Source organism: Helianthus annuus, chromosome 2 (assembly GCF_002127325.2).
Source record: "Helianthus annuus cultivar XRQ/B chromosome 2, HanXRQr2.0-SUNRISE, whole genome shotgun sequence".
Lineage (NCBI taxonomy): Eukaryota > Viridiplantae > Streptophyta > Magnoliopsida > Asterales > Asteraceae > Helianthus > Helianthus annuus.
In genome coordinates, this window is record NC_035434.2 from 39,330,069 (window position 1) to 39,402,157 (window position 72,089).

General features: G+C 36.0%; 2 protein-coding genes, 1 long non-coding RNA gene and 1 pseudogene across 4 annotated transcripts; 2 read left to right on the forward strand and 2 right to left on the reverse strand.

Annotated features, from left to right (window-relative positions):
* Positions 1-31,916: 31,916 nt before the first annotated feature.
* Positions 31,917-33,499, reverse strand: LOC110924966 (annotated as a pseudogene).
* A 3,494-nt stretch (positions 33,500-36,993) lies between these two features.
* LOC110924965 (protein FAR1-RELATED SEQUENCE 5-like) lies at positions 36,994-37,449 on the forward strand. Its single transcript, XM_022168939.1, has 2 exons — positions 36,994-37,341; positions 37,423-37,449. Exons 1-2 carry the CDS (start codon positions 36,994-36,996, stop codon positions 37,447-37,449), a joined length of 375 nt encoding a protein of 124 aa, XP_022024631.1.
* A 3,725-nt stretch (positions 37,450-41,174) lies between these two features.
* Positions 41,175-43,186, forward strand: LOC110922129 (uncharacterized acetyltransferase At3g50280). The gene is made up of 2 exons (XM_022166454.2): positions 41,175-42,120; positions 42,610-43,186. The coding sequence occupies exons 1-2, from the start codon at positions 41,240-41,242 to the stop codon at positions 43,091-43,093; spliced, it is 1,365 nt and encodes a 454-aa protein (XP_022022146.1). The 5' UTR covers positions 41,175-41,239; the 3' UTR covers positions 43,094-43,186.
* Positions 43,187-60,390: 17,204 nt separating this feature from the next.
* On the reverse strand, positions 60,391-62,724 carry LOC110921934. 2 transcript variants are annotated; one of them, XR_004885738.1, is made up of 4 exons: positions 62,165-62,724; positions 61,633-61,720; positions 60,858-61,213; positions 60,391-60,783 (listed from the first exon to the last, which is right to left on the reverse strand). It is a non-coding gene; the product is annotated as an uncharacterized LOC110921934 (long non-coding RNA). The 2 variants fall into 2 exon arrangements; XR_002582726.2 differs by having other exon boundaries at positions 60,396-60,783; positions 60,858-60,929.
* Positions 62,725-72,089: the final 9,365 nt, after the last annotated feature.

The window sequence follows — 72,089 nt, forward strand, 5'->3', positions numbered from 1 at the left end:
GATCGCACGTTTCATTGGGGGTTTGGCCCTAGAAATCAAAGCTAGCGTGAAGGCCTCTCAGCCCGCTACATTTAGATCCGTAGCTGATATATCTCTGTCTCTCACTCTGGATGCAGTGAGACAGAGATCATTGAGAAATGCTGACTCAGAGAAAAGGAAACGTGAAGATGATAATTCACGTCGGTCAAGCAAGAAGCATAGGGGGAACCGTGACCACAAGAAAGGGTCTGAGACCAAGAAGGGTGATCAGCAGTCAGGCGATAGGCCCAAGTGCAAGATTTGCAAGAAGCACCATTTCGGGAGGTGCATGTATGAACAGAAATCCCAGCCGAAGGCGTGTGGGATTTGCAAGTCCTCTGAGCATAGGACCCTTGAATGTAAGAAGTTTAAGGATGCAACTTATTTTAGTTGCAATGAAAAAGGGCATATCAAGACCAATTGCCCAAAACTGGCGAAAAAGGCTGAAGATGGGAAGAAGACCAACGCCAGGGTCTTTCAGATGAATGTTCAGGAGGCCATCCAGAACGACAATGTCATAACTGGTACATTTCTCATTAATGATGTTTTCGCAAGAGTATTATTTGATTCTGGAGCAGATAAATCCTTTGTGGATAATAAGTTTTGTGAATTGTTAAAATTGCCTGTTAAAGCCTTAAGTGCGAATTATGAGGTAGAATTAGGTGATGGAAAAATGGAAATAGTTTCGACTGTGTTAGATGGATGTGTCATATCCATTAGGAACCACTCTTTTCCTTTATCCCTGTTACCCTTTAAGTTAGCCGGTTTCGATATAGTGTTGGGTATGGATTGGTTATCGCATAACCAAGCCCAGATCGTGTGCAACAAGAAGCAAGTGGTGATCAAGACTCCGTCCGGAGAACCACTTACCATTCAGGGAGATACCCATCACGGATTGCCAGAGCAAGTGGCTATGCTAAAGGCATCCAGATGTTTGAAGAAAGGTTGTGTCATTTATATGGCACAGGTAACCATTAGTGAGGAAAGACCCAAGATTGAAGATATTCCAGTTATCTCTGACTACCCTGAAGTTTTCCCTGAAGAACTACCGGGTTTGCCACCAGATAGACAAGTGGAGTTCAGAATCGACATCATTCCAGGAGCTACACTATTGCAAGAGCACCATATAGATTGGCTCCAACAGAAATGAAGGAATTGAGGACGTAGCTAGATGATCTGCTAGCCAAAGGTTTTATTAGACCTAGTTCGTCTCCATGGGGAGCACCAATCTTGTTTGTCAAGAAGAAAGATGGTTCGATGCGTCTGTGCATCGATTACCATGAGCTTAATAAGGTCACTATAAAGAATAGGTATCCTCTGCCCAGGATCGACGATCTGTTCGATCAGCTTCAAGGAGCGAGCTACTTTTCAAAGATCGATCTAATGTCAGGCTACCATCAATTGAAGGTCAAGGATGAAGATGTACACAAAACTGCGTTTAGGACTCGTTCTAGTCATTACGAGTTCCTAGTGATGCCTTTTGGGCTCACTAACGCACCTGCCGCATTCATGGATCGCATGAATCGCGTCTGCAAGCCTTATTTAGATAAATTTGTCATCGTCTTTATCGAAGACATCCTCATCTATTCGAAGAGTCAAGCTGACCATGAGAAGCATCTTCTATGTATTCTGAAGTTGCTACACCAAGAAAAGCTCTATGCCAAATTTTCTAAATGCGAGTTTTGGCTTCGAGAAGTCCAATTTCTTGGACACGTCGTCAGTGACCGTGGTATCCAAGTGGATCCCGCTAAAGTTGAAGCTGTCATGAATTGGCAGGAGACGCCTACCGAGATTCGCAGTTTCCTAGGATTGGCAGGATACTACAGACGCTTTATCGAGAATTTCTCAAGAATTGCAGCACCCCTGACTCTTCTAACTCGCAATAATAGCAAGTTCAATTGGGGGCCTAAGCAGCAAGAGTCATTCGATATTTTGAAGCGGAAGTTGAGCAATGCTCCTGTGTTGACATTGCCTGATGGGATTGAGGAGTTTGTAGTGTATTGTGATGCATCACACACCGGGATGGGTTGTGTGTTAATACAGAAAGGCAAAGTCATTGCCTATGCTTCACGACAGCTAAAGGTGCACGAAAGGAATTACACCACTCATGATTTGGAGTTGGGTGCCGTTGTATTTGCACTAAAGCTTTGGAGGCACTATCTGTATGGAACCAAGTGTGTGATCTATTCTGATCACAAGAGCCTTCAGCATCTGTTCAGTCAGAAGGAATTAAACATGAGGCAGCGACGCTGGATGGAAACACTGAATGACTATGATTGTGAAATAAGATACCATCCAGGCAAGGCCAACGTAGTCGCAGATGCCTTGAGCAGAAAAGAAAGGGTGAAACCAATAAGGATCAATGCCAAGAGCATTGAAATCAAGAATAGTCTGAATGAAAGGTTGTTAGCTGCACAGAAGGAGGCTGTGTTGGGAGCTAACTATCCGAATGAAAAGCTGGGAGTAATTGAAGAGCAGTTATCCTATGGCAAAGACGGAATCCTGAGATTAAATGGAAGAATATGGGTTCCTGTTTATGGAGGACTTCGAGACGTCATCCTACAGGAAGCCCACGGTTCCAGATATTCCGTTCATCCTGGAGCGGATAAGATGTACCAGGATATGAAGGCAAATTATTGGTGGATAGGCTTGAAAAAGTCTATAGCTACCCATGTGGCTAAATGTCTGACATGTGCTCAAGTCAAGGCTGAGCATCAGAAGCCGTCAGGTTTGCTACAACAGCTTAAAATTCCCACTTGGAAATGGGAAATGGTGACAATGGATTTCATCACCAAGTTGCCTAAAACGCAGAAGGGAAATGATACTATATGGGTCATAGTTGACAGACTGACCAAGTCAGCTCATTTCCTACCCATTAAGGAAACTTACAGTTCGGACATGTTGGCCCAACTGTATGTTGATAAAATCGTATCCCTGCATGGGGTACCAGTGTCTATTATCTCTGATAGGGATACTACATACACTTCGCATTTTTGGAAGAGTTTCCAACACTCTCTGGGGATACAATTGAACTTTAGTACAGCTTACCATCCTCAGACGGATGGGCAGAGTGAGCGTACCATCCAGACTCTAGAAGACATGCTTCGTGCATGTGTGATTGATTTAGGAGGTAGCTGGGATAGGCACCTACCTTTGGTCGAGTTCTCCTATAACAATAGCTACAATACAAGCATTTAGGTTGCGCCTTTCGAGGCACTATATGGTAGACAGTGCAGGACACCCATTTGTTGGGCAGAAGTAGGAGACACTTAATTGTCAGGTCCAGATCTAGTGTTTGAAACGACAGACAAGATTGTCCAAATTTGTGACCGCCTGAAAGCTGCGCGGGATAGGCAGAAGAGCTATGCTGATAAAAGGCGAAAACCCCTAAAGTTCGAGATTGGTGATAAAGTTTTGCTCAAAGTATCACCCTGGATGGGGGTGATACGATTTGGTAAGAAAGGTAAGTTAAGCCCGAGGTATATAGGACCATTCGAGATCATCGAATGTGTAGGGTCACTGGCTTATAAGTTAAACTTACCTGGAGAGCTCAGTGGTATTCACAATGTGTTCCACATCTGCAAGCTAAAGAAATGTCTAGCTGATGAATCACTAGTCACACCACACACGGATGTGCATATAGATGAGAGCTTAAAATTTGTGGAAAAACCTGTGTCGATTGAGGATCGACAGGTAAAGAAGCTTCGAAGGAAGTATGTGCCTGTTGTCAAGGTCAAATGGGATGGCCGTAGAGGTCCCGATTATACGTGGGAGTTAGAGTCCACAATGAAAGAAAAATACCCTCAATTATTTCAGTAAATCTCGAGGTCGAGATTTCTTTTAAGGGGGTGAGGATGTAACACCTCGAAAATTCCTGTCCAATAAAATAAAGACACGTGTCATGTGGGACAAACGTGTTAGGAATCCGGGTCAAATAAAGATGTATGGTAGGATTTTAAAAGGGTGTCATGTTATTAAAGATACCTCTGAACGACCCAAGGGCGACATGTTATTAAAACACCTCTGAGCGACCCGAATCATAAATCCCAAGATCCTTAAAATCATTATGATAAACATCTAGCCGGTTGTTTCTAAATAAATAAAGTTCCTTCTTTTATATGGAAATTGGATCATTAGGAATGTTACTACTAAAAATTCTGATTTAAATCCTAGTCTAATAGGAGTTGGAAATAGTTAATTAAACTTGTTTAACTATTATGAGAATCCAAGACTTGTTCTTGTATTTTCCGTCACTTTAATCTCCCACATGGATCCAAAAACATGTAAGAAGGCATGCAAGCATGCAAAGTCTGAGATGATGGTCCCTACACTTCATTAAAATCATGAGGAATCCGATACTTCACAATTGCATGGTCAATACTTGGAAGTTTGTAAAATTTTTGGTTCTGGTCAACGGTTACGGACCGTAAGGCCCTAGGCTTATGATCCGTAAGATGTGTACCTGGGCGATTTCAGCAAAGGCGGTTACGGACCGCAACCATTTCAGCATACGGTCCGCAAGAGCTGCATACGGACCACAAGGACTCAGGCTTACGGTCCGTAAGCCTGTCGCTGGCAGCAGAAAAAGGACAGCTGCCTGTTCAGCCTGTTGCACCGCCTTATTGAGATGGTTTTCGAAACAAGGGACTTGCTAGGCAGTACTTAGCCTATTAGGGACAGCTGGGGTGATCTTGTAACCATCCTAGACTTGCATGTCTTGATCTTGAGCTCTTTGGTTCACTATATAAGAGCTTGAGTTGTGACCACTTTCATTTGCTCACTTGAAACTTTGGTTCAAGACATATCTGGAGCTCCTGGTCAGCAACCATTTTCTCTTAGGCTCCATAAGCATCATTAGGACTCTTGTGAGTGTCCTTAACCTTCCTTAATCCATTTTAGCTTAGTTAATTAGCTAAAAGTCAAACCATCGTAATTAAGGTTTGACTTCGAGATTAGTCCATAATTACTCAGTCAAATCTCGAATTAAAAATACCTATATGTAGGTAATTATGTGGGTAACAAATCCTTAAAAGGGTATTATCAGATTCCCACTCTAACCATGTTAATTGTCGAGTCAAAGTATACTTTAAAAAGTCAACAGAATGCTTAAATCCAAATTAGCGCATAATTAGCAATGTAGGATACATGCAACCTGTTTGATCATTAATATAACCTGGTAACTAATGTAAGAACATGTCCCAACATGTTCAACTCGACAATTTTCTGTTTAGACCCGGTTTGGAACTGAAAGTCGCATAGTTTGACTTTCGCTTTAACTTTCAGTTCTGACCTATTTTAGTCAAGTTTAAGATTGCCTTAGAGCTTCTTTTGGACCTAGTAACATGTTAGTATAACCCTCTGTGATTATACGGCTTAGTTCACTAGTTGTCTAATTATTATGCAAATTTCCGTTAAATGCCCATATGTTGACCATTATGCCCAAATGTCCATAAAATATGATTTTTGAAAATGTAAAAGAGTAGAAATCTTAGTTACTGAATTATAAACTTGTAACCGAAACTTGACATCAGTTTGAGGTTTAGACTAAGAGTTATGCTAATTAGCGTAATTAGAAGCTTTCTTAGTGATTAATTAGCATAACTAGCATATAGCCTATCCAAACCCAAATTTTTATATCAAACTTTATACCTACTGTTATAAAATAATATTTTGGGATTTTTAAAGATTTTTATTCAAATTTAGGCTGAGTATAACTTAGTGTTCTAAACTTAATTCGGCTAATGTCGGGTTTACCCTTTTGGGCCATAAAATGAGTTTTATAAATTCTTTGGACCTCAAACCTTTTTCTACTGATTTATTATGATAAATGTATTATTTTGAGCCTGCTGGAATTATAAAAATATCAGCTTCTCTTTGAAAACCCGGAAATGGCTCCAAATCGCCTTTTTAGGCATTTTTACGACATAGTCTATGTCAAAACTAGTTGATATATATAAGGGTCAATACCTACTGATATATTTAGTAAAATTCTATATTATAATAGTAAACTAAAGTTTGAAACTCAGATTTTCAGTTTTGACGTTTTTAGCTTATCTGAATTTACCAAAATGCCCTCTCGGTGCATAAGATGGCTATAGTTAATAAAATTCACATATATTTGATGCTATACTGTTGTAACATGATAAACTAAGTATATTTACTGATTTATTCAAATATATATAACTCAGATTGCTAGTTTAACTCTTTTATACCCTTTTAAATGACCAAAATGCCCTTATGAGAAGTAATTTGAATTTAAAATCATTTGGGGCATAATAGGACATATCTTACTGATATCACAACATATTTGGTGCATATAATCTCAGGAAACTTGTATATGATTTATATGGTTACCCGTTACGCACTTCCGCGTTCGGATCGGTTCATGTAACTAGTTTACACATATTAGCCGAAACGGGTCAAACCGTATCATCTTTGTCTCAAAATCCAGAATGTGTTTAGTTTACCCATATTTTACAAGTCTCCAAACTTGTTGGGTCTAAATCACATTCCCTTCCGGTTTTTGCCTTCCATGCGATTAAACCGTATTTATTCTTTGAAACTAACCGGTCTAAGCTTAGGCTATATTAAAGACCCGTTAGGATTCTAATAGGTTATTATAAACCTTCGTTCCAGAATAGGAGACCAGTAAAAGACATTTGCAATTGCTTATTGTGGTTTTATACTTGCTCAGGTAAATACTTTTAACTTATTTTCCCTTATACGGGCTTGGGGTACGGTATATAAAATACCGCTTGGTCGGGCAATTGACCCTAACTCATTAGTAGTTGGGTATTTTCAACGTGACCCGTTTAAAATTTAGTTTTGTTTGTTTTACGCCTTTGGGAGTTTAATGACCATGTCCCGGATATTCTTGGCATCATTTTACGAAATGGCCACGACCTTGACAGGCGGGTGTAGGCGTACACCCGACAATGTGCCAACATTTATTAAAGTATAACCGTTGGTTTCCCGCCGCAGATTTATACTATGTGGTGTGTCTATTAACCTTAAACCCGGGACGAACTGGGCGACTGAACGCATAACAAACATGTAATTCTTTTACAAGATTAGATTTAATTAATTATCCCAAGTTATAAAAAGTTTTGTGCCATGTGCATTTAAATCAATTTTTACAACAATTTCAAAATGAGTCAGTTTCCCCAAAAAGATTAAGTGCAGGTTCTACACGTAATAGGCTGGCTACTCCTTAGCATCGTTAGAGTCTCGCAAGCTTGGGATGCCATTTATCTGTTGAACAATTTTCCTTTTTATATTGATCCGCCTGTGGATCTATTTCAGCTACTATGTGATACTGGATATTACATTTTATATGGTTGAAATAAATCTATTTTATTGCTTCCGCTGTGCATTATAATTTGTGTTGTTTGACTATGATGATATCAACTACGTCACGATACTCCCCCACCGGGCCCACTGGTGACACGTGGAAATTAGGGGTGTGACAAGAATCTTGCAAAATCTTGGTAGTACAGATACGCTTCTGCCCACGGGGCCGTGGTCAGCGAACACGGGCCGTGTGGAGCTCTATGCTGACAAATGCAATTAATGAAGGAAGAGAAAGAGATGGCCACGGGGGCATGTCCGCTGGACACGGGGCCGTGGCCGGGCTTCTCTTCAGGCTATAAATAGGGTGCTTGGCTCACTTCAAAGGCATCCCTTGGCAAACAACTACTCTCTCACTTTGCCACTACTCCACCACCACTACACCACCAACACCCACCACCATCATCCATCATCCACCTTTAGAGTGTGATAGTAAGAGTTCTTGTCAATCAAAGGCCATGTTTGGCTAAGTCTCTTACATCACTTGGTGAAGATAAGTCTTTTATGTATTACTTTTGATTTTTAATCTTTTGGCACTTTTTATTTTGTTTTGTATTAATGCCTTTAATAACTAGTTTCTTATGTTGAAGGTGAATTTTCTTTGTCATTTGTTCGTGGTGTCTGGGCATTACGTTACTGTCTATATAAAGTAAAATATTTACACCATTCATATCTCTACGGTCTATATAGAGGTATGTTGGCTACCTGGTCGGGGGTTAAGGGAATGGTTTAGTAAGGTTCTTGCCTTGTTCAGTGTATAGATCCTGCAAGGACCTGGGTCAAGCTTACTAGGGCCTCCTTCAATACCCACTGGTATTGGATGGCGGGGGTGCGAATGGCTTGATCCCCTCATATGTAAACTACTATTAAAACATTAAACCGGCTACTTGGGATTGTATCCCTACTGACTCAAACCACTTAGCCGAGGGTAACGTCACCTTCAAAAGAGGGGCCTACCTCTTTTCGCATTAATAATTTAATTAATTATCTTTCAATATTCCGACCCTTTGGGATTGTATCCTTGCTGACTCAAACCACTGGGTTGAGGGTAACGTCACCTTCAAAAGAAGGGCCTATTACTATAACTAAGATAATCTCTTAAAAAGTCCGAAAGTGCAAAAATCATCAAAGGATACTTAAAAGGCGAGTCGGATCCAAGTGATTCATCTTGTCTATCTGTTTTTATTTCTGCATTTTTAGTTTTACTTTTCATGTTTAAAATATTTTCTCAAAAATTTAAGCTTGATTAGACGTTGATGATAAACCGTTACTAACAGCTCTTGTGTGGACGACCTCGGCATCTTACCGACGCTATATTATGCTCCCGATGGGTGCACTTGCCCAAGTGTGTCTTTAGTGTTAGTAGAATATCGTGTTTTATAAATTTAAAACTTGACTAATGCTTAAAATGGGCTTAAAATATCAATAAAAATATATATCACACTTCACACACACCAATTATATACATATCTATACTATATGTCACACCCCCAAATTACCACATGCGGGTTTCACCGCGAGGCGTGTGTCGTACTAAGATCTAGCCACTAACCATGTCGAACTAATAGTAAATAATATAAAACATACATTATGTCCAACATGAATAGTGCATTCCAAAAACATTAGTTTCAAACAAAGTATACGTTCAGTGGAAGCATAAGTAATCGTACACTCACTACAACAAAAATGGCTTTTTAGGACCTTTTCTGTGGGACGCTTGTAAAAGAGGGTCCTAAAAAACTATTTAATAGGACTAATGAACTTTTGGGGTCCTTTTATAATATACTCTACTAAACCGGTGTCCTAAAAAACTATTTAATAGGATGGATGATTTTTAGGGTCCTATTATCATATAATTTAATAGGACACTTAAAATGTAGATCCTAATAAAGTACTTTATAGGACATTTAATTGTTAGTGTCCCATTATGTGGTACTGTATTAGGACACTTGATCATCTGGGGTCCTATTATAACATAACTTAATAGGACACGTTGTAGTTAAGTCATAAATGTTCAGTGTTGTAGGACCCTTTCTAGTCGAAGTCATATTAGAACTTAACTTAATAGGACACTTGACACTTGGGTCTTATAACTTTAAACTTTATAGGACGCTTAATCATTGTGGTGTTATTATAATACACCGTAATAGGACACTTGATATTTAAGTCATAAACATTAGTTTTATAGGACGCTTATTCGCTAGAGTTTTATTATAATATAACTTAAAAAGACACTTGACACTTGGGTCTTATAAATTTAACGTTTATAGGACGCTTAATCATTGTGGTGTTATTATAATACATTGTAATAGGACACCTGATATTTGAGTCATAAAACATCAGTTTTATATGACGCTTATTCGCTAGAGTTCTATTATAACATAACTTAATAGGACACTTGACACTAGGGTCTTATAACTTTAACCTTTATAGGACGCTTAATCATTATGGTGTTATTATAATACACCGTAATATGACACTTCATATTCGAATCGTAAAACATAAGTTTTACAGGACGTTTATTCGCTAGAGTTTTATAATAACACCAGGTTATTGACCCGTGAATGGTGGTGGTGGCCGGTGAGTGGTGGTGGTGGTGAGTGGTAGTGGCCGGTGGGGGTGGGGGTGGCCGGTGAGTGGTGGTGGTGGTGGTGGTGAACGGTGGGGGTGGCCGGTGAGTGGTGGTGGTGAGTGGTGGTGGTGAGTAGTGGTGGTGGCCGGTGGTGGTAGCTGGTGAGTGGTGGTGGTGGTGGTGGCCGGTGGTGGTGACTGGCAATGGTGGTGGCCAGTAATTTAGGTTTTAAGTGGTACTTTGAGTATGCCACTAAATTTTTAACAAGTTCTTTTTATACTTTCACCTTTTAATGGCACTTTAGCTATACCACTAAAAATCTAAAATATATATGTATATATATAACTTCATTTGTTTGCAGAAATAAATAGTCTAGGAAGAAATGTTAGTATCTTAGTACATCACCTTTCCCATTGCCTTAGGTGTCGTAAGCATTTAGTCCTTACAGATACAAAACTTTTATATGCCATGAGATACATAGCCTAATTTCTTACTAAAGTATATCATAGTCAAAAAAATTTGAAGCTACTGTTATTAAGTTGCAGACTATATTTCATAACCAAATAGAATTATCATCTTTGGTATACAAAATTGATTTGAGGAGTCAAAATTCAAATCATTGTTTAATTACGAAGGAACTAGAGGCAGAGAAAAACAAATTCGAGTAAAAGAAACCGAAATCATGATTCTATATCCTGTTGTAGTTTTGAGATTTGGGTCAAACCGATTTGAGTTGATTTTGATTTGAGTTTCTATTTGCCATTTTGATTTTGGGGTAATTTAGATTATGGAGGGAGAATTTGGATGAATATTGATTTGACGAAGTAATTTTGGGATGGAGGGAATTAGCAAGGAGGGAATATTGGGAAATAAGGGGGAAATAAACGAGGTCCTCAAATTTACAAAAAAAACTTGTGGAGGGAAATTGAATAAGTAATAGACAAATTATTAATATAAAAAAGGATTCGGCTATTAGTAATTAAATATGTTATGTATACAAAAATAAAATTAGATGACTCAATGCGTTGCTCCAGTCTTGTTAGAAATTGACCTAACCTATAATTTAATAAATTATTATTCTAATAGATAGATAGGTTATTGTAGTATCTTCTTTAAGTTATGTAATACTAAAAAAACTAAATCAAAGAATAAAGTATATCAATCAATAAGAATAATATATTAATAAAGATAATATATAACTAATAATAATTGAAATTTGATCGAGACTAATAGTTGGATAAATGGAATAAATAAAATACATGAAACCAAAATTTAGAGTTAATTGTTAAAATTGTCCCTGAGGTTTGGGTATTTTTATCATTTTTGTCCAAAATGACTTTTTTCTACCAAATAGCCCCCCATGTTTTTAACTTTTTATCATTTTCATCCAAATGCCTAACTGAGTTAGAAACAACCGTTTGATGAGGTTTTTTTTTATTTTTTTTTTTGAATTTCACAAGTAAAAGGTCTGAAATGTAATTTCTTTTTAAACCTAAAACCATCACCCTCTGCTTTCTCTCTGTATAACCTTCACAACACACACCATCAACTACCACTCACCACCGTTACTCACCTCCACCGTGTAACCACCATCACCCATCTCCGTCACGTCTCCCAGTACCCACCATAGTGTAACCACGTCCTCCGCCATATCTCTGCCACTGTCACCCACGCCACACCATCAACAATCAATAGATATAAGTCTACTCCTCCAGATCTGAGAACGATTTTCAGGTGAGAAGGGTAATGGTCGTTTTCACAATTGTAAGTCATCGTCACATCCCCCCTTCATCAGATCTGACAACTATCTCTATCACTCAATCGTTAAACGGGTTTATGATTATGGCGGCTGGTAGTGGCGTTGATGATGGGGGTGATGGTTGATATTGGTGATGGAGGTGGTTATGGTGGTTAGTGGTGGCAGTTGTAGTGGTGGTCTTGTTGTGGTTGTGTTTGTTAGGTGCTGATCTAATATCTGAATATAAATCATCATCCATCAATTCGATGTTGCAGAGGTAGGATGAATAGAAATGGAGAGCAATTCAATGTTTAGAAAGGTCCGCTAAAGGTCATTGAGGTGCGTTTATGATTGACGAAATCGGTAAAAAGGGGTCTTGAATTCAGATTAAATTGGATGATGATTTGATGAATGTGTTCGGTTACAGTCAAAACATAAAGCACCAATTTATTCACGTTTAATAGAGTTGATTTGTCACACGAAAGAGACGGAAAACGGTTACCGTGATTGGTTTTGGACCTGTCTAAGAGTTGGCCGGAAATATGGTGTAGATGGGTGATGGTTTTAGGTTTAAAAAGAAATTACACTTCAGGCCCTTTACTTGTGAAATTTCAAGAAAAAAAAGAACGCTCATCAAACAGTTGTTTCTAACCCAGTTAGGCATTTGGATGAAAATGACAAAAAGTTACAAAGGTGAAGGGCAATATGGTACAAAAACTCATTTTGAGTGAAAATTGCAAAAGTCCCAAACCTCACGGACGATTTTAAAAGGGGATTGCCAGATTAGGCGGCAATGAAGATTAAATTTTTTTGTCCTCTCTCTTAATTACTCTCAAACCTCAATACTCAGACCCTAATTTCGTTGACCCCATCGCTTCAATCGCTAGGAGGGCTCAATCTTGGTGATCGAAAGGAAGACCGAAGACCTAATATCCTAAGACGGTGAGAAGGGCTACACGTTGTTCAATCACAACTGCAACCCACCTTCAACCCTAGGTCAGTAAAAAATAAATGAAGTTCAATTGATAACAATGTATGATTCTGTGTTTATGTGCAACAATTGGGATGTGTTTTCGTTTTTTTTTACTAGCTTGAATTGGAGTTTGTTTTAATTTTGTTTGGTAAGATCATCAATGTGTTCATGTGCAATCATAGAACTAGTTAGTAGTTACCCACAATTTCAATAACACGCAACAAAGAAGAAACAATCAACAGAAATTAAGATAAAAGGCATTCTAGCTAGTAGAAAAGGGAAGATGGGTTTTATTCTAGTTAGCAAAATAACACTGGGGAGACATTCTGTTACTCTGTTAGTAAATCCTTTTGTGAAGATTTAAGTATATTTTTTTATAAAAATCTGACCCACACAGAAGAATCTTTCATACACCTGAAAATACTTTATATTTTTACAGTACATGGTATTATAATTTTCAATGTAAGGTCAAGCCTGAAAATTAGTTAATATACCTGATTAAAGTAAACAAAAAAGGAGAGTTGGGCCTGTTAATGGTCATCAAAGAGTGACGGTGTTCCTCCCTCTCAATCAAGAAACACCTAATTTACACACTCCTTTTGAATATGCTTTTCTTGTTAGAGTTTTCGTGACGCGGCTGCAATATCAGGAAAGAAGGTGAGTTCTTTCATCTTTGAAACAAATGATATATGTGAATGTATTATCATTATGCTTATTTTTTATACATGTACTGTGTACATACTCATATGCAACATAGATCAATTTGGAAACACAATTATTGTTTTAATGGTGTTCCATTTGTATATCTACGCGATGCAAAGATTGTAACAGAGATTCGTACACAAAGAACTGTTTAATACTAGAATAGAGACTTATTGAGTTCTTTTTCATGATGTTATTGTTATGCTTGGTTATTTTAATGTCATTTGTTTCTTAGTAGGGATAGCATAGATGAAAGTTATTGAAAAAACTGGTGGCCTTATTCATTTAGGAGAAAATTTGGGCATTTGGTTTTCAAGGACTCATTTAGGCGGGTCGCTAATTAATAAATACTCACTTTGTCTGGATTATATGGTTTTTGCCTTGTTTCAACTGAGGCTAATTAATAAATACTCACTTTGTCTTCAAGCCTTTTTTTAGCTTGGCCCATATTTTAATTAGCATGGGCGGTGATGAGGGTGTGCGGAGAGGATCACCGCACAAGGCCCGTGATTTCGAGGGGCACATGTTTTTTATAAAAAAAATCCGATATATATGTTAATTTTTTTTTTAAATAGTATACCTATACCAACTCCAAGATAGGCTCATTTACAAAACAAGTTTTATGGTTTGGAAGTTAGCCCATTGGCATTAGCTTTAGTGAGCCCAATACCCATTTGATTTAAAAATTAAATAATAATAATAATAATAATAATAATAATAATAATAATAATAATAATAATAATAATAATAAAAATTACAGAAGGGCACATTTTTTCGAGCTCGAACAAGGTACATGAATTCTCGGAGACGCCCCTGTTAATTAACATGTTGAGTTTTATCAAATTTGAAAAGTGCTTTTTAACCTGGGCAAATTACAAAATACATAATAAGAAATTTAGACTAAAATTAAAGCTAGTAGTACCTTAACTATATGTGATTGACAAAAAAAAAGTGACATTAGACTAAAATTACAAAAAAAAGGTAAGCGTCCAATTTCGGGATGAGGCCTGAGGGGTATTTATTTGCTTTTTATTGGGTTATTGACAACTAGTTAGTTTTCATTTTTTTGCAAGTATTCACTAGTTTATTACTTTCAATGGTATGCTTGAGATAGATTAAGGAAAAAGATTTCAACATTTCAGGAAGGCCTCCCAATAAGAAAGCATGAAGTCAATGAAGAAAACATACTTAAGGGGCTGGTCTAGCTGCTTAAGGGTAGTTTATTTCGAAAAATCCTTTGTCATGGGTTAACTATATGATCTGCTCCGTCTTGTCTATCTGCACAATCTTCACATACGTTAGTTTCATTTTATGCTTATTTAATATGAAATAGGTTACCTCTTCTCTAGAGCGTAAGGAACAAATAGAGAGGCCTAGGAGAAACAATGCATTCAAAGAGAAAACGAGGAAAGGAAGAAAAAGGAAGCCAAAGATGCAGAGTTAAATGAAGAAAAAGTGAATGTTGGGGAATAAGTAGCCGTAGGAAGTAAATCTGATGATGAAGCAGGGGCTCATGATCACTCACCTTCGGATGAGGTTAGAGTGGCACTTTACATGAAGTCTTATTTAATTTTCTCGCATCAAGTTTGGTTCTCTGTGATTAATGCGCAATTATCATCATGAAAAGACTCAGCAACAGGCTATTATTTTATGCTCTTACCATTTTCAAATTATAATGATGTGATAGATATAGTCGTCCCATATTATGTTGTTGCTTTTTATGGCTATTTTCTATGGCAGGAACCTTTAGATAATCTTTATTAATATATGAGGTTATTGATATTGTTTGCAGGTTTTTGAAGAAGGAAACTGTTACTACAATAAGACTAAATTTAATCAATTTGAGCAAGCGACAACAAGTTAAGTAAAACATGGAATATGTTTATAACTTTTGGTAACATCACTAATCACTAATGATGTGCTTCTTCCATTTATATTTCGTTGCAATTCTTTTGTTAGTTTTCTAAGAAAAAAATTCACAATTCCACATTAACACATAAAAGTTCTGGTAGTTAATACAACTGGTCTAAAGTTCTTTATAAGTTTAAACAAGTAAATTTTCAACAACTTAACACTCTTATGTTATTTTATTTTCAGATCTAGTTCAAATGTATTATGAGTTTTATAATAGTTGCAGAGTTCTGAGATGAGGTTCTACCAAGTAAGTTGTTGCTCTTTTGTTGTTTTCACTTAATATTTATATCAGTTCTTGTTGATGTGTTTAATCCATTTACCTAAAACAACTATATGTAGGTTACTTATATAGAAAATAAGAGAAATAGAGGAGTTTACACAACAACCAATATAATACTTTAAAGAATAATTAGTTTATAATCTCTCCTTATATTTTAATGATGTAGATAGAGCAAATCATATTGTTTTGTTTTGGTTTTTAGAGTTTATGGGTCATGAAGGACAGAAACAAAGTATTTTTTCGGAAAGGGTCCCTAGTTCTATTATCGCTTTGGACCGCTAAAGTACTTTAGCCGGGCCTTGATATACCAATAGCCCATGATACACCAATTAAGGGTGTTCAAAAAGCTCCAAAAGACGTATGAATGATTATAAAAAGAATAAAATGTCAAGGATTCAAGAGAACCAAAAAAAAATTACAAACTTTGGGATTGAAAAATATTGCTAAAATGATTTTTTGCACTATTATGACTAAGTTTAATAAATATTTGTTGAAAACTAAAATCTAGGTCGGAGATGAAGTTTTCCTCAAAAGCATTATAAACTCTACCGAGACTGTAACAAGAGGAAGGGTCCAGAGCTTGGACCCAAATGATCTAGTTGGTTGTACAGAGATTGGACCAGAATGGTGTGAGATAAACGTTCAAGTACAAATAAAAAAAAGATGAAAACTTGGTAAGACCATATGGTTTATTAACTTATTTTCTACAACTCAAGATTGTATTGGTGCATCCATCGCATGGCCCTATTCAGTTATCTCGGTATGTATTTGTTAAACTTGTGATAGAAATAATTTTAATATCATGGAACTTAATGCTTAAACATGGATGGTTTGTTTGTAGGTAGTCCATGAGGATTGAGGACGCATGATGACTCAAGATTTTATGCTTCTTATTTCTTTAATTGCTTTTAATTTATTTGTTAAATGTTAAGACTTTATGTTAGATAATGTTATAACTTACTGATGGTTAGTGTTTTTGTTATGAACATGCTTATTTGAAATACAATGAAGTTTTATTTCTTTAGTTGATGTTATGCAATATCTATTAGGATGTTATATGTTGATGGTCTGTTTATAAAATTGGTTTTATAATCTTATTTGGGATATTAGAACCACTTTCTTGATATTAAAGTAGCTATAACGTTACATCATAAGGATCCTATAAATTAATTTTTAAGGACGGTTGTATGTGTATCAAAAGATTAAAAGTAGGTAATCACAAATTAGAACATTGTAAAAGTGTCCTAATATGTTCTTTTTAGGACGCTATTTAAGTAGTCTATAGACATATTATGCGACCATAAAATTGGTTCCATAATCTTATTTGGTATATTAGGACCCTTTTCTTAGTACTAAATTAGCTATAATGTTACATGATAAGGGTCCTATCAATTAATTTCTAAGGACGCTTGTAAGTGTATTAAAAGATTAAAAGTATGTAAGCACATGTTAGAACATTGTAAAAGTGTCCTAATATGTTTTTATTAGGACACTATTTTGGTTGTTCAAAAACATATTACGCGACCATAAAATTGGTTTCATAATCTTGTCTGAGATGTTAGGACGCTTTTTTAGTTCCGGGACTTATTACGACCCCTTTACATGAAACGCTTTTACCGTTGGTCCTATTAAATGAAAGGTCCTGTAAAATAGCATTTTAGGACGCTTTTACGCGTACTAAAAACCCAGTTTTCTTGTAGTGACTCAACCAAAATCATATTGTTTAGAAAACATAAGCAAAACATTAAATGTTTCATCAAGCAACCCGACCCATGATATCACTAGCTCCTCAGACTGCAGGTTCCTATCCATCGATGTATCTAACGACCTACAAGCATTCAGAAAAGTGTGTCAACATAAAGTTGGCGAGTTCACAGTTTTATTTAACGTAAATCAAGTAAGAGTTTAGCTTAAAGACATGTCAAGAATAATAAACTCGATACCGAATAACTGTTATGTTTGTTGTGCCCTCATCAATCTCTATCAGCATTGATACAAGTGTTTAAGGTCCTTAGTTCACGCCCGGATCCCAGCATGGTGTGAGGTTTGTCAAACCTAATAGTGCTATCAACTAATACTACGTTGCCTCCCAGGCAACTAGCTCAGTAGTAAGTAGGGACTTTCGTGATAGAGCTTGAGTTTATTAACCGACATTGAAATTAAACTACAACATTTAAAAAGTATTCCTCCTTGGAATATTAGTTTTGTACCCCCGGGACGCATGCTTGTGAAAGAGTAGTGAACTCACCTTATCTTGCTCGGTTGTCTTAACGTACTTCTGGCATTAGTAATATGTTAGGTCCGTTGCACGCGACCAAATGTACAATATTGTGTAAGAGAGTGTACGAGTAGGGTTTGCAATACTCTAAGTTTCCAAACAACCATACGTTTAAGTCTGATCAAATCAACAAGTTAACATGCAGTAACACACAGTAGAATCTCTAGTTGATGGCAGCATTTGGTGACTTGAGAAACACGAACATCACATATAAACTCAGAACAAACTACCATATATATAAACTCGGAGCATTTATACATATATACACTGATGCATTGCAAAATACATCCATTTATCATGTAAAGTTTGTATAATTTTCTTGTCGTTTTCGTTAGTTTACAGTTAGAATTGGTTGGTGAAATTAGTAGAAAAGAGTTGAAAACGAGTTAAATTATGCTAAAACCAAGTGTCGGAATGTGAATGGAAGCTCGAGGGAATAAACGGATTAAAAATGTGATTTTGATGCCTGTCGCGTAGCGCGACAGGATTTAAAGGAAGCTTCGCGTGTCGCGAAGATGATAAGTTTGACTCGTTTGACTTTGTAAGTGTCGCGTGACACGAAGAAGAAGACACATGCCCTTCGCATAGCACGAAGGGGTGTAATTACGCGACAGAATTTGTTTTGGACCGGGATTCTTGTTCTAAACCATATATAAACATCTTTAAAACTAATTAACCTAATTACGAATTAGCAACCATTGGAGACAAATTTCAGTCAAAGTTTAAGACTTTTGGAGTGGTTTTGAAGGCTTGAAGCATTGGGTTGAAGATTGGAAGTTGAGGAAGTCATCCGAGTCATCTTTGCATTATTCGGGTTTCTTTATCTTTGTTTCTTATTCTATGATCATGTTTCCTGCACTTAAAAATACTCGTTTGTTCATGCTTTCGATGACTATTGTTGGCTAATTTTCTTTTACTACCTAGACTTGGATAATGGATTTATAAAGTTCTGATTTTATTATGTTTAATTGATTATTTATGGATTTTTACAAAAGTAGTCAATTTGGTTTATTGGTTTATTGTGTTTGCATGCTTATAATTATTTAATTGTCATTTATTGTTTCATATGAGTCTTGGTGAACGTCTTTCACATAATAGATTCATGCTTGGTTATAAATTAATTTTATAATCTTTAGGGTTAATTGCGCAATACACCTTAGAAGTAATATTTGGTAATTTAATAAGTTTAAGTGTTCTAATAATTTCAATAGTTGTCAGGTGCGGAATTATTGTTAGGTCTTCGTCATTAAATTGCTAGGTAGGGTCTTCGTGAGGAGTCTGAACTAGGTTCCTTAGTGATAGTTGTCTAACAAGTTAAACAGGAACTCCAAGTCTATCCTAGGTTTATAACCCATGAGGGAGTGAATCATATTAGGGTACTTTTGTAAACCTAGATAACCATGAGGGAGTCTAGTTAACCGGTAATCGTAACAGCGTTTAGATTCCATAAGTGTCTCCTCGAGAAGGATCAAGGGTCTTTTTCGGTGTCTCGATAGGTTTATTATATAAGGATCCCGGTTCCCTAATAATTAATAAACATAATAAGCCATTACTATAATAAATCAAGAATCCAGTCTAGGCAGTCGTTTCCATCAATTGATTAAAATCCAAGTTAATTCGTGCTTAGTTAATTTAAGTTAATTAATTTATTTTAATTTGCAATTTTAGAATATTTAGAAACCCCGTCCCCCAACAAATAGAAAAATGGTTAGTGTCATGTTCGTGTTAGTCTGGGTATAGATAGAGTCTAGTTAACGTAATTAGAGAGTCTCGTGGGTTCGAAACTCACTCTTATTTAGCTATACTGCATTGATCGGTACACTTGCCGGTTATGTGGTCTAAGTTTTAGAGAGTCTGTCTTTATAAATTTAAAACTTAGTGTGTCTAGTTTAGGTTACTATTAGTAGTTTTTATTTGACCACTTTTAGCACATCATACGCATAACTCCAACAAATAATTTGGATCACTATACAATACACTAACTTGGACCATATAAACTCGATCCCACATTAATAACCTCGACCCACGTGTACATATAATTAACTCATGACAAGTATTATATTCAAAACTCAATTGGCATGTTTTGTAAGTAATTTTGGAACATGAATATGTAATTAGATCCGGAAGGCCCTTTTACTCTATAAATTCAGAGACTTCATTACGTATCATTATTTACACAGACTTCTTAACTAATCCGGAACCCATTACTTTTGAACAAACTAGGAATTATGAAAGTCCGACCCAAAAGAAACCCGGACTCCCTTTAATCTTATAAAACCCAAAAAAGCCCAAGTCCCTTTAGCAAGTTCGAACCACCTACGCTTCTATTAAACTCGGACTACCTTGTCCCTTCATAACTCGAAGGTTATAAATCAAACCCGGACCTAACATTAAACAAAAAGTTTAGAACATCATCACCCATATTAAACTAGGATCACATGATTTATAATAAACTCGGAACATATGATCTTTATTAAACTCCGAATATACAAAACAAGGCCGGACCCCTTTTATTATACTTAATAAATTCGGACTAATATACATCGTAGTAAACTAGGAAGGTTTGAAATAAATTCGGAACCAACCAAGTGTTTAACCCCAAACCTTTACACGAAAACCCGGACAACCTTTTAATCATTAACTCGGATACAAGTTTATTTAATAAACTCGGAACATGATTATATAATAACTCGGACCCAATGTATATATTACCCCGGACTTTGTGACTTCACAAAGTCGGACCAGTTAACAATCGCACATTAACACAAAATAAGCAAGTTCCTCAATGTAACAGTTATAGTTTTGCATTTCTACGATCAAAAACCCTAATCAACAATGTTACTAATCAACACAACATTTTGGTAGTTCTAGCATGTCAATACCATTCCTAACATCTTGTAGCAATTTCACATTTGTGCACAAACACTCATACATTTGTTCAAGCGTGATTACATAAACACAGAACTATTGTTTGGATTTCTAGGGTTTGCATGAAATCAAAAGAACAAAGATGCAACGTATAACATAAACACTTACTTTAGATTCGCTATAGGGTTTGTTCTTGAAGAATTGGAAGATCAGAATTGCCAATGATTGTGTGTGAGATTGGTGTAGAAATGATTTAGAGAAACTGATGATTAGAGAACTGCCATATGATGGATTATGAGTAGTGTTTAGGGTTTCCAGTATTTTATTAGAGTTTCAATATTAACTCTAAACACCCTTAACTAATTACCTTTCACACAAAGCACATAACATATTGTAATTTACAATTAAGGTATATAATTCACGTATTTGTTAAGCAACGCATAAGTTCCGTATAAACCGTCCATTTATTATTATTCGAGTTTGTCACCAACGTTCGAGAATTCACTCGTGTGTGTTCTGGTAATTCCCCGAATTACCAAAGTAGACTCATTTAACTAACCCTAGTTAAATGAAGTACTATGAATATATGTCTAAACTAATTGTGGTTAGGTTAAAGTGTTAAGCTGAAATTGCGGGTTATCACACTATATATAATGCAAAATACAAGGACATTTTAAGATACCCAAAACTTCTTATGAACTTCTCTTGCTTTAATATATAAGGTACAACCAAATACAAGGTAAATTTGTCTTTCAAACACTAATTACACTTTAATCCCCTCATCTTAAATACACTTTAATCCCTCGTCTATAATAAAATTATAGATCATTAATGGGTAGTTACAGTTTATCCCCTTATAAAAAAATAACTACCCCCACGATTATTAAACGGTCATAACTTTTTTATTCTCTTTAATTTGAGTATAGTATTGCTATAGTTTTTTAATTAAAAATTGATATGTATTATTATTAACAGTGTCTAAGGGTGAATAATAACTTAATCGTTAACCAAAATAGAACCGAAAACCGACAAAAACGAACCAAAATCAACCAAAAACTGAATTAACTGAAACCGATTAACCGAAACTCGAATTAACAAAAACCGATTATCGGGTTTTTTACCTATGTTTAACCAAATCGAACCATTCATATTTTCATATATTTCTAGCTTTTATAACTTTTGTTAATGTATTTCATCTTTTTAGCACCATTTTATGTATTTATACATCCATTTCATGTATCTATGCCACAACTTCATGAATATCTAAGCAAAAGTTTTAGCCTAAATTTAGTTTTGGCTATTAACCGAAATTAAACAAATCAAACAAAAAACTGTCAATCTAACAAAATAAACCAAATCGATTAACCACAAATTGATTGGTTAATAAAAAATACTAATAACTAAACCAACCAAACAATGCAACCTTGGTAGTGTCTGTGTTTCCCGCTGCATCGCGCGGGCACCCTTCTAGTGTGTGTGTGTCTCTATATACAGGGTTAGGTTAAACTGAGAACCACTTTAAGTTGTGAGAACCATGAGAATTAGGCCATCCAAAAGGTTTTTCCAAAAAAAAAAGATTCTCAAAAATTTTAAACAAATCACTTGTTTCAGCAAAAAAATGTTGCATACACAAGTTTTCTTGAGGTGTAAAAATAATATTTATCGTCATAGCAAAATTTACATCAGGGTGTAAACAAAACTTACATTAGGTAAAACTACGGACTCGACAAGTTTTTTTTCCTTTTTTTACAGATGTGTTTATAATATTTTCATCTATTTTTGTGAAAAAATTATGGCCAAACTCGCGCGGGAAGTAGGAGTTCTCATGGTTCCCACAACTCGTGGTTGTTCTCATTTGAACTGATGCCTATATATATAGCTAACGTGTAAAATACAATATCCCTTAACGTACAAGATGAAGTTATAACAAGCGTAATTCGCTTTATAACATGCGTGATTTGGTTTTTACCCCATACGTGATTTCTGATTTTGTTCATGTGTGATTACAGTTTTAAGTTTTATATTGTGCATAATTTCATCTGGTACGTATTGTACGTTAAGAAATATTGTACGTTAACCCACCCCTATATATATATAGTGGGTTCTAGAGTGAACACTAGTGTATTTGTGAACTAAATGAACAAATTCTAGCCATTGATTTACATCATCAAAATCGTAAAATACACTAGTGTATTTTCATCATCAAATCCTGACCATTAACTTACACTTTTATATTGATAATCAAGGGCTAGGATTAGTTAACTAGTGTTCACAATCAACAGAGCTGTTCACAAATGAACCTAACCCTATATATATATATATATATATATATATGTATATATGGGGGATGGATCATAAGCAAACAAGTTTAAATGATAAAACCAATTTTTTTTAATAAAAATCGATATATTTTATGTATAAACTTTTTTTTCAAAAAAAATAAAAAATGTATTGCACATTTGCACTAATAAGAAAAAGGCTAAACCACCTAACCCCCCCCCCCCCGAAAAAACCTAAAACCCTCATCCCCACCCCCCTCCCCAAAAAAACCTAAAACTAAACCCTAAACATAAACTCCCCAAAAACCTAAACCCCCCACCCGCAACTGTCACACCCCAACCGATGACGGAAACATCGGGGCGCGACACTGAGCGAAACAGATTATCCATGAGTTTCCATAACAACTACGATTACCAATTATTTAAGCATCACGTCCCATTCCATGACATCACAAGTAGCATAGTTATTACGGGCAAGTAGTTCTCAAAGAGAAATAAAATACTGTTCCGATAACTCAGAATTTAAATTGTTTGTTTGTTTCAAGACTCTCCTACTTGATTTCCACAAAGCAAGAGTACATCATCCTAAGCATTCAAACACCCGCCACATACGTTAAAATAGAGGTCAATACACATAGTGTAAAGGTGAGCATACAAGTTTAATAGTATAATAGAGTTCGAAATCATTTACGCATAACCAGCATGTAACATGTAGCAAACTGAAAGCTAGTAGGTTATTGATAGAGAAATATGCACAGACGTGACTGCGACTTGTAGAATGCGCAACACATGTCCCCATTGGGACACGTGAAGTAAAGCCCTTAACAACTCCTGTCCACGACAGGTGCTGAGTCCAAACTGTAGTACTATCATTGCTAAGGTGTCAGGAAACAATTACTGTGTTAGCATAATATACAAGCATTCATCGAATAACACGTCGCATGCAATAACAGTCAGCGTATAAATAGTGTTTGCATTGTGTGTCGATTGTGATTTGAATAGGTAACATATGTAAAACCCAAAAGTGCGTAAAGCAAAAAGGGATCGAGTATACTCACAGATAGCGTTTAACAAGTAAATACTCTCTTGGATTGAAGGGAGCGCTGAGAGATTAGCCTGAACAGTTAACGATAGCATAAGCGAAGAACGACATGTAAAACAGTGCGAAGTGATCAAGTGTCGAACGGTAATCCGATCGGATGGCAATCTGATCGGATGGTCATTCGATCGGATGTCAATCCGTTCGGATGGTCATCCGATCGGATGGCCATTCGGTCGGATTGACATTCGTTTGGTAAGGATGTGTTTGTGCATGATAGCTTTGAAGTTTTCGTTGTAACATTTTGAAAATAAAGAAGTATCTCTACCTTTCAGGTCGTCGATCGAAAGGTCGTTCGATCGGATAACGATCTGATTGGCGAGACATTTCAGTTTGAGAACAAGTTCACAACAGGATTGTCATTCGATTGGATGGTCTTCCGATCGGGTGGCAATCCGTTAGAAACCAATTGATCTTTGAAAATTTATAAAAAGTTTAAGTGTTGGAGTCCAAGTGCAATCCGATCGGATTGCAGTTCGACCGGATTGGATGGCAATCCGATTGGATGGCAATCCGTCCCGCGATCTGATCGTTTTGCAAACTTGAAAATTGTTAAGTTTTGCGGTTGCTCGAGACGGTATGACGACGTACTAAACAATGGAAACTCCATCAAGTTCAAGTTACCCGATCGAATGAGAATCACCCCAATCCGATCAGTTAAGTGATCGTGACGGGTGGTTTCATGTTCAACCCGAAATCGGCTGTCCCGTTGATAGGATTCAGATCTCAAGCTGACACATCACTAGGGAAGAGTAGAAGGCCTGAATGAGCTCCGATTCAATCGGTTTTGAGTGCATTGAGGGTAAAAGAGTTGAAAGAAAGTTGGAAAACCATCTTTCAATCCCTTTAACTTGGAAAATGTTTAGATCTGGATGAAAATAGTGTTAAATCATGTGGAAATCCTTTAGATCTAAGTTGTTCTTGGTGGAATGAGGCCAAAACTTGAAGTTCATATGAACTCCATGATGACATCATCCTAGAACACCTCAAATCCGCTGATTTCACGGTTAAAATTTAAGATTCAAAGGTGAAAATGATGAAGAAGTGTGTGTAGATCATAAAAGTACAAGATTTGAGTTTAAAACTTACAAGAATCGCGAGAAATCGAGAGAAAGAAGGTCTGGAGCGTGCTGGTCGAGTGAGGGCAGGTTGCCAAAAGAGGAAAGTGCACAAGTGTCGGATAGGATGGCACTTCGATCGGATAGCCATCCGATCGGATGGTCATCTGATCGGATGACCATTCGATCGAGTGGCCATTCGATCGAGGTATCACGCCCTGGCTTTGCGGAAGCGTGGGTTTATTTGGTGTGACTTCTTAATACCATAGCTTAATCACAACAAAGCTATATAAAAGTAAAACCATGATGATCAATCCATAGATTCATGTTTTAAAATAAAAGTACCACAACATTGTTTAAAACGTCGACACATGCAACGGGATTACAACATAACAAAATAAAAAAATTGTTCATAAGACACAACCACAAACATGAAATAGACACATTTTAAGACTTGTGACTCGTCCAGGTAAAAGCCACAACCCCTAAACTTGGATGACCACATAACTCCTACGCAGCGTGAAAACGTAGCATACCTCGCCAGATCCTTAATTCCCTGAAATACATGTAAGTCAGAAAAATCAACAAAAATGTTGAGCGAGTTCATGTGAAGTGAGTATGTAAAATCTTTGCAAGTATAAAAATCCCTGGTATGTAGCAAATAAGGAAATAAAGAGATCACCAATGGTTTGAAAGGCCATTGATATGTGTGAAGTGCAGTAGGAAGACTCAAACCTAGCAGATTTTTGCGTCGGGCTCAAAGTCACCCCGAGGTCCGTTCTGTTGGGCCTGGGGCTGGGCTCGCTACACCCAGATAGATCTACCACTAATGACCCTCGGTCCTACAATGAGGATTAATGGCCTCCAGTTCCCGCCTACTCACTCACATGATCTAAGTAGTAACCCTCCTTACCCTAACCATACCATGTAAAAAGTATTCGTAATCATTATAACATGTATTTCACCCCGAAGTATAAAAACTGAAAACAGTTAAGAGAAAAGGGGGACATGAACTCACAGAAGTGCGTCTCGAAATAGAAACTCCCAAACAACCTGCTGCGTGACGACCTACACGTACTAACTTCTATTAGACGGACGGCCGTGCCTTGGCTTAAGGTTTAATGTTTTTGGGAAATAGTTAGGCAACTATTTCGTATTTCCACTTCTTAATTATTTAATGATTATATTCCTTCCCAAGGATGGGGGTTTTAATACATGTGCGTTTTTATAATTCCAAAAATATATTATTAAGTCTCACTTAATAAAATATATTTTAATTCATTTGTCTAAAATATCCTAACTCCAAAATATGCATATTTTTCCCAAAAATATTATATTTTATTCCATACAACTTTCCAAAATAATACTTTTATCAAAATACGCATTTAAGAGTATTTTCTAAAAATACATAAGTTACATTTTAACGTTCGTGTGGTAATAACAATACCGGTGTAACTTAAATATTTATTGTGAAGGCGTTGGTATTATTTTGGAGGTCGTAACTTCATGATATTTCAAGTTATATTATTTCTACTCTAACTATAATATATATGTAGTTAACAAAATAATCATAAATTCACAAAAGTGTTACCATGAAAAATATATATTAAATATATATTTAACAAGTTTTATTTATGAAAATCCACCTCCGACACTTGGAAATGTAGTAATAAAAATCATTGCGAATTTTATATGGAAAGACAAGTTAAAAAATATATTTATAACACTTGTTACAAAATATTTCCAAGTGTTATTTTCTAGAAAAATTTCGCCAGAGTTTCCTCTGTAACTGGAGGTGGCCACGCTTACTAGCGTATCATTTTCTTTTAAAAACTCAATCAACAACCTTTCAATCATCAACAAACAATATTCAAACATTAAACTAGTCAAAACAAGCATAAATCGCCAACTCATGAACTTGTAAGTTATGTAAAAATATGTAGTAACTTTCCAACATATTTAGTAGATCTTTCCATCTTTAAAATAAAATCAGTTTCTTGAAAAACTTTATTTTTAAGGAAGATGTAACTTTACAACTTCTAGTCCAAAAATTACGAGATTATTCCTTTGTTAAACCTTTTGTCTCAAAAGTGTTTACACACTTGTTTGTTTGCAAAAATGCTTTTAGTTCATGAAAGATCCGGCTTTTAAACATGATTTGCAACTTACACTTGGTCCTTCGAAAATACCACTTATAGATCTTTAGATCTACTAGTTTAGAACTCCATTTTACAAGAAACATCATTTTTACACAAGTTCATGTTTATAGATGGAAGGGTTCGTCATCTTGTATCTTCTACACTTAACATATTGCTAGTTCATGTTCCATAAACATGATCTAGCTTGGTTAGATGACGATCCGTTCCACTACTAGCATCAACAACATAAAATAACCATAACTAAACAAGATTCACAAGTTTTACACCAATAGTTACCCTTTATCCATCACGTTTGCCATTCTTACAAGAATTTTAGCTTTGATCTTTAGTGTTCTTGATTTTTATCCGTTAAACCTCTTATTAACCACTTTAAACATGAACAAGAGAGTGTTTAGAAGCACTTACAACTAGCTCAAGGCTAGGAAAGAATCAAAGCGAAAACTAGGTGGATAAAAGCAACGTAGTGAGGTCCTTGAGATTCCGAAAGCACCGAGCCTCCTTGTGTGTGACCTTTTACCTTTGGATGTATGTAAAATTGCAAGATCGAAATTTGAAAGTGATGGTGGGTGGGTGTGAGCTTTCAGCCGAACACAAGAGGAGAGGGAGAGAGTGTGCAATTTTTGTGAAGTGTTTATGAGAATGAAAGTGATCTCTTGGGTTTACTTATAGACCATTCAATTTAATTAACCATTAGATAATGTGCTTCCAAGATATTAAACATGTCCAAATAAAATAATCAAAAAAATTTTGTGGAGTGTCCCCACATGGGGACCGCATCGGTTGAAGGGGGGGGGGGTTATGGTTTGATTTGAACTAGATAGTTAGGGATAGTTAGTTTAGTTAGGTGACTAAATTAGTTACTAGTGTGTTATGAAATATAACGGGTGTTAGGGTGTTCGGGGACCCTAACTAGCTCAGAAAAGGAAAAACAATGTCATTGACAATATTTTTATGTTCCGGGTTAAGTCCGGTTGTTCGGTTGGATACTGATCCGTTAAAGTGCTAAATAAGCATTTAAAGTGTCTTTAATATTATTTTTTAGTGACACGATGTATTCCCGACACTTTGGAAAGTGTCTAGTATTATTTTCCCATGTTTTTTGCACTTTACTAGTTAAGTTAAATGCTGAATTTTTGCACAAAGTGTAGAATTTTGTAATTATAGCATGTTTTAGGCACATCCGGTCACTGTAACTATCACCTAGTGACGCAGTTTAACAGTCCTCACATCCCTACACTCCCTACTAGTGTAGTAATCTATTCCCGGCTCATACTGGCCTCAGAGACAGTGTCTGTCTAGTGCTAGCTATGTCAGCATGTTTACTGGGTTATCCATTCTTTGTGCTACTGTGATTTTGTGCATCAAGTTTGTCACTATAGTTCTGTGTAAATAATGGAGTGACAGTAGTAAAGTATGATGCATGAACATGTATGTATCAGAAATCAAGTAGCAGTTTAACCACAATTGTAAGCAAGCACAGTAATTAAGTATTAATTAAATATTAATTAATTTGTACGGATACCTGAGTTGGTGAGGGTTGTCACACGAGATGTCCAGCGAGTTGAGTTTTGGCGTTTCGTTTCGCGTGTTGAGCGTTGTGATGCGTTTAAGCGAGCGTAGATGGAGCGATGCGATAGATTAATAATAACCACATAAATACTATATCTAACATACAATCATCTTAATTAACTCGCGTTTAGCGTTTGCGATTCAATTGCGTTGTGATAGAGTCGTGATTGCATTTCGATTATTCACCTCAAAACATAAATAAACATGCATCAGTAACACATAAGGAGCACACACACGTAAAACAATATCCAGAACGCATAATTCGAGTTGCGAATGCGATTGCGATGCGATGAGCGATAAAGCGATAAAACATGCGATTAAACCTCGATTATCCACAGATACTCCACATAATACAACTAAAGCAAAATAAAATAAGGATTCTATTAAAAGTCAATGAAGTAAACCAATAGTTAAGCAAGGAGTGACAGATCGCAATTAGCAATCTTTTCTTCATTTGACTTTGACTTTGACTTGTACTTTGACTTTCGTAACACGGGGTGTTACAGCAACCCCCCCCCCCCCACCTGCACATGCCCCCCTCCTCCACAAAAACCTAAACCCCCTCCCCCACCCAAAAACCTTATCCAAATACTAAACCACCAAAAAACATAACCCAAAAGGCTAAACTAAACTCAAAAGCTAACTCTAAGCATATACTGCACACGTGTAGTACATGCACATAATACACATGCGCAGTTCATCTTTTTTTATACATAAAAAGTAGCGATTTTTTGTAAAAAAATGGTATGTTTTTTAGGTTTTTTAGTTAGTTTTTAAGTTTTCTTATTTATATGTAGTTTTCTGATGATCCTTTCCCTATATATATATATATATATATATATATATATATATATATATATATATATATATATATATAGGGGACCGCTAAAATGAAAACCATCTCCAGTTGTAAGAACCGCGAGAACCACTTTCTGGCCATTAGATCTTCAAAATGGATGGATGAGATTAAAAGTAGCTAAAAGTAATATTTAATTCTTTTTGTCTTATTATGTCTTTAATATTTTAACCTAAAAGGGTATTTAAGTAATTTTGTTTTTTTTGTCTTATTAATTTTATTGTTTTTTTATTATATTTTTGTCCTATTTGCATTAATTGTTTTTTTTTAAATCAGATTTTTTTTTTATTAGACAACATTTTTAAAATCATATTTTTTGATAAAAAAAAATTTCGCGCGTTTTTTACGACCTGTTTTTTACGCGCGTTTTTTACGACCCGTTTTACGCTCTGTTTTTTCACGCCGTTTTTGCGACCGGGTTTTTAAGTGTCGTTTTTATGCCCGGTTTTATGCACCGTTTTACGTCCCGTTTTTACGTGTCGTTTTAGCGTCCCGTTTTTATGTCCCGTTTTTACGTGCCGTTTTTACGGCCCGTTTTACGTGCCGTTTTTACGTGCCGTTTTTACTGCCCGTTTTTACGCGCCGTTTTAGCGTCCCATTTTTATGTCCCGTTTTTACGCGCCGTTTTAGTGTCTCGTTTTTATGTCCCGTTTTTACGGCCCGTTTTTACGCGCTGTTTTTACGGCCCGTTTTTACGCGTCGTTTTTACGGCCCGTTTTACGCGCCGTTTTACGTCCCGTTTTTACGCGCCGTTTTAGCGTCCTGTTTTTATGTCCAGTTTTTACGCGCCGTTTTTACGGCCCGTTTTTACGCACCGTTTTAACGGCACGCTTTTGCGACCGTGTTTTTACACGCTGTTTTTTATGCCCGGTTTTACGCGCCGTTTCATACCGCGCCGTTTTTTATGTCCCGTTTTTACGCACCATTTTTACGCCCCGTATTCACGCCCCTTGTTTACGTGCCGTAAATTTTTTTTTACGAAAACTTTTTTGACGTTTTACGTTTTACAATTTATATAACACAATGTTTTACGTTTTACATAATAAGGTTTTACGTTTTACGTTTTACAATTTACATAAAAAAGTTTACGTTTTACAATTGACATAAAAAGTTTTACGTTTACATAGAAGTTTTACGTTTTACGTTTAAAGTTTACGTAAAACGTTTTACGGTTGTAAAAAAAAACCATTTTTTTACAAAAAATAAATTTACGGTTGTGAAAAAACTTTTTTTACAAACAATTTTTTATGGTTGCAAAAAATAAACATTTATTAAAATACAAAAATAAACCAATCACAATTATCAATTATCAAACAACCCCAAACCCACATAATCGCCGTCGAAACCCACCACCACCGTCAATCCTCACACAGCCACCACCTACGACACCGACAACACCACCACTCACACAGCCACCACCTCCAAATCCACCACCGCAAACACCGTCGGCCCACCCCCAACACAACTTTTTACGTTTACGGCTTACGTAAAACTTTTTACGTGTTACGTAAACCTTTTGACGTTTTACGTAAAACAAATTGTTTTTGGGCGCCGGTTTTTGCACGCTGTTTTTATGCCCGAATTTTTCACGCGTCGTTTTTTAACACGCCGTTTTTACGCCCGGCTTTTCCACGCGTCGTTTTTTTAACGGGTCGTTTTTTACGCCCTGTTTTAACACACCGGTTTTTGCGTCCCGTTTTTTTACGCGACGCTTTATGCTCCGTATTCACGTCCCTTTTTAGGCAGCGTTTTATCACACGGTTTTTTATGTTTTACAATTTACGTAAAATATGTTTTACGTTTTACGTTTAAAAGTATTTACATAAAAGTTTACGTTTTACGTTAAAAAAGATTACGTTTTACGTTAAAAAGTTTACGTTTTCCGTTTTACGTTAAAAAGTTTACGTTTTACGCTTTACGTTAAAAAGTTTACGTTTTACGTTAAAAAGTTAACGTTTTACGTTTTATGTTAAAAAGTTTTCGTTTTACGTTTTTACGTTAAAAAAGTTTATGTTTTACGTTAAAAACTTTACGTTTTACGTTGAAAAGTTTACATTTTATGTTTTTATGTTAAAACCTTTACGTTTTACGTTAAAAAGTTTACGTTTTACGTTAAAAACTTTACGTTTTACGTTTCACATTTTACGTTAAAAAGATGTCCATGGATCCTTATTCTTATTCTTAAGGATATACGTTAAAAAGATATCTATGGATCCTTATTCTTATTCTTAAGGATATCCATGGACCCCGCGTAAGCGTCACAAAAGATAATATTGGCATTGAGTTCTTTATTAAGCTATTCAACTGTGTATCGCATAACAAAGTTGAATTCCAGTATCACGTTGTTTATCGGTTTTATACATTCGCCATTCTGGCTGTTATACTGCCACAAGTAGTATGGTGCACAACCGATAGGTGCCAGTCCCATCACCACCACTCGCCTATCATTCGCCCATTGTTAGTATGAATTGCTGAAATGTATCCATGACTTGTTGGATTTGTTGACCGAAGGATATGTGCTGACCATGTGTAATAATCACATATATTAGAAAACATATAATAACTGAACAAAACTAGCATTTATGATCCGAAAGGGTGGTTTGAAGTTTGAAGAAAATCTTGGTTTTTGAGTGTACCAGTTCTGATCCACTAGAGAAGATGATCCCAGCACCAGCAGAGGCGTAATTCAACCCGCGCATCATATCTTGCACAGAGCCACTTGACCTAGGTAACTTGGGGCAAACGGAAGTCCGAGACGCAGTGCTGATTGATTGAAACGAAAAAAATGGTTTAAATTTTCTTCAATTTGCATAAAAATAAAAAAAATGATGATCAAAACAGACTTAAACATTTCATCAAACACCTCATCCACAACTACTGAAACAGATATACTTCAACAAAATCAACCCAATAGACACTTAGACATTTCATCAAGCATCTCATCTACAATACCCAAAACATAAACGATTCAACAAAATCAAGCCAATATCTACTCAGACATTTCATCAAACACTAATCTACAACTATCCAAACGAAAATAACACAACAAAATCAACCCAATAGACACTTAGACATTTCATCAAGCATCTCATCTACAATACCCAAAACATAAACGATTCAACAAAATCAAGCCAATATCTACTCAGACATTTCATCAAACACTAATCTACAACTATCCAAACGAAAATAACACAACAAAATCAACCCAATACACACTCAAACATTTCATCAAACACCTCATCTACAACCCCTCAAACCCAACCGTCCCTTTTCCATCCCCACATAACTCTCAAATCCCACCAAGACCCACCCCAACACACACCAACAAAAAAAAAAAAAAAACAGCAACAAATTACCAAGAAAATCCACAGGAACTCTGCCATTAGAAAACCGTCCAGTGGGTCTATGAGTATCAAAATCACGGCCATAAGGAAGATGATCAGCACGAGCAAGCGTCCCAAGAAAGTTATTGGTCCCGCAATCAACCGAAGAGTCACCGATAACGTATAAAGCGGGTACCGGAACCGGGGGCAGAGGAGGCGAAACAGAGGCATTCTTGATCGGGTGTAAAGATCTTCGGATAAGTGGATAACGACTACTGGTTTGACACTTGAGAACATGGTGTGTGAGAAGATCAAGAGGGTTATTATTAGAATGCAGGGGAAAAAGAATGAGAATGAAGAAGACTCCATTGATGAGTTTGAAGTTGTGATTGAGAAATGGCGGGAGACAGAGGGTTTGATTGCAACGATAAAGTATTTGGTTGTTGGAACTTGAAGGGATTTCTGTAAGTTAGAGACGGCAGCCGGTGGAGACTGCCATGGCTCCCAGCGTACGACGCAATGGCTCCAGGTATGCCCCTAGCTCCGGCAGCAGCTCCGGGACCCGGAACCGGCCACCGACACTTCGACGGTGAAAGTCAGGTCCTTCCCTAGCTCCGGCACCGGCTCCTTTTGAAGATGATTTTGTGTGGTTTCTTATGAAGATGAGAGATGATGGATTTTGAAGGTTTGGAACAATTTCGAGAGAGAGAGATGAGAGATGAGAGGTTTTGAATTTTTGGGAGTGATATTGAGTCTTTAAAGAGGCAAACAGAGAGATAAACAAAATAGATAACAAAGATGAGAGATGAGAGAGACTTTTGAGAGATGATAGAGTTTTTTAAAAGTCATGTAATTTAATGAAGAGAGAGAGATAGATTGGACATTTGAAGGAAATGACCAAATTACCCTTTATTTTGATTGGTTGAGAGTGGTTCTCGCGGTTCTTACAACCGGAGATGGTTTCTATTTTAGCGACTCCCTATATATATATATATATATATATATATATATATATATATATATATATATATAGGGAAGGGCTCATGCGAGAACTCCATTTATTGCGAGAATCGCGAGAACCAATGTGAACACAACCTAAAATAGCTAAAAAAACCTAAAAAAAACCTAACCCCCACACCCCCCCCCCACCCCAAGCTAAATGCTAAAAACTAAAACCCTAAAAAACCTAAAAAAAACCTACCCCCCCCCAAAAAAAAAAAAAAAAAAAAAAACCTAAACACCCCCCCCCACCCCCACAAGCTAAAATGCTAAAAACTAAACCCCCAAAAAACCTAAAAAAATCTAAAAAAATAAAAAAAAAATCTAATTTTTTTTTAATATTTTTATGCTCAAATCGCTACTGTTAGTGGCCAATTTTTTTTTTAAACAAAAAAATTAAATTTTTTTTGGCTTCGAAAAGTAGCGATTTTTATATAAAAAATATTAAAAATTTTTTTTTTTGTGATTTTTAGCTATTTTTAGGCATTTTTGGTTGTGTTCACATTGGTTCTCGCGGTTCTCGCAATAAGAGGTGGTTCTTGCATGATCTTCTCCCTATATATATATATATATATATATATATATATATATATATATATATATATATATATAGAAACGGGTTCAGGAGAGAACGGGGAAAAGTGTGAGAACGGTGAGAACGGATCCTGACCCAACACGTGGCAGGGGGGCCTAATTGTTATGCGGGGGTACGCTTGTCCTTTTATACGTTCCCTCCTTATTCGGTTTATAAATCTCTTTCAAATTAAAACTCCAAAGATTTATTGTTAGCTGTTACCTCCTTTGCAAGCTTTCTCAGATCTATGGCGTTTAACGTGGATTCTGTTCGACAAAGTAAAATTCGTTGGCGTTTTCAATTTTCGTTCCAGCAAATCATGCAACAGATATGGCGTTTTGTTCTTTTATCATTGTTCTATGGTGTTTTTTTTGTATTATTATTTTAATAATGTGTTCTATGATTTTCCATAGTGTTATTCAATTATGCAATTTAATCGCGTTTTAATTGATATTTAATCTATTATTCATAACTGCAATTGGATTTTTCGATATTAATTTTAATTGTCGTTTACGTTCTTGTATATTTGTTATGTTTTTAAGATTATTGGCGTTTTTCGTCTATTTGACTAGTTTTGAATTTTATTTAGTAGTATTTGTGAATATCAGTTATTACTATTTTGTTAATTTGTGGAAACATTAGTTTTGTTAATTTTGGTGTTTTCATTATTTGTTTATTATGTCTTGTTTATTATTCAATTAATGGCATTTTAATGTATAATGTTATTACGAGACCTCACTCTGTTTTTCTGATTATTTCTGTTCCTCCCTGTGTTTTCTCAGATGAAGTCTCTTCCTCGAGTCAAAGGCATTGCCCCAAAACTGGATTACCATTTATTATTCCTGACGTCAGTGAAGAATTAAAGTTCAGAAAGGATATGGTATTCTCAAGCCTTGATGATTGTTATTCAATGTATGTTAAGTATGCCAAGGAGTGTGGGTTTTCAGTCAGGAAAGGGACTACAAAGACAAACTCCAAAAGTGTCTTACATATTAAGTATTTCTTGTGTACGAGAGCTGGGGTATATAAGGACAAGAAGGTTGATACGTTGGACCCTAATCAAAAGGAGCGAGTAGTGCGATCTAACTTTTCAAAGAGGACTGATTGTGGTGCACTGTTATATGTAGAATTTGAGGATGGATTTTGGAAGGTGTATAAGTTTGTCGAGGAGCACAATCATGAACTTGTTGAACGTCCTGATAAGCATTTTCTTCCAACTGAACGATACTTCACTCAGCTCCAGAAGCATGTTATACACAGCATGTCTAAGCTGAATTTGGGTCCTGTCAAGGCGTTTAATGTTATGAAGACTTGTTTTGGCGGTTTTGAAGATGTGGGCGCAAGCAAAGTTGAATTTAAGAACTATAAGAGGCAAATTAACTTTTTCATAGGGGAATATGACGCTGATATGGTTGTGAAACATTTGAATGAAAAAAAAAACATTCCCAGCCTAATTTCTCGTATGATTACATCACAGACGAAGACAATCGTTTGAAGGGTCTTTTTTGGTGTGACGATCAAGCCAAACGTAATTACCACGTGTTTGGTGATGTGATTTCGTTTGACGCCACGTATCGTTCCAACAAGTAATTTTTTATAATTCAACTTCTTTGTTTTTGTCGTTTTATTAATTCACATGCATGGCGTTTTTATATTTTACATGCAATGGGGTTTTATTAGCATGCAATGGCATTTTACTAGTTTACATTCAATGGCGTTTTATTATTGTTTCATTTCTCATGGCGTTTTCATATGCAAGTACACTATGGTGCTTGTACCGTTCACTGGTATAGACAATCATCACTGCAATGTTACATTTGGTGCAGCATTGTTGGTGTCGGAAACTGTTGATACGTATATTTGGTTGTTAAGAGTTTTTCTTAAATCTGTTGGTTCTCAACCAAAAGTTGTTGTCACTAACCAAGATCCAGCGATGAAGAAGGCTGTTTCTGCTGTATTTGTTGACACGAGGCATCGGTTATGCATGTGGCATGTGATGCATAAACTTTCTCTGAAGGTTGTTATGCTTTTTTTTTTACCTTTGGCGTTTTAGTATACAATGCGTTTTAAGTTACATGGCATTTTGTACCTTGTTACTGTTTTTTTTAATGAAGTTTTGTCTTTTGTTTTTTTTTCATATATGCATGGCATTTTCGTGTTATTTATAGGTTGGTGTTAGGCTATGCAATTCCACCAATTTTAAAGAACGTATCTGTGGTATTGTGCGGACGGATATTCTCACACCTAAAGAATTTGAATCAGAATGGGAAACGGTTATTGCATAATTCAATTTAGAAGATAATGACTGGCTATCTGATATTTTTGCACTTAGGGAATCTTAGATCCCTGCATACTATAGAATGGAGCCTATGCCTGGTCTTATGTGAATGACATCCAGGTTGGAGAGTGAGAATCATTTTTTTGGTCAAGTGTGCAATTCGAAAGCTACTCTTGTTGAGTTCATGACACATTATGAGACTGCAATAGAAGCACAGTGTCACACACATCGTAAAAATGATCATGAATCTCGATACAAAAGACCCCAGTTGAAGAGTAGTTACAAAGTGTTGGAAGGGCAAGCTGTTGATATATATACAAAAAGTATTTTTTGTGACGTTCAAGCTGAGCTTATTGGAGTTGCGGATTGCATAAATCAACGTTACGAAGATCAGCCTGATGGGTTTGTTAAGACTTATGTAAATGACTTCCAACAGCTTTGTACATCCTTATTTGAGGTAAATAATGGCGTTTTGGTTTTTATGGCGTTTTTTGTTAATGGCGTTTTATCATATGCAATGTGTTCTTTTCTTTTTTAGACAAACATTCTATGCATGGCGTTATAGAGATATTGTTTTTGGCGTTTTTCAGGTATTGTTCCGTATGTCTGATTGCACATGCAGTTGCTCATGCAGACGTTTTGAACAGTTTAGTTTGCTATGTAGACTATATATTCTATGTTTTGAGACTTATGGACATTAGGGAATTTCCAAAATAATATATTCTGAATAGATGGCGCAAAGGGCCTCCCCAAACTGCTCTCCTGAATTCTCAATTAGTCGTGAATATATGACCGAGCTTGATCTTGATGTGCAAAGTATGGTGCGAGATGTTATTTATTCAACCGAATACATTTTGAACCGTTTATCTGGTAATAAAGAGGAGCTATCCTTATTCAAGGATTATGTTCAATCTTATATGAAGAAGGTTCATGATATGCAGATTGTTGCTCTTCCCGCTAGTTCTAGGGATAGATTTGCCAAGATAACTGGTCAATATAAAAATGACAAGAATCTGATAAGAGTCCCTGTAGGTTATAAATCCAAAGGTTCTGGTTCCCGGAAGCGCCTGAAATCTAAACAGGAGATAGCAATTGACAAAAAGAAATCAAAGTCGAAACCCGGGGACAAAGAAAGATAGTGTCAGAACTACAAAGCCTATGGACACTACGCATCAACATGCAAACAGGCCGTGATTAAAAGAAGATCGACAAGGTCTTCGAGAGCAAGTGAAGAGTAGTTTGGCGTTTTGTATTTGTCATTCTTACAGAACACATACAGATGGTCTTTTGAGAGACAGTGTAGAGTAGTTTGGCGTTTTTTTATTTCAATGCTATAGAACACAGACATTTCTCAGTTTAGCGTTTTTTTTTGCATCTTTTTATTTTTTCTATCTCTTTGTTCATAACATGCTTCTTCGAAGTTAAATAACAAACAATATAAGACCGGGCAAGGAAATCAAACGCCAAAAAAACCCAGTAACGCCACTAAATAAAACTTCCATAAACTTCTATTTTTGGTCGTGCTAAACTCAATAATGTTTTGCTGAACGAACTGGATAACATTGTTAATCCTCAGTTAAGAAAGATGTGTAACAATGTTATCCATCCCGTTTAGCTAAACTTTATAGAGAACAAAAACAGAATCTCCATGAAATGGCTTTTTTGTAGTTTTGTGGTTTTTGTATATTTTGGCGTTTATATTGAGGATCTTGCTCATTGCATAGAGTGAAAGTTTATTGAGAAAATTATGTATATCAAAGAAACATGGATTTGAATCTTTGATATTTTGGTTTTTTTGGCGTTTATAAGATGAATGGTGTAGAGGAAAATATAGGTTTTTATGGTTTTGGTTTGGATTTTAGTAATTCTGAGAGTTTGTTTATATAGGGAGTTTTTGGCGCGTATTTTAGGCGCAATTTTTATTGCAGTAAATGCTAGTAATAAAGTTCCGTCGTTTTAGTACTGTTTGTTCAGCTTTATCGGTTAAAAACAAAGTTTGGCGTTTTATATCTATGGCGTTATATTATGATGAAGTGTGCTATGTGTGTTGAGGCGGATTTTAATAGCGCGAGTTTGGCGTTTTATTTTAAGTCAAAAGGCTCTTTTACCCTTAATGAAGCGCGCTAGATTAATAAAAGTGATTTTATTTACGAAAATGCCACCGCGTCATCTAGTCCATAGATTGTTTTGATCTGAAGATCCATTAGCGTTCTCTCCGTTCTCACACTTTTGAGCGTTTTCTCTAAATCCTGACCATATATATATATATATATATATATATATATATATATATATATATATACATATATATATATACATATGGATGGGTTAAGATGAGAACCACCTTAAGTCGTGAGAACCGTGAGAGCTAAGCCATCCAAAGGGTTTTTCTAAAATTTTTTTCATCTCAAAAGTCATAAAAAAATCACTCGTTTCAACAAAAAAAAATGTCGCATACCTACATTTACATGAGGCGTAAAAAACATTTATCTTCGTACAAAATTTACAATAGCGCGTAGAAAAAAAGTTGCTTCAGTCAAAACTACCGACTAAATAAATTTTTTTTTATTTTTTTTAGATATGTGTTTATAATATTTTTATTTACGTTTGTGCAAAAAATTTTGGTCCAACGCCGCGGGAAGAAAAAGTTCTCACGGTTCTCACAACTTGTGGTAGTTTTCATTTGAACCGAGCCCTATACATATATATATATATATATATATATATATAGGAGAAGGATCCGTTAGCAATCACCATTTATTGCGAGAACCGCGAGAAATAGTGTGAACACAACCAAATATACCTAAAAAAACCTGAAAAAACACAAAAAAAATTAATAAAAATCGCTACTTTTCGTTAATAAAAAGATAATTTTTTTAATATTTAAAAAAAATATTTTTTTTAATATTTAAAAAAAATATTTTTTTTCTGAATACTAAAAGTAGTGATTTTTATAAAAAAATATTAAAAAGGTGGTTCTCGCATGAATTATACCATATATATATATATATATATATATATATATATATATTGACAGGTGTGAGTTATTCGCGAATGTCGGGAGGTCTAGCATACGTTGTCTTAACCGGCTCCACGCTAGAGAGCCCTCTGGTACAACAGATCCCCAATTTAAACCTCTAAATGATAAACCCCTATCATTCAGACTCGAACTTGAAACCTGGAGGGGAAAACTCAACGGGATCCACCATAGGTGGAACTTAAATACCTGTAGCCACCACTAGAGCACTAGTGATGGTTAAATATAATATTTATTTAATGGGGTAACTTTGTAGAAATATAACCAAGTTTGACAATTGTTCCAATTAAGTGGCTAAAACTTTTTTTGTCTATCTAAAGTCGGTGAAGTTTCATTTGGTGTTATAATATTATGTAATTATCAGATTACCAATGATGATGTGTCCGGTTTCATTGACTTTTTTTAATCTTTATTAATATAGAAAATACAAATATGATATGGATTTTGAAATTAATTTTTTAAACAACACTTTTATTTTAAAATTTATAAAATAATCAGTTTTAAGTTTGAAAAAAATATTTTTTTTTATTTATAAAATAATCAGTTTTTCGCGTTCGTGTGATTGAAAACAAACAACAAAAAGGTTGTCATATGACTGAAAACACACAATGCAAATCAAAACTTAGAAGCATGTGTTCTGGTTTGGTGGTATAGATTAATTCAACAATTGAGTTTTGATTATTAGAAGCATGTGTTCTGCTTTGGCGGTATAGATTAATTCAACCATTGAGTTTTGACTAAATTGAGTATAGAAAAACAAACTAGGATAATAAAAAACGCTTAGAAGCATATATTCTGCTCATGTCCTCCAGGTTTGGTAGGATGAATCTATGGAGATTAAAGTATTTTAATTTTAAAAATACATATCTAATATAAATATATAAATAATATCCATATAAGCATTAAAAAACAAAAAGAAAAAGAAAATAGTAACCTGGTAATGAAACGTGATTAGAACATAAAATTAGAATTTAGTTACTTAAAAAGTCAAAAAGTTTAAATTACTTATTACTTAATTGAAACAATTGATAACCTGATTTGATTTCTTTTAACATTTTCCCATAATTGTATGCATTTTCCAGGTACTTTCGTTTATGCTTTGTTGTAAGTTGACCTGCTCCATATTCAATTAAATTAAACTATACAATAAAAGTCATATATTTACCAACCCCAAATAATGCAATATAACATAAATCCCAACAACCCCAAATAGTGCAATATATAACATATATCCCAACAACCCCAAATAATGCAATATATAACATAAATCCCAACATCAACTTCAACAAAGTCACCACCACCATCTCCATCTTCTTCAATGGATTCCGCAACTGTTAACATCATATCAGACTGCTTCATCAAACCAAAATTCATCTCCGAACAAGCCAAAAAACCAACTTACTTCTCCCCATGGGACCTAGCCATGATCAACGTAAACTACATTCAAAAGGGTCTCCTCTACCCCTTGCCAAATGATCAAAATTTCTCCATAACCACCTTCTTGGACGACCTCAAAGACTCGCTTTCCGCCACACTTACCCACTTCCATCCGCTCGCGGCCCGTTTAGCCACCAAAAAACAACAAAATCCGCCTTCTTTAACCATCTTTATCAACCCCGACAACAGCCCGGGAGCAAGATTCATACATTCCTCCGTTAACTTAACCGTGGATGATATCCTTACACCGAACGATGTCCCGTTGGTTGTGCAATCGTTTTTTGATCATCATAAAGCTATTGATCACGATGGGCATGAACAGTCGTTGTTGTCCGTTCAGGTGACCGAGCTTATTGATGGAATCTTTATCGGGTGTTCGATTAATCATATGGTGGTTGATGGAGCTTCGTTTTGGCATTTTTTTAACTCGTGGTCGGAGGTGTTTCAATCCAAAAGGAAAAATGATCTTTTGGATCCTATCTCGCGGCCTCCGGTTATTGAAAGATGGGTTCCGGATGGATCTGGCCCGATACTGACCCTCCCATTTGCGCATGAGGATGAGTTTATTGATAGACCGTATCCACCGGTGTTAAGAGAACGAATATTTCGGTTCTCGTCGGATTCGCTGGCTAAACTCAAAGCAAAGGTGAATTCGGAATGTAATACTACAAAGATATCCACTTTGCAGTCTCTTTCGGCTCTTGTGTGGCGGTGCGTGACGCGTGCCAGACGGTTTCCGGCTGATAAAGAAACCGGTTGCAGGTATGGGTTTTCACCAGTTAAGATGAGCCGAGCCAATGCAACATGGGTTCGGCTCAAATTTTATAAACCGAGACCGAGCAGGTTCGGATTTAAAAGCAAGTGGAAAATATTCATTTTGGATTTCGTTCGGTTTTAATTTGAGTTGCTTTGACTTGGCTCGATTTAGCTTAACTTTTCAAAATGATATTTAATACAAACCTTTCAAATTCTATATTCGGAGTTATCTTTTAATAGTTCAAAAACCATATTTAAAGCCGAACTAGAGCCGACTCGGGTTCGGCTCAAAATCTAAAGAGAGCCAGCCTGGAACCAAGCTGAAAATTTGAACTCGATCTCAACTAGGTTCGCTTTAAATGAAAAATAAATACACCCATTTTAATTCAAAAGTCCAAGTTCAAGTTAATACAAAATAAATTCAACAAAATACAAAATCCAATGCTTGTTAGTGCAAAAATAATTGTTAGTGAAGTTTGTGATTGCAAATTTCAGGTTGGCTGTGAACAACAGAAGTAGGCTATCCCCACCTTTACCCGACAACTACTTGGGTAATTGTATTCAGGCAATGAGGGTAACAGCAACCGCGGGGGAACTGCTCGAGCACAGCATCGGGTGGACAGCGTGGCGGTTGCATGAGTTGGTGGTTAACCATGGTGATAAAGAGATCAGGGAGTATATGGATTCGTGGGTGAAGAGCCCGTTTGTGTATAAAATGGGTGTGTTTTTTGATGGAAATAGTATACAGATGGGGAGCTCACCTAGGTTTGACATGTATGGAAACGAATTTGGATTGGGGAAAGGATTGGCGGTTTTGAGTGGGTATGCTAATAAGTTTGACGGGAAGGTGACGTTGTATGCTGGACGGGAGGGTGGAGGAAGCATGGATTTGGAAGTGTGCATGTTACCCGAAAACATGGCGGCTTTAGAATCTGATGAAGAATTTATGAGTGTTGTTAGAGGTGAAAATGGGTTTTAAGGCTATTAAAGTGTTTAGTGATCTAATAAATCTGTTTGTTCAAATTTGGCGTTCAAAAAAAATATTAAATAAATAAATCTTTTTGTCATTTAATGATGCAATTCCAATTATTTAAGAGTAATGATGGATTATCTCTGTCTAAAAGCTACACCATTAAGGGGAGGGGGTTGTTATCTTTTGCAAAAATTTCATCACTCACAACATCCAATCAAGTTCCGCAATGTCATCAACCATTATTCCATCACTCACAACCTCTTTTAGTGGCAATGCCCATCACTCACAACACCCAACAATAAACCCTCACACCCCCTCACATCCATACTTCCATTCCTTCCATCACGCGTTAACTTTATCATGCGAATTAATATTCACGCGTTATTTTAGTATGGTGGCAGTGGGTTGTTTTGATTTTCCACGTGTGGAACATGCTCATCACAGAGAAATTATTCTCCACCCCCACTCCCCTAATACTGCAAAGTTGTTCATGATAAGTAGTTAACATAAAAAAACGCTACACCATTCCTCCCATTCAAAGGAAGTCAAGCTTGGACCGAATCTTTATCGAGAGAAATCCTAGGATACGAGGCTCATCCAAAATACAACCAATATCCACTCGTTTAGAGTTAAATATGACCTCATTTGCGGTACACCATATTAAGCAACATGCAATTACGGTGACCGCTTGAACCAATTTCTTCTTGACCGTCGATCCATCCACGCTTTTGTGAACATAGATCGCAAAAATCGGCTAGATTGATACGATAGATACAGTGGCGGAGCTAGAAGAAAACTTTAGGGGTATCCTGACTTTTTTTACCTAGGGTCATACATGAGAATTCTAGATCTCTTATATACATTGTATGAGCATACCGCAAGCGGGAGATATGTGATATAAATTATTATTCAATCTTTATTAATACATACTTTATAATATAGTGTCACTCTCTAATAAAATGAGAGAATGAATTTTATTTTTATATTTTAAACCATACGTTGATTATCATTTTTTTATTAATTAGATCTCTTATATACATTATATAAGCATACCGCAAGCGGGACGTATGTGATATATTATTATTCAATCTTTATTAATACATACTTTATAATATAGTGTCACTCTCTAATAAAATGAGAGAATGAATTTTATTTTTATATTTTAAACCATACGTTGATTATCATTTTTTTATTAACGGGTGCACCACACACACGAGTATCAAGGGTTTTTTTTTATGTAGAACTTTAAAGCATATTTAGAAGTTTTATAGATAATACTTATTAAATGGCTAAATATTAAATGAAGTTTGACTATTCAATGCATACCAGTGGGTTACAACCACGCTCTATGGCGGCGTAAGCCAATACTTACTCTGTCGTTTCTTAAACAAAATATAATAGAAACATGGGCATAAAACTGTGTCAAAACAATCGTCGATACATAGCAAGCTGTCATAATGTGTTCAGCAGATTCTTCAGCCTCCACACAGTGGGCATAAAACTTGTAAATAAAAAGAAGTGGAACTGATTGCATACCTCAATTGAGGAGGTTGCAGATATTATATAGAAATACAATTTACATAATGGGTACAAATGAATGAAACAGATTCAAAATACACACGCTACAATTTATACTTTAACATCCCCTCGCAAACGAAACGGTGGTGGACGAATGCCAAGTTTGTCACCGAAGAATTCAAATTGGTAACGTGGAAGACTCTTGGTGAATATGTTCGCAACCTGTAGCTTGTTTGGAATAAAGCAAGTATATTACTTTCTGGAGGTAACAAGCTCCCTTATAAAGTGATAGTCATGGTCAAGGTCAATGTGTTTGGGACGTTTGCTGGAGACCGGGTTTTCAGTGAAAAAAAAGTGCACTTTTCCTATCACATAGAAAAGTTAGACAATCAGGAGGCAGAGCATGGAGTTCACCAAGGAGATGAAAAATCCATACGAGTTCAGCAGCTGTGCTAGCCATCGCACAATACTCAATAGAAGGGGAGACAGTGGACGGTTTCCTAGCACTCCATGACACATGGTTCCCACCAAGAAAAATGGATACATTAGGAGATAACAGAGTATGAGTGGGTTTGCTTTCGAGAAGTCCAACACGCTCCATAATGTCATGGGCATATTTGGTTTGGCTTAAAAACAACCTCTCAGGTTTGTAAGCAACTTCAAGTCCCAAAAAATAGTTAAGTTTGCCAAGGTCTTTGATAGCAAATTATTTACCCAATCTGGTCATAAGAATGGAGATGACTGTCTCCTGATTTTTCCTATAAGAATTAAATCATCAACATAAAACAGAAGATACACAATGCATTCTTCTCATTTAAAGAGGAACAACGAGGTGTCGGCACGACTGCAAACAAAACCATTAGCGAGTACGAATGTACTCAATCTGTATAACCAGGCCCTAGGTGCCTATTTGAGGCCATATAAAGCCTTATTCAGTTTGCAAACATGATTAGGAAATCTTGGGTTAGCAAACCCAGGTGGTTGTTCCATGAAAATAGTCTCATTGATGTGCCCATGCAAAAAGTATTATTAACGTCTATCTGGGGTAAAGTCCATCCATTTATAACAGCAATGGATAAGACAATACGATTCATTAAAGCTTTGACAACTGGACTAAACGTGTGATGAAAGTCTAACCCAGGGATCTGGCTAAAGCCTTGAGCATCCAGATAAGCCTTATAGCAATCAACATTGTCATCAACTTTATCTTTGATTCTAACAAGTAGTTTTTCATTATTTCGAGCCAGTATGGTTGTTTAAGACACTCCTGTAAGTTTTAGGTGTTTCTTTGGACAATATGTTAGAATGGAGCAAATGGCTTGATCAATGGGAAAGATAGGTCCGATTCTTCGGTTTAAAAATGCCAGACTTTGACCGAGTGGTCATAGTGTCACACCCTGCTCGTAGCGGAAGCACATGCGTGTAACCATGAAAGGTTTTCATAGCATTCGATAGTATAAACAATCTACATGAATAAAAATAAATGACAATTCCATTTGATATATTATTTGAAATTAAAGTACAAAAGTTTCAGAGCTTGTTTATAACTTTCCAAATGTATTTCAAGTTAACAACATAACTTAACAAAATATAGTTTTTCTTCTTGTAAATAAATAGAGGTTTTGACTCCTATATTCCCGCACGAGGGCGGTATATAAAAGCCAAATTCTTCAAAAGTGTCATCGTTCTCTTGCGTTCCTTAGTTCCATGGCTTTCGTCATGAATGCTTACTTTCCTGAAATACATGTTAAGTTTAAAGGTCAACAATAATGTTGGTGAATTCATGTGTTTTGTTCTTGTAGCAAATAAATGTTGAAAAACATTTATAAGACTTGTATTGAAAACCGGTATGCATAGTGTCACAACCCCCTACCCCACCCTGGGCGGGAGCCGTGAGCAGATACAAGTGGTACAGGTGTTTATTAAAATTATCGCAACAGAATTTTCAACAGGACCGGATGTCAGGAAAAATATCAGAGTTTTCAAAACACTGTAGTTTTCATTTCATAAAACATGTTTTATTCAGGTTACATAGCCACTTATTTAAGCTTTTAGTACCTCATAGCACTTTTCTTTTTTCACAGTAAATCACCTGAAACACGTTTTAAAAAAAATTGATCAGCGAAAAATGCTGGTGAGTTCATTCAAACTTGTAAAAGGACACATGTGTATAAATGTCGTTATAAGTGAACTGTAACACCCCGAAAACGGGTTTGGTAATCAAACCACGTTAATATTTATGAACGGGTAAAATACCGTTAGTGGTGAAATTAACCCGGTAAATATTAGGAATTAAATAAACAAACCTAATATTCAATAAAAAAGGAATAAAAGTTGTTGAGGAAAACAAAGTATATAAAAAAGGCCCGAGTTAACGGGACTTAAAATAAAACGAGATATAATTTCCCGAACCCATTAAAATAACTAGGAATAAAAAGAAGTCTTGTAGTAATGTGTTAGAAGGTTAAAAACACCTAAAATAAGAACTTAATAATAGTTGGGGGACCAAAAGTGTAAAGTTTGAAACTACTATTATTAAAACAAAACTAAAAACACCAAACACACACTTGTGTGGGTGTCTGGTTCGATCAAAAACACAGGGGCGACCAAAAATCCTCCACCAAACCCTAGTTCATGCAAATTGTCCAAATTGAAGGCCTAATTCAGTTCCAAAACGAAATCCAAGCAAAGATTGGTGATTTCCTCTGAAAAGGGATCATAAGGTATGCAATTTTGTAGAAAATTTCCATCTAAATTTTTGGATGAACTTAGAGAATTCGAAAATTGATGTTGCATGTATGTTGTATTGATGGAATAGGAACAATATTGTATTTAGGAGTAAACCCTAGACAAGTATATATTGAAAGCATGCTTAGCTCAAGTAAATTCAGATTTTTGTTGATGCTAAATTCATGTATGAGATGTTTTTAGGGATTTGATAGCTAAAAATAGTGTTATAATGTCAAGAACATGCTTAAATTGAAAGCTGAATTCAAACAGCTCCTGATCAGAATTTACAGCCGACTTGTATTGGCTGTAACCTGAAAAAAAAAGTGACAAAAACATGTGTTTCTTGCGTCTAAAATGTAATTCCAGGAAATATCTTTAAAACTCCACTGGAATTACATTTTTTTCGACGAAAATTGAGCGTTTTATGAATTTTTCCGTATCAAAGGTTCAAGCTGCGTCTTCTGGCAGAATTTGCAGCCCATTACGAATGTCATAACTCAATTTAGGAATTGAGTTAGGATCTCAAATTCTTATTGTAGAAAGTTTTAAGTGATTATAAAAATCTCCAATTGGAATTTCGTCAATCGGATAAATGAGGAATTTTAAATAAATTTTTCCGTAAGCTGCAGTCAGAAGTGACAAATCTGATTGCACCTTAGTAAATGAATTTTTACGAATTTTTTGTAAAGAGTTAGATCTTGAAATTTTAACACAAGGACTAACCCTCCGAGAGGTACCCCACATAAAAAAACATAATTTTTGAAGACTTGTAAACAGGTTAAACAAGTCACCAAAAACAGCCCATTTTCAGTAATATCAAATGCCTAAATGAAATCACGGTCTACTTGGTAGTATGTAAAACGTGATTATATTAAGTGTTCGGATGAATACATAGAAATGTGTAAGGTGGAAGATCATATTAAATTATGGTTAATCTAATCACCCTATGAACATTGGATAATAGTTTGGCGCTTAACAAGCTAGTTGGAAGCTTGTGGATGAAGCGGGTCAAACGGAGCGAGTATGGAAAGAAAAGTGTGGCATGGATGCAAGGTAAGTAAAGCTTACACCCTTTTTGTAGGATATACATTTATTTATAAGATATAAACACAACAAAGGTTATATTTGAAATACGGTTCCGACACAAAATGATATGGGTCGGAACATATCAAAAGATGAACACCATGTTTAATGGTAAAAAGGGTTGAAATAGTATTTTGGTCATGTGATGAAATATATAAAATGAGTTTTCGAATGGCTACTTTATAAGTAAGCCTAAGCGAAGTAAAAAGTGAAAACGACGATTTAGTCACGTATAAATGGATAAAAGTTGAAGTATAAAACGACACCAAGTGGCATAAGCCATGTTGAGTTAAACATGTAAGAAACAGATTTAAGAGACACAACTAAATAGTGAGAAATCCGAAATGAATTACTTAACGAATTGGTAAATAGATACCATTTATATATATGCGCAAAATGTTTGGTCGTTTAGACCAAACGGGTCAAATGGTAATGTTGATACCATTTGACATATAACGACTTATAAGTGTTTGTCAAGTCTTATACTCGCAGGATAAAATGACTTGCGAATTAGCGATGCTATGAATTAGCAAATTATTGAGACAAGGTATTAAAATGGGTCAAAATGTCGACCCGAGCCAGGTACACATAAATAAGATTATAGTTAGACGAGCGATTTTGGTCAAATATTTATTGAAAGTCCTTCGTCGTTAAATGAGGGACTAAAATTGACAAAAACGCCTTTGATGGGTAAATCGGGAAAACGACCCATAAGGGTTGATTAGGAATTCGCATTTTAATTGGGGAATTGTTAAACATGAATATAAGTTATAGGCATAAACATTTGTGGATCAAATGCCTAAAATGGGCCAGTTGCATAAAATGACTAACCGAAGGGTAAATTTGGGTTAATAAGTAGATATGCTAAATATACCACAAAAGTAGTCGTGGTGGAACCTAAGCATATATTTTAGATGTGGAATAACGACGTGTGAAAAGAAAAGAGTTAGTTTAGACTAAATAGCTTAAATTCCCCAAACGGGTCAAAAGTGTTAAAAATGGATTTCAAGCCGAGAGCTTGAAAGCTGAATTTTTAAGTAGTTTAATATCAGGTATTGACTCCATGAGATGGAGATTAAAATTTCGAACGTGTAGGAAAAAGAATCGGGTAAAACGGACTTGTAGATAAAAAGCTATGTCACTTTAAAGTTCGATTTACGACTAAAACTATAGCTGGACAGACATGCAGGTTCCAGAGACGGACCTGCTGGAAAATGGTTTCCCCCGCGCCACGCGACGAAGGACATAGCCTGGGGCGCGACACGCAACAACCGTCGCGACACGCGACAAATTTTGTGAACGCTGTCGCGACACGCGACGGCTTATAATTTTGGAAATTGTTGCTGATCTTGTTGTTGGCTTATTTTGATCCACAAACTGGTTCGAAAATGTTTTTAAACGCCAAATGACTAACTCATTTCATGTTTTATGAAATGTAGGTATATTATCCAGCAACGGAGGGCGATCAAGCTCGAAGAAGAGCCAAACACATGAAAAAGAAGCTTCCGCACGTTGTTTCGTCGTTAATTTTAAAACGACAAATTCATTTACATTATGTTGTATTACCTTTAATGTAAAAGTTTTAAATAAACCCCTATTATTATAAGTATGTTGTATCGTATTTACACATTTAATTACCGATAATTATACGTAAATCTTAAATAAATAGACAGGGTGTTACAAGTTGGTAATCAGAGCTCATGTTTAAAGAATAAAGTGTGTTCGGTTCGAGGCTTGATCGCAAATCCAGTAAGTACAAGTATGTTAATGGTTTAGTATGATTAAAGTGTTGTGAACAACACATAGGGTTATGGTGTAATACACGTTACCCCATTGAAAACGATAGGTATAGTCAACGAAATCACGTGCGTTGACACGTATAGTAAAAAAAAGCCTTGTATTACAATACGGGCGTTTATTAATGTCGAAATTACTATCTTTTGTAAATGTTTGGTTGAAGGATACTCCCATCTGAAGATGGCGAGAGTGTAACAAGTAACGGACATGACAGAGGAACGGTCCAAAGTACGACAAGTGGAGCATACTCACCAAGGACCTAAATAGCGTAATAGTCGCGAACAAGGTTAACGGAATGGAAAGCCCGTTAAGGCAAGCATTACCATGTGCACATTATAAATTAATCGCATTAAGTAGAAATAGGTGTTATTCACAGGATGAATAATAAAACAATAACGAAACTAGTCTATGTGGAAACTTGGACGGAAGTAACTATCCAAGTGTATATTCTCAATACATACATTATTGAGAAGTGTAACCATCACACTAACAAATATGATTATATAATAGTTTGATAGAAGAGGAAACAATTTATATATTCAAGTGTAAAACTAGTAAAACTAATGATTGTCGTTTTGCAGTTAAATATATAGTTTTACTAAATGAAACCAGAGATACAAAATAAATAGAGGCGTTACTTACATAGGGCGTGATGTGAAAGCTATAAAAAGGTCATGTGTGTCATGTGTTGATCGCTTACTCTGGCCAAGTAAGTAGTGGCATATAATACCATGAACTTCTTGTAGCGGACACATTTACGTCCGATGTAGTAAGGACGGGGTGAATGGGACTAACCTAAATGGTACCCAAATGAGTCAAACAAGTAGAATGTTTGGTAAAAACGTAAGCGCAAGCCCGATGACGGAAGCGTACTACATTAGAATAATGAGCGCGAGAGAAGGGACAAAGATCAAAGTAAATGAAAATACAGACCGACTAATGAGAGTGTTAAGCATAGAGATAAAATTGGACTGTCATAAGTAATGAAATTCACACGAACATGTCAAACATAATGAATAAAGAATAAAAGACTTAACTAAATAAAAGCGATGGATTTCGCTAAGACGATCAAATAAATTCAGATGATGTCTAAAACCATATAAGAATGGTTACTTGACGATGACTTCGGTAAAGATACCCGATGGACGGGTAGGATTGTGGGTGAATGCGTAAACCGAGAGACGGGAACGCGAAAAAGGAAGTCAAAAGACTCGGAATATGAGTCATGACTAAAAGACGGTGAGAATTTGCAAACAGAAATTTTGATAACTATATTCAACTATTTTAGAGTTGAACGGGTCGAATAAAGAACGAAGTTTGACGTTCATAAGTGATAAAACCTCACACGAATAGGTCAAACGAGACAAATACAATATAAGAAATTGGTAGTACAAATAGGCGCAAACCAAATAATAGAAGCGCGAAATATTAATGAACCTATGTGATGGGTCGTAAAGGAATGTAGATAGGAAAAAGGCAAACTAGCGAAACAAGAATGTTAAAAACATTAAGATAAAGAACCCGGGTAACGGGTTGTAAAGAAGTACAGGTAAGAACCGGATAATGCTAAGCGTAGGATAAACTGACGTGTAAACGACGTTAGAAGTCATAAAGTCAGAAAGATAATTCGAAAGAAAACAAATGAAGCCTTAGACTACAGTCAAGGTCAAATGAAATCCAAAAGGCAAAACTAAATGATTCTGAACATAAAAAGGGTACATTGACACCATAAATATATATACAGTTAAGTAAAGACACAAATAAAAGATTATCTACGGGATCATTATAACCTACTGGATTAAAAGTAGTGATAAGGTCTACGGGACCAAGTAAAAGAACCTACGAGTCACTTGGGTAAAGCGTGGAAAACTGGTTACAATTCTCATCGTAAAATAATAACGGTCAGTAATAAAACTTAGAACAGAAATTCCTAGACATGAGAAAAAGTCGTAAGACAAAGAGAAAACGTAAACTAAAAAAAATGTAGTTTTTAATCAGAAGCAATGTTTTAACAAGCATAAGTAGTCTGAGGTGGTTTAGAAAATCTTAAACACACATGAGGCCGGAAATGGCAAAATAGTATACCCGGGTGACGGGGTATGAAGTGACGGTGACTAATTAGTCTAGCCGGTAAAACTATTCAAAGTCAAGATAATGTCATGACAAGTACAAAGCGCTTGTTAATATGAGAAAAGCGCGGAATAAACATGTTAACAGACTAACGCGACTGAGTGGTCAAGTGACAACTCGGTCAAATAGGTGACAAATATAAGAAATATTAGATGAAGGTTACGGATTCGTAAGGACTTACACATAAAAGACACACATGTCAATACGAATGATAAATATTGACCAAAAATAAAGGATGCTTTAAAGAAAATGAAACCAAGATTCGTTTGGTTTAAACCAATGAACTACGCAAATAAGGTTTTGGGGACGAAACCTCTTTAAGGGGGGTAGACTTGTAACACCCCAAAAACGGGTTTGGTAATCAAACCACGTTAATATTTATGAACGGGTAAAATACCGTTAGTGGTGAAATTAACCCGGTAAATATTAAGAATTAAATAAATAAACCTAATATTAAATAAAAAAAGGAATAAAAGCTGTTGAGGAAAACAAAGTATATAAAAAAAGGCTTGAGTTAACGGGACTTAAAATAAAACGGGATATAATTTCCCGAACCCATTAAAATAACTAGGAATAAAAAAGAAGTCTTGTAGTAATGTGTTAGAAGGTTAAAAACACCTAAAATAAGAACCTAATAATAGTTGGGGGACCAAAAGTGTTAAGTTTGAAACTACTATTATTAAAACAAAATTAAAAACACCAAACACACACTTGTGTGGGTGTCTGGTTCGATAAAAAACACAGGGGCGACCAAAAATCCTCCACCAAACCCTAGTTCATGCAAATTGTCCAAATTGAAGGCCTAATTCAATTCCAAAACGAAATCCAAGCAAAGATTGGTGATCTCCCCTGAAAAGGGATCATAAGGTATGTAAATTTTGTAGAAAATTTCCATCTAAATTTCTTGATGAACTTACAGAATTTGAAAATTGATGTTGCATGTATGTTGTATTGAAGGAATAGGAACAATATTGTGTTTAGGAGTAAACCCTAGACAAGTATATATTGAAATCAAGCTTAGCTCAAGTAAATTCAGATTTTTGTTTATGCTAAATTCATGTATGAGATGTTTTTAGGTATTTGATAGCTAAAAATAGTGTTATGATATCAAGAACATGCTTAAATTGAAAGCTGAATTCAAACAGCTCCTTATCAGAATTTACAGCCGACTTGTATTGGCTGTAACCTAAAAAAAACTTGACAAAAACATGTGTTTCTTGAGTCTAAAATGTAATTCCAGGAAATATCTTTAAAACCCCACTGGAATCACATTTTTTCGACGAAAATTGAGCGTTTTATGAATTTTTCCGTATCAAAGGTTCAAGCTGCGTTTTCTGGCAGAATTTGCAGCCCATTACGAATGTCATAACTCAATTTAGGAATTGAATTATGATCTCAAATTCTTACGGTAGAAAGTTTTAAGTGATTAGAAAAATCGCCAATTGGAATTTCGTTAATCGGATAAACGAGGAACTTTAAATAAATTTTTACGTAAGCTGCGGTCAGAAGTGACGAATCTGATTGCAGCTTAGTAAATGAATTTTTACGAATTTTTGGTAAAGAGTTAGATCTTGAAATTTTAACACAAGGACTAACCCTTCGAGAGGTACGCTACACAAAAAGAACCATAATTTTTGAAGACTTGTATACAGGTTAAACAAGTCACCAAAAACAACCCATTTTCAGTAATATCAAATGCCTAAATGAAATCACAGTCTACTTGGTAGTGTGTAAAACGTGATTATATTAAGTGTTCGGATGACTACATAGAAATGTGTAAGGTGGAAGATCATATTAATTTATGGTTAATCTAATCACCTTGTGAAAATTGGATAATAGTTTGGCGCTTAACAAGCTAAGTGGAAGCTTGTGGATGAAGCGGGTCAAACGGAGCGAGTATGGAAAGAAAAGCGTGGCATGGATGCAAGGTAAGTAAAGCTTACACCCTTTTTGTAGGATATACATTTATTTATAAGTTATAAACACAACAAAGGTTATATTCGAAATAAGGTTCCGACACAAAATGATATGGGTCGGAACATATCAAAAGATGAAAACCATGTTTAATGGTAAAAAGGGCTGAAACAGTATTTTGGTCATGTGATGAAATATATAAAATGAGTTTTCGAATGGCTACATTATAAGTAAGCCTAAACGAAGTAAAAAGTGAAAACGACGATTTAGTCACGTATAAATGGATAAAAGTTGAAGCATGGATTTGGAAATCTACCTGTTGCCGGAGAACATGCTGGCTCTTGAATCCGATGAAGAGTTCATGAGTGTTGTTTCTTGTTAATAGAGAAATTATGGTTTGAACATTCAGTCATGCAATAAGACGCGTATGTATCAAGTCATGTAGTAATACATGTATGTATCAAGTTATGTAATAAAACTATGTAACAATATTTCATTTCATAGTAAGAGTACTTTATTTCACATTGACACTCGAATAAGGGTCATAAATATGCCCCCGTTAAGTATTCCGTCTCCAAAATTTTCTTTGATTTGAGTTGTTTTTTTTCAAATGATTTAAAAAATGTTTTAAAGTTAATTTTAGTAATAATGTTATTTAGTTTTTACTATTAAGTTTAGTAATACCAATGGGGTGGTGATCCATTGGTAAAGGCAAGGCCTTTAAAACACCAAGGTTGGGAAGGGGAAGGTCTTGGGTTTAAGACCCACAGACGATAAGGAATTAAAGAAATTAGCCGTTCAAAAAAAATTAAGTTTAGTAATGACTTTTATACATTACTTTTATTTTTATATCTTACTTTTTAAATTATTCAGAAAAAAAATTAAATGGGCCATATTACACATGATGGATTATTACATCATTTCAACCCATAAATCATTATCTTATGGGCCATATTACACATGATGGATTATTGCACCATCTTATGGCCCAATAGTTAGAAAAGAAAATGTATGTATTTATTTATCTTAATCAGTAAACTCTTATTGCGTCGAGAAAACGTGTATGTGTCATATGTAAGAAAGAGAACATACAATGACCTAAAACTTTTAGGTGATTGTGTGATCTCTTTCTTCCATTTAAGACATACACATTCTCTAGACACGATTATAGTTAACTGATTAAGATATATAAACACTTTCTTTTTGTTTAGTTATCAAACGCCATAACATATAGAATATAAAGTGTATGTAGGCCATGAGGGCGTGAGACTTTCGACCTGTTTGACCCATTTCCTTTTCAGCCATCTTTTATTTTACAAATTTGACCGTTAGAGAAGAAAATGTAACTTAAATCAACCCACTCATAAGTAAACGGGTCGAAAATTCAACCTCTATGACCGCCCATTAAAGTATAACTATAATAAACTATTTATAACAGTGTAATAATGAGCAAATGCCGATAATGAACATTAAGTAATGTTATCATTATTTCTTAACCATTCATGTTTGACTTATTGCATCGTTCATGGACTTATGGTCTGACTTGTTGAACAAATTAGGTTCTTTTTGCATTTAGTTTATTCGCACAATTTATTCAAAATTGGCAATGAAAAGCAAAATTGGTCAGTGTATGTGATTATGTTCTATCTGACTTGGTACTTGGTCAGAAGAAGCAACATCTGAATCACAGACGTAACTTCTGACCTTATACTTTTACGATCAATAGAACAATCCTGATGACTAACATCAGGTACAGGCTAACTAAGTATCATTCTAAGTCAGGCGGAGAGTTTGTAACATTATTTTTACATCATTCAAATAAAACTAACATGCTTTAAAATTGTATCTCCTTACCCTCTTTCAAGATTCAAATCCAGACCCTGCCTTGCAGTGACTTTGTCTATCTCGTACCTGTGTCACATACAGAATCAATATTTTTCACGTCACAAATTGGGTTTTAAAATTTCAATGCCGCGTGTTAGGAATGGTTGGGTTTTATATTCTACCATTATCAAGTGAAACGTTGAAGACTGTAAAAGTACTCAAATCAATAATCAGTTATATATAGTACCTCAACTCACTGCGCATCTTCTCTATATCATTAATCAACTTCTCCGTCTCGCGTTGCAACAAAGAGAAATGATTTTCCTACAAAAGAACAAAACTTCATTTGCGAATATTCAAAATTGCATAACTCAGAGTCAGAACAATGACATTCGGTTTTAAAACCGGTTTTTTTTGTACATCTCTAATTATTGACACGATTAATTGACTACAAACATTAAAGATTACCACTTTTTACATAAAAACAAAAACAAATCAATTTTTGCAAACCAAATTGTGTAATAACACTTGAACATATACAAATCCAGATTCACCATCACCCGATTAATTGACTAACACATTAAAGATTACCATTTTTAACATAAAATCCATAACACATAACGTTTTGCAAACCAAATTTGTAATAACATTTACAGCACACCAAATAACCAAGCAAACACAAATTTATAACAATACCTACTGTTCTCAATAAAAGCTTAACCTAAAACTGCAATTATCATGTTAAATATCTTCAAGAGATATCGACGATTCTATTGCAACTAATCACTGAATAAAACTTCAAATTTTACATTTCACATAAAAAACAGTCCACTGTAACATTATTCATACACAAATAGAATCAATCTAAAGACAATTTTCGTGAAACTAAACCTAATCGAGTCTGTAGATTTTGTGTATGATTCAACCTTTTATCCTACTCATTTAAGTCTGTAGATTTAGTAATCTGACGTAACAAAAAGAGATGTGTTAATCAATAATCTTACCTCGAAACCATGTTTGAGCATGCTACAAACATAAATCATCAAGAGTTCAAAACTAAGATACTACAAACATTATTGCTACAAGAATCTGTGCTTGCCCATAAAAAAGTAATACCATCTTACCTATCAGGTAAATCTAGAGTAAGAGAGGTTTAGATTTGTGTTTAAAACTGATTCCAACATTATGTCACTTGAAAAAATCACTATCAGAATAAGATAATCACCAATCAATATTAATATCTAAACTCTAACTCTACATCAATCTCAAACGACATCCAAACACCCCCTAAAACTACAGATCAGATCAAACAAACACTTCCAGAATCAGTACACATGATCCAATACTAATCAGTCACCATTTAGGTTCGAGATCCAGCTAATACACTACAGTTACAATTACATCTTCCCCTACAAAACAATTAGCACACGAAACAAACCCTAACAATCCAATCCAATACAAAACCGAATCGTGTACGTGTGCTGATTTAATAGCCAAATCAGAACCAGAAATCCATTTGAAATGCTCCTTCACCAGCCTCTTCGAATCACTCTCTGATCTTCTTGCGTGCTATCATTGTTACGTTAAAAACCCTAATTCTTCACGGATAAAACAACAAAATTAGTATAGATGTTAACTTAAATTAAGTGTAGGAATCAAGTACTGGATCAGATCACGAGCTTGATTCACATTTGAAATGAGTTTAACAAACGATTGAATTGAAATGTTGACGTAAATCTGTGAGAAAATGAGAACTTACACATATATTCAATGTTTACGATGAGCTATTATTGGAAGATGAAGATTGATGATGAAGATCTGTTGAGATTGATGATGAAGATCTGTTGAGATTGATGATGAAGATCTGTTGAGAAAAAAGAAGAGAGTAAAGAAGATGGATTTGATCCGGATGTGGTATGTGTGAGAGACTTAGGGTGAAGTGAGGTATATGACATTTGAGAGAGAAAGTGTGATGATGGTTTTCAGAATCAATTAATGCAAATATCTAATCCCCATGCAATTCAAATTTCCCCCCAATCTACTTATTATTAATTTAGAAAAGAGTAAACTGCCATTTTGGTCCCTGTGGTTTGGGCAGTTTTGCCATTTTAGTCCAAATCTCAAACTTTTTAAATCTGGATCCCTGTGGTTTGCATTTTGTTGCCATTTTAGTCCAAAACTCAAAATCTCTCATTTTTTACTGTTTTAAGGCCCCTTTTTTGTCTTTATCTGCAGGAGTAATTTGGTCATTTAATTTTTATTAAAGCAATTTATTTATTACAAAACCAACATAATATAAATACCCCCTATCCCAATTACATCAAAACCCTAAAATTAACTTCAACAAAAAACAATCAGACGACGATAGACAATCAGGAAGATGGAGGTCCGATACAGGAAGATGGAGGTGGTGGTCGCCGGAGATGTTGCAGGTTACCGGATGGTGGTCAGTGGAGTGTGGTGGTGTTTGATGGTTGATGATGATGGTTTCTGGGGGGCGGTGGTGGTAGATGGCGGCGGTAACGAAATCATGGGAGGAGAGGGAGAGAGAGAACCGGCGGAGCAGGTGAAGGAGGTGGTGGTTCTCCGATAACCACACACCCAACCCAAATCAGACCTAGCACCAAGGAGGAACTACGGCGACATAGATCTCCGACAGTGGAATGTTGGTCACCGGATGGTGTTGTGATGCAAGAGAGAGAGGGAGGCGTGGTGGTTGCAGGGGGTGCGAGAGGGTGGTGGCAGGTGGTGGTGCTTGGCGGCGAGAGGGGGGTGGTGGTGGTGGCAGGTGGTGGTGCTTGGCGAGATGGTGATGACGTGTCGTTTGTTGATTTTGTTCAGAAATCGAATCGGATTCAAGTTACATTAGGTAATTTATCTTGTCTTTTTTGGATTGGTTTTTGTTACTTGAATCTGGTGGTTACTTGAATCTGTTTTGCAAGGTTACTTGAATTTGCATCTGCTATGATTTATGCAAGGTTTACTTGAATCTATTTTGGATTGGTTTTTGTTACTTGAATCTGGTGGTGCTATGATTTATGCAAGGTTATTTGAATCTGTGCTGCATCTGGGTCGAGGATGAAAGAGAGAGAGAGAGAGGAGAGAGACAAATCACATTATTTATGTTTAATCATAAATAGAAAAAGATTTAATTAATATTTAGTTATAATAATTCTAAAATGACCAAAATACCCCTGAGGGTAAGGACAAAACAGGGGGTTTTAGTTTGGGGATTCTGGTCAAATTTCAACTTTGGACCAAAATGCAAACCGCAGGGACCCAGATGTAAAAAGTTTGAGATTTGGACTAAAATGGCAAAACTGCCCAAACCACAGGGACCAAAATGGCAGTTTACTCTTTAGAAAATTAGAAACTAAATTTAATACATATATATTAAGATTTTAATTGGTATTTATGACATCATCAGATCCTACGTGGCATGCCTGTATGATTGACAAGTAAGCAAAGTTACATCAGCATTACTTCTCTTTTTATATATAAGTAGATATTATATGGGTTGGTTTCGATACATGATGCCCTTAACCTAAGAAACATAGGAAACCAAGTCAAACAGCTGAACTCATTTGCCCGACGTTGAAATTGACTCATCGAACCCTAATAAGAAACCCTAACCCTTTAACCATAAAGCGTAAAGTTAAACCCAAAACCCGGTTTCACATGTAGTTTTCTTGTCTTAAGAAAATTTTATTAGGCTCTCGTCCTCTTTATCCAAAAAAGAAACCCAAAACTCTAACTCTATAACCTAAAATCATACCATATGGCTAAACCCTAAGCTAACCACTAAAATTTAAACAATAATTCCTCAAAGCTAAAATCTAAACTCTAAAGCTAATCCCTAAACCTAAATTATGAAGCTAAATTTTAAAGTTAGACTTTAGACTAGGGTAAATTTCACTTTTTACCCTTTATGTTTGTACTGAATTTTGAAACGTGCCCTTTAAAAGTTTTAGTTTCAGTTTATGTCCAAAAACACATGTTTTATATAACTTTATGTCCTTTACACCAAACTGAGTTAAATTACTGAGTTAGATTTATTTAATACAAGGGTATAATTGTCATTTCAAGTTCCCTTTTTAACCTTTTTATGCATTCACTAGTACACAATCCATTTGAGGGTGCGATGAAATAAAATTGAAAGTGCGGTGTTCGGGCCGCATCAACTAATTACGCACCAAAAGTTCCCTCTTTTTGATGATGCGGTGCACAATCAGCATCATTTAATAATGTGACCGCACCTAAATTTAGATCTCATATGCAACAAGGATTAGACACGTGGCCACTACAACTTTCAACAAACATCAGCTTTTTTTTCAAATATATATATCTCTAAATTCTGTAAAATTTCAGAAAAAAAATCCATTAAATTTCCCAATTAATAACTTCAATACACAAATAATGTCTTAAAATAAAAATAACAAACAAACAAATTATAACTAATATTTGACAAGATTCCTTAAAGTACATGTTTTTCGAAAATGAACCCGATCCAACCTCTTCAAGCCTTGCAACCCAAACCGACCTCTTCAAGCCTTGTAACCCGATCCGTAGAAAAACGCCTAACAAAACATAACGTGATATTACCAAAACCAATAGTGCTAATACACTTTGGGATAATATCTACACGGTTTCAGCTAGCTGCATAAATTATCAAACTCGAGAGCAACCACTTTCGGATCATCCTGCAAAACAAAAAGAATATTTAAGGAGACCAAAACAACTATTTGTAAATTCATATGGAAATAAATAATGATACCTGAAACAAAATGCAACAACATCAACGTCAATCTTTTTGCTATTAAGATGAAGTAAAGAACAAAGAAGCATACTGAAATGAAAAAAAAAAAAAAAAACCAAACAAACAGATAGTTAATGTAACTGAATCTCTCAAACTCGATAAACTTTAAATAAACAGTCAGTGTAATTGAATTAAACATTTTTTATTCAAGTTTATGGCTTCAGGCATAAAAGATTAAACAAAAGATAAACAAGTATTAATACTAAATAATTCACAGATTCACCGCTTTTCATATGCCAACCATTCTTGAGAAGCTTGTATCACCGCACCACCGCCACGCCTGCTCGCTTGTCGTCCGATTAAACCGAGCAAATCTGAATTGCCCGATAGTTAAAAGTCTATGCCAGCTACCCTCATCGTTTGAGTTTAAAAGTGTGTTGAATTGTTTATAGCTTGCTCTGTTTAAACTTTGTCCATTTAAAAAAAAAAACAACTGTGTTGAAGTGTTTATTTCTTGAGTTCAATGTCAAAATTAAGCTACATACAAAATCTTTAAAAGTGAAAACCTAGGTTAATTGCAGCCTTGCAGGTTTATCTACGTACGAAATTCTTCAAGTAATATAACAACAATAATAATGGTACGGAATTGTAATAGAATCTAATCAATATAGCTGCCATAAAACCTATATATAACTATTCTTTAGTTGTAACAAAGCAAAAAAAAAAAAACTCATAAAACACCAAAACCAATCAACAATAACAAATTTAAAGATCAAATAGAACCATATCTTACAAGATTCGCCATTTCTTCAAGCACAGAAGTAACTTGTTCACCACCAATATCATTTTGACCGGTAAGGTCGGTTGCGTTCGCGTAAAATCTGAAGCGCATTCAATGTTGATTAGTTATGAATGAAACATACAATTTAAAAATGTGAAATTATTCAGTTCCAGTTCAACCAAAATACAAAAAGGTAAATATAGTCAACGAAGACCAAATCCCACTATTTGAATTAGAAATTTCAACATCAGCAAATGTAATCATACTCCAATACTAAACTAATTAAATAACTAAACATCAATTATGCACATACAGGTAGGTTAAGCTTTCAATCTTAATTGCAATGCTTTTTCATCCTAACCAACTACTGTGTAAACGAATAAAAATTGACGTACAAGTGCAATTCAACTATAAAAGCACAATCCAACATATACATGACTACTTGCAAATATAATATCCAATATACACACCAAATAGCTTCTCATAAACATATAAATAATTGAACTTTAAACAAACTAAAGGGAGAACAACTGCAAAACATCACCTATTTATGTCTCGGTTCAAGCTCAAGTGAAAAGGTATAACAACAACCTCCTCCTCCTATTACACTCCGATTAGGGTTTGTAGCCGTAGGTTAGGTGATTGGGGTTTTCTCCGGTTAGGTAATTAGGGTTTTCGCAGGTGAGGAAATGGTTGCCGCCGGTTAGTAATTAGGGTTTTCGTGTGGGGTAGAGGTTGCCGCCGGTTGGTTAGGGTTCGAGGGGAGAGGAGAAACGGGTGTGTATTGAGTGATGAAGAACAGAGTAAAAATGGCGTTCAGGAAGAGATCGATTTGTTTTGCTGAAAATTTGGGCTGAAAATTTTGGGGGGAAGAAGGCTCATCTTTGCGGGGAAGAAGCTCAATTTTGGGGAGAGATGGAAGTGCATTTTATTGTGTGAAATATATCATATTATTATATTCTTAAATAAAATTTAAAGGTGTGATTGGTGCTGGTTCTTTTTCCATTTGGTGGTGATTTGTGAACGAGGATATGATGATGCGGTGGTATCCTTGAGCCACACCATCAAAAAATATCTATCGCACCAACAATTGACTTGTGTACTAGTGATTTTAGGGTTTCAAATCCCTCTTATCATATCTTCTTCCTGTCACACCCCTATTTTCCACGTGTCACCGGTGGGCCCGGTGGGGAGTATCGTGACGTCATTGATATCATCATAGTCAAACAACACAACATGTAAATGCACAGCGGAAGCAAAAGATATAGATTCATTTCAACTGAACAAATTGTAATGTTTAAGTATCACAAAACAGTCGAAACAGATCCACCGGCGGATCAAAATAAAAAGGAAAACTGTTCACAGACTTTGACATCTAAAGCTTGCGAGACTTGAGTACTGATGCCTGGAGTAGCCAACCTATTTCCTCTAGTACCTGCACGTAGCCTTTTTGGAAAATACGTCAGTTTGCACTGGTAAATACAACTTAATTGACTCATTTTGAAAGGAGTTTGAAAATTGATTTAAATGCACTTCGGCAAAAATATTTTATAACTTGGGACAATTATTCAAAATAATCCTGTATACAGTTTTACTCATTTGTCGTCCATTAGGGCCGGTTGCAAGGCCGGACTTAAGTTAACTGACACGCCACATGTATAATGCCCACAAGGTCGATTCCTTATAGTGGGATACCAGTTTTTACATAATGCATCTGTCAGGTGTACGCCTACACCTCGTGCTTAGGTCGTGGCCATTTCTTTGAATGATGCCAAGGATATCCGGGACATGGTCATTTAACCCCCAAGGGCCATACACCAAATAATACATATCAAACAGGTTATGTAAATATATCAATCACAATAAGATTTAAATGACTACATACACCCGACCAAGAGGTACTTTTATAGTACCGTATCCCAAGTCCGTTTAGGGAAAATAAGTTAAGAGTATTTACCTGAGCAAAGTATAAATCAAATACAGCAAGTGCACGTAGCTTTTACTGGGCTCCTAATCTGGAACGAAGGTTTTTAATAACCTATTAGAATCCTTACGGGTCTTTAATTAAGCTTAGACTTAGACCAGTTCGTTTTCAAAAAGGAAGACACGGTTTAAACGCATGATAAAGCGAAGACCGGTTTAGAATGTGGTTTTGACCCGACAAGCTTGTATACTCGTTTAACATGGGTAACTTAAACACATTCTGGGTTTTGAGACAAAAACGATATGGTTTGACCCGTTTCGGCTAATATATGCAAACTAGTTACATACGTCGATCCGAACACGAGACATGCGTAACGGGTAACCATAAGAGTCATGAACATGTTCCACGAGTTAATATGCCTTAAATATGTTGTGACATCGGTAGGATATCTTCTATTATGCCCATAACGAATTTAAAACAATTTATGCCCCGTAAGGGTATTTGGGTCATTTAAAAGGTTATAATAGAGTGTAAACATAATTCTGAGTTTTGGATCTGATATAATAAGTAAAAATACTTAATTTACTAAGTTATATCAGTAGGGTATAACTTATATGTGAAATCAATCCTTTATAACCAAACTATGCATCTTAAGGGCATTTTGGTAATTTCACATAAGCCTAAAAGGTCAAAATCAGAAATCTGAGCTTAAGACCTCTGCTTACTTTTAGAATGTAAATATTTACTAAAAATATGAGTAAGCATCAAACCTTATATTTATAAAATGGTTTTAATACATACCACGCGTTAAAAATGCTTAAAAAGGCGATTTGGAGCCATTTCCGGGTTTTCAAAGGAAATCTGGTAATTTTATTATTCCAGAAGGCTCAAAATACTTTATTTATCATATTAGATCAGTAGAAAAAGGTTTGGGGTCAAAAGGATTTGTAAAACTCATTTTATAGCCCAAAAGGGCAAAATCGGCAATTACCGAATCAAGCTTAGAACTCTATGTTATGCTCAGCCTAAAAATAAATAAAAATCTTCAAAAATCCCAAAATATTATATAACAATAGTGGGTAAAATGTTGGTATCAAAAATTGGATTTAGATAGGCTATATGCTAATTATTCGGCTTAATTACTAAAAAGCTTTCTAATTACGCTAATGAGCATAACTCCTAATCTAGACCTCAAACTAATGTCAAATTTTAGGGACAGGTTTATAAATCAGTGGTGAAGGTTTCTATCCTTTCACTTTTTCAAAAATCACATTTTAAAGTTAAAAGGGCATAATAGTCAACATTTAAGCATTTAACGGAATCATGCATATGGATTGGATGACCAATGAACCAATTTGTATAATCTCAGAGGGTTATACTTATAAGTAACTTGGTCCTAATAAAGCTCTAAGGCATTCTTAATTCATGCTCAAACGGGTCAGAACTGAAAGTCAAAGCATAAGTCAAACTATGCGACTTTTGATCCCGAACCAAGCTTAAACTAAAAATTGTCGAGTTGAACATGTTTAGACAGGTTCTTACATTAATTACCAAGTTATATTAATGTCAAAACAGGTTGCATAGCTTCTAGATTGTTAATTATGCATTTATTTGAAAATTAGCTTTCTGTTGACTTTTTATAATCAAGTTTGACTCGACAATTGACCTAATTAAAGTGGGAATCAGAGGGTGACCTTTTAGGGGTTTAATGCCCACATAATTACCAACTCATAGGTACTTTCATAATGAAATTTGACTGGAGCAATTAAGATTAATGATGAAGTCAAACCTTAATTATGACGGTTTGGCTAAATGCTAATAAACTAAGCATTAAAGGAGGTTAAGCATACTTACAATAGTCATAAGCACAACTAATGATCACTAGGAAAGATGCTTGAGCTCCAGGAACCTCCAAGAAGTGAGTTGTGATGGTTACAAGTGAATGAGCAAATGAAAACCCAAAGTTCATGGCTTTATATAGGTTTCTTGAATCATTAAGATCATGCCAAACAAGTCTAGGAATGTTATGGGATCATTCCAAGTGTCCCTATACTCTTTAAAACCATCAAACAAGCTCCAAGTATTGAAAACCAGGCATCTAAGTCGGTTAAACCGGCTATAACAGGCAGCTGTCAACATTTCCTGTATTTGGCAGTCCCAGGCGGCCCGCGTAAGGGTCCTGCCTGGGCTTACGCGCCCCGCGTGGCATATGGTTTCAGGTTACAAGTTTTCAAATATTGCATATTTGGTCCCTGGTCCTTCCAAACTTTATTTTTGGCTCATTTCTTGCACTATTAACCCCCAAACTTGACTTTTAAGGACTCCAAGTTATAAACTAACTTTGTTAGGTCCCCGGTAATTCATACGTTCACCGAAAAGTCTTAAATTTCAACGTTGACCCTTTTAACCCCTCGTATACGAATATTGTCATAACTTTCTCATACTTTATCAAAACCTCGTGAAATTTTTATCACACATTCTTATGAGTATAATTTATCATTACAAAGCTTTGGGTTTGCTAAAAGATCACTCAGAGGTATATTTTAAACATGTTGACACATTTAGCCCCTGTAGTTTGTAATTCCTCACTTTCTTTCACAATTAGCTTCGTATGATCCATGTTTTATTCGCTTGAAGGTATAAACATCTTGTAGGGTTATTGAAAGATATATTTATTCATCTTTGACATTTTGAATCCTTTTACACACATAGATTCCCCGTTTGTCAACTTTAGTCCCTCTAATTCATTCCTTTACACGTTTTAAGTCCATGACACATGTCTATATGATATTGGACATGAATTTTCAAGGTGTTACATCCTCACCCCCTTAAAAGAAATCTCGCCCTCGAGATTTACTGAAATAAATGAGGGTACTTCTCTTTCATTGTGGATTCTAACTCCCACGTGTATTCGGGGCCTCTAAGGGCATCCCATTTGACCTTTACAATAGGTACATACTTCCTCCGAAGCTTCTTCACCTGCCGATCCTCAATCGATACAGGTTTTTCCATAAATTTCAAGCTCTCATCTATGTGCACATCTGTGTGTGGTATGACTAGTGATTCATCAGCTAGACATTTCTTCAGATTGCAGATGTGGAATACATTGTGAATACCACTGAGCTCTTCAGGTAAGTTTAACTTGTAAGCCACTGATCCTACACATTCGATGATCTCGAATGGTCCTATGTATCTCGGGCTTAACTTACCTTTCTTACCAAATCGCATCACTCCTTTCCAGGGCGACACTTTAAGCAGGACTTTATCACCAACCTCGAACTTGAGAGGTTTTCGCCTTTTATCAGCATAACTCTTCTGCCTATCCCTGGCAGCTTTTAGGCGATCACGAATCTGGACAACCTTGTCCGTCGTTTCAAATACTATGTCAGGTCCTGATAATTGAGTTTCCCCTACTTCTGCCCAACAAATAGGCGTTCTGCACTTTCTACCATATAATGCCTCAAAAGGTGCAGCCTGAATGCTCGTATGGTAGCTATTGTTGTAGGAGAACTCGACCAGTGGTAGGTGTTTATCCCAACTACCACCTAGATCAATCACACACGCACGTAGCATGTCTTCCAGGGTCTGAATGGTACGCTCACTCTGCCCATCCGTCTGAGGATGGTAAGCCGTACTGAAATTTAAATGCGTGCCCAAAGACTATTGGAAACTTTTCCAAAAGTGTGACGTGTATCTGATATGTCTGTCAGAGATAATAGCCATTGGTACTCCATGCAGAGATACAATCTTATCAACATACAACTGGGCTAACATGTCAGAACTGTAAGTTTCCTTAATAGGTAGGAAATGTGCTGACTTAGTCAGTCTATCTACTATCACCCAAATAGTATCATTTCCTTTCTTAGTCTTTGGCAACTTGGTGATGAAATCCATCGTCACCATTTCCCATTTCCAAGTGGGAATTTCAGGCTGTTGTAGCAAACCTGACGGTTTCTGATGTTCAGCTTTGACTTGAGCACACGTCAAGCATTTAGCTAGATAGGCAGCTATAGACTTCTTCAAGCCTATCCACCAATAATTCGCCTTTAAATCCTGGTACATCTTATCAGCTCCAGGATGAACGGAATATTTGGAACTGTGGGCTTCCTAGAGGATAACATCCCGAAGTCCTCCATAAACTGGAACCCATATTCGTCCATTTAACCTTAGGATTCCGTCCTTGCCATAGGATAACTGCTCCTCAGTTACTCCTAGCTTTTCATCAGGGTAGTTAGCTTCTAGCACAACTTCCTTCTGCGCAGCTAACAACCCTTCATTCAAGCTATTCTTTATCTCAATGCTCTTGGCATTGATTCTTATAGGCTTTACCCTTTCCTTTCTGCTTAAGGCATCAGCAACCACATTTGCCTTGCCTGGATGGTATCTTATTTCACAATCATAATCGTTTAAAGTTTCCATCCATCGTCGTTGCCTCATATTCAAGTCCTTCTGATTAAACAAATGTTGAAGGCTCTTGTGATCAGAATAGATCACACACTTAGTTCCATACAGGTAATGCCTCCATAGTTTTAGTGCGAGTACAACGACACCTAGCTCCAAGTCATGGGTGGTGTAATTCTTCTCGTGGACTTTTAACTGGCGTGAAGCATAGGCAATGACCTTGCCTTTCTGCATAAGCACACATCCCATCCCGGTGTGTGATGCATCACAATATACTACAAACTCATCTATTCCTTTAGGCAACGTCAGCACAGGAGCGTTGCTTAACTTCTGCTTCAGAATGTCAAAGGACTCTTGCTGCTTAGGCCCCCAATCAAACTTACTATTCTTGCGGGTGAGAAGAGTCAGGGGTGCTGCAATTCTTGAGAAGTTTTCGATAAATCGCCTATAGTATCCTGCCAGTCCTAGAAAGCTGCGAATCTCCGTAGGCGTCTTTGGTTCTTGCCAGTTCATGATAGCTTCAATCTTAGCGGGATCTACTTGGATACCACGCTCACTGACAACATGTCCAACGAATTGGACTTCACGAAGCCAAAATTCACACTTCGGGAACTTGGCATAAAGCTTTTCTTGATGAAGCAGTTTCAGAATGCAACGGAGATGCTTCTCGTGGTCAGCTTGGCTCTTCGAGTAAATGAGGATGTCATCGATGAAGACGATGACAAATTTATCCAAATAAGGCTTGCAGACGCGATTCATGAGATCCATGAATGCGGCAGGTGCATTAGTGAGTCCAAAAGGCGTCACTAGGAACTCGTAATGACCACAACGAGTCCTAAATGCAGTCTTATGCACATCTTCATCTTTAACCTTCAGTTGATGATAGCTTGACCTTAAATCCATCTTAGAGAAGTAGCTCGCCCCTTGTAATTGATCGAACAGATCATCGATCCTGGGCAATGGATACCTATTCTTTATAGTGACCTTATTAAGCTCACAGTAATCGATGCACAGACGCATCGACCCATCTTTCTTCTTGAAAATAGGATTGGTGCTCCCCATGGAGACGAACTAGGTCTAATAAAACCCTTGTCTAGCAAATCATCTAGCTGTGTCCTCAATTCCTTCATCTCTGTTGGTGCCAGCCTATAGGGTGCTCTAGCAACAGGTGCGGCTCCGGGGATGATGTCAATTCTAAACTCCACTTGTCTATCTGGTGGCAAGCCAGGTAGTTCTTCAGGGTACTCAGAAATGACTGGAATATCTTCAACTTTGGGCTTCTGCTCATCAATAGTCACTTGTGACATGTAAATGACACAACCCTTCTTTAAGCATCTAGATGCCTTGAGCATAGACACTTGCCCAGGTAATCCATACCGGGTATCTCCCTGAATGGTAAGTGACTCACCAGACGGAGTCTTAATCACCACTTGCTTCTTGTTGCAGATGATCTGGGCTTGTTATGCGATAACCAATCCATGCCCAATACTATTTCAACTCCGGCTAACTTCAAAGGAAGCAAGGACAAAGGAAAAGAGTGGTTCCTAAAAGATATAACACATCCATCTAACATGGTTGTGGCGGTTTCTAAGGTTCCATCGGCTAACTCCACTTCATATTTCACACTTAAGGTTTTAACAGGTAAATTCAGCAACTTACAAAACTTGTTATCTATGAACGACTGATCAACGCAAGAATCAAACAGTACTCTAGCATATACATCATTTACGAGGAAGGTACCTGTGATTACGTTGTCGTCCTGAATTGCCTCCTGTACGTTCATTTGGAAGACCCTAGCATTGGTCTTCTTGGCTTCCTCAGGTTTCTTGGCGTATTTAGGGCAGTTAGTCTTAATGTGCCCTTTCGCGTTGCAGCCATAACAGGTAGCATCCTTAATCTTCTTGAAGTCAATGGTCTTGTGCTCTTTAGACTTGCACAACCCACATGCAGGTGGTCCTGATTGAGACTTGGTCTCAAGCCTGCACTTTCCAAAGTGGCGTTTTTGGCAAGTTGTGCATTTTGGCTTTTCTTCAGTTTACTGACTATTCTTTCGAGACCCAAACTTTCTAGAATCAGTGTTTCCCTTATGCTTCTTCTCCGACCCTCGTGAGCTATCCTCCTCACGCTTCCTCTTACTATCTTCGGAGTTCTTGAGCGATCTTAACCTGACCGCATCTAAGGTGAGGGATAGAGATAGATCAGCAGCCGATCTAAAAGTAGCAGGTCTCGAAGCCTTAACACTGGCTTTGATTTCTGGGGCTAATCCCCCAATGAAGCGAGCAATCCTCTTGGGTTCTGGTGTCACAAGGTAAGGAACCAGTCTAGACATGGTGTTGAAACTGGTGAGGTAAGCTTGACAATCTAAATTTTTCATCACCAGTGATAAGAGATCTGATTCAATCCTTTCCACTTCATGCTGCGGACAATAATTCTCTTTAATGAGAACAACAAACTGCTCCCATGACATATTGTAGAGTGGGATCTTTCCAGCAACTTGAATGAGAGACTTCCACCATGCCAGTGCCTCTCCTTTGAATGATTGGGATACATACTTCACTATATCCCTTTCAGCACAACCACTGATATCAACAACAGTGTCCATTTCATCTAACCAGGTCATACAATCTATTGCCCCTTTCTCCCCAGTAAAATCCCGGGGTTTGCAGGAAACAAAGTACTTATAAGTACAAGACTTGGTACGTGGCTCGTCATCGAACACTATTCTCTTACGTGGAGCACTGTGTTAGTTTGAGGAATGTTCGACATCCTCTTTCTTAGGCCCATCCTTCTTAGAGGGTGGCTTGCTATGAGCTTCCGAATGGGTTTTAGGAACATATTTAGAGTGGGGTACCGAAAAGGTTCTACTATGAGTTCCACTATACTCCTTGAATTGCTCCTCTACAGCTTTAGATACAGCTGCATCAATCAGGGTACGGAGCTCTCCTCTGGTTATATTAACCCTATCATCATCGTGGTTTTCCGGGGGATGACTCTTCACTTCCTCTGACCTAGCCATGTAGCTTTAATTGCTACATAAAAGAAAACAAGGGCAAGGTTTATATATAGAAGCTTATACAGTTCTATCGTTTTAAATGATTAACTATGGTTTTTAATACACATTTTAGTTAATTATTCAGGATTTTTATCACAACCCTAAATTATATATAATAGCACAAAAGGCCTAGTCACGTAGATAGATTTAATTATTAAACTAGGATTTTTACAGAATCGGGATATTTAAGGTTTGAATCAAAGTTCATTACCTTTTCTAGACAGGGAGTTGTAGGTTTACCACTGTCTTTAGTCCCAGAGGACGTTAATTATAGCCCGTGGGCACTTCATCCTTAACGGATGATTATATAAATAAGGGAATTTAGAATAACCCATTTAATAATGACTTATGTGATTTTATCGAATCACATTTGTCAAGCATATTAATATGCTTTCGGATATTAACAAAGTTTTGAATCTTTTGAATAGGTTGTACTATCTTGGCCATGTCTGCAAATGACAATTAGGCTAGGTTTTACCATCTTGACCATGTCTGAAATGACAATTTGGCTAGGTTTTACCATCTTGGCCATGTCTGCAACGACATTTAGGCTAAGTTTTACCTTTAAGATTCTTCTAATATTAAACGCAGAGCAATCCTAAATTGAGATGTTAACAAGGATCTGAATCTAATTGAGGAACTACCATCTTGGCCCTGTCTTAGAACGACACTTGAGCTAGGTCTTGTCCTTTTTAGATTTTGCCATTTTATCACAATGGTAGATCTTATAATAGGAATGTTATTTTAAATCTAACCATTCCTTTAAAATTTTAAACAAGTACATGGTTGCCCTAAACGGGACTTCTAACCGAAATGATTTACCCATGCAAGGGCTAATCATAAAAATAAGAAAGGAAAACAAATCAAAAACAAAACAAATTAGGATTAGTCCTAAGTTCTTGTCTAGACTCAAGAATGTGCAATTGTGTAACTGAGATTAAACACAAAAGGCTAGTGTTTAATTCACTCAGTGTTGGCTCTGATACCAACCTATCACACCCCTATTTTCCACGTGTCACCGGTGGGGAGTATCGTGATGTCATTGATATCATCATAGTCAAACAACACAACATGAAAATGCACAGCGGAAGC

Excerpts from the sequence above, each read along its gene's own strand:
- LOC110924965 (XM_022168939.1), top strand. The coding sequence starts at position 36,994 with ATGACATCCAGGTTGGAGAGTGAGAATCATTTTTTTGGTCAAGTGTGC. Across the intron at positions 37,342-37,422 it reads TTTGTACATCCTTATTTGAG|ACAAACATTCTATGCATGGC; the intron begins GTAAATAATGGC and ends TTTCTTTTTTAG.
- LOC110922129 (XM_022166454.2), top strand. The coding sequence starts at position 41,240 with ATGGATTCCGCAACTGTTAACATCATATCAGACTGCTTCATCAAACCA. Across the intron at positions 42,121-42,609 it reads GATAAAGAAACCGGTTGCAG|GTTGGCTGTGAACAACAGAA; the intron begins GTATGGGTTTTC and ends TGCAAATTTCAG.